Consider the following 67,381-nt stretch of genomic DNA (forward strand, 5'->3'; position numbering starts at 1 on the left):
TGTGGCGTGTCTGTGTGTGACGTGCGCGCGCGTGCGTGCGGAGAGTCGCGTGTGTGTGTGTGGTGTGTGAGTTGTGTGTGTGTTGTGTGTGAGTTGTGTGTGTGTTGTGTGTGTGAGCCGTGTGTGTGTGTGAGTTGTGTGTGTGTTGTGTGTGTGTTGTGTGTGAGTTGTGTGTGTGTTGTGTGTGTGTGTGAGCCGTGTGTGTGTGAGTTGTGTGTGTGTTGTGTGTGTGTTGTGAGTTGTGTGTGTGTGAGTTGTGTGTGTGTGTGAGTTGTGTGTGAGTTGTGTGTGTGTTGTGAGTTGTGTGTGAGTTGTGTGTGAGTTGTGTGTGAGAGTTTTGTGTGTGTTGTGTGTGTGTGTGAGCCGTGTGTGTGTGAGTTGTGTGTGTGTGAGCCGTGTGTGTGTGTGTGAGTTGTATATGTGTGTGAGTTGTGTGTGTGAGTTGTAGTGGTGGTTGTGGTTGTGGTGGTTGTGGTGGTGGTTGTGGGTATGGTGGTTGTGGTGGTGGTGGTGGTAGTGGTTGTGGTAGTGGTTGTAGTTGTGGTGGTTGTGGTGGTGTTTGTGGTGGTTGTGGTGGTGGTTGTGGTGGTGGTGGTTGTGATGGTTGGTGGTGGTGTTGGTTGTGGTGGTGTTGGTTGTGGTGGTGGTTGGTGGTGGTTGTGGTGATGGTTGTTGGTGGTGGTGGTTGTTGGTGGTGGTGTTTGTGGTGGTGGTTGGTGGTGGTGGTTGTTTGTGGTCGTTGTTGTTGGCGGTGGTGGTGGTTGTTGGTGGTGGTTGTGGTGGATATAGTGGTGGTTGTGGTGGTTGTGGTGGTTGGTGGTGGTTGTTGGTGGTGGTGGTTGTGGTTGTTGGTGGTGGTTATGGTGGTGGTGTTGGTTGGTGGTGGTGGTGGCTGTTGGTTGTGGTGGTTGTTGGTTGGTGGTGGTGGTGGTGGAAACTGCGTTTGTCAAGATCGGTCACGTGGGGGACGCTCCTGCCGGAGGCAGTCGACGCTCACAACAACGAGCGGGAGCACCGGGCGGATAAAACGCGGCGATCTGTGCCCCGTGGCATCACACACTTTGACGGGACAGACTCACAGTGCGTGCACCTAGCCTGGCACAAGCGACCGTGCTGTCGTCCCAACCACTTAGTGAATGACGGTTGTTGTTGTTGTTTTCTTCCTTGCCTGGGCATACCCCCTTCCCTGCATCCCTTCCTACCCGAATATTTTATATTGTTATGAAACGACCTGAATTGAGGTTGCGTTTAACCATTATATAAATTGAAGTGACTATCTTTGCCATTGTGTGGCGTGTCTGTGTGTGACGTGCGCGCGCGTGCGTGCGGAGAGTCGCGTGTATGTGTGAGTTGTGTGTGTGTGAGCCGTTTCTGTGTGTGCGAGTTGTTTGTGTGTGTTGTGTGTGTTGTGTGTGAGTTGTGTGTGTGTGTGCGAGTTGTTTGTGTGTGTTGTGTGTGTGTGAGTTGTGTGTGTGTGTGAGTTGAGTGTTGTGTGTGAGTTGTGTGTGAGTTGTGTGTGTGTGAGTTGTGTGTGTGTGAGTTGTGTGTGTGTGGTGTGTGTGTGTGAGCCGTGTGTGTGAGCCGTGTGCGAGAGCCGTGTGTGTGTGTTTGGATTTGGCGTTCGCAAAGGTCAACTCAAAGGTCAACTCAAAGGTCAACTCCAATCGTCAGCCGTTGTTTGCAGCCATTAATGAGTACGAGTCGTGGTTCTCACCCCCTCCCTCCCCCTTGTGTGCGCCGTTCCCATCTTAATAGGTGCTCGCAAACAGCACTTGACCCAACAGCCTGCGTCAGCTACACGGGGGTAGGGGGCGGGGGGTGATGTTCGTGGTTGTCTGTCTGGAGCGGTGGTGCAAGTGGTGAGGACATCGTGCTCCGAACCCCGCTCGGCCCGAAATTCCGTGGCTCGACAACATCGTGAGCCATTTCTTTCGTGAGCTGGACGCTGGGGCGAGGGGCCGTCCATAAATGACGTCACGCGATTTTGGACGATTTTTTTACCCCCATACTCTTAGGTTTTTTCGGTAAAGTCACGTAGGTAAAAATAAATAATTGAAATAAGAGAAATTATAATAGGAATAAAATAATAATAAAACACGACGTTTCGGAGGCAACACCAGTCTCCGTCATCAGGTGTGACCGTCACAGCTAAATTTGCTGTATCAAGTGAGGCAAAATTCCAAGAGAGAAGCTCTTAAATACAAGTGGAGGGGGAGGGGGAGAGGGGCTTATCTGAATGTGGTAGCCAATGAATGGAACGTGTTGGGGGGTGGGCGGGGCTAACTTGTATTTAAGAGCTTGTCTCTTGGAATTTTGCCTCACTTGATACAGTCAATTTAGCTGTGACGGTCCCACCTGATGACGGAGACTTGTGTTGCCTCCGAAACGTTGTGATTTTTTATTTTATTAATATTATTATTATTTCTCTTATAGTTATTATTTATTTTACCTACGTGACTTTACCGAAAAAAACCTAAGAGTATGAATCCTTGCAGTCGCGAAAGCTTCAAATCTAAATTTTTTTTTACCTCCCCCCCCCCCCCCCGTTGTCACACGGCGTCACAAAAAGTCAGACCCCCCCCTCAAATATGACGTCACAAAGCTCTGCCCCCCACCCTCCCCCCCCAAAAAGAAAACATGCTTCAAATCGTCATGGGACCTCCTTTGCCAGTATCAAAATATGAGAATAGGTTTTCCTATTTTTTTTGCATTCTGACCACAAGTATTGTGGTTAATGCAGACATGATTCCTTGCAAAAGGTTTCAGTTTGGTGTTTTAACATCTTAACACCTGTTTTGTTGCCAGAAAAAAGGGGAAATCGCTTTAAACTATTGTCATTGTAGTGCGTATTTAATGTGGCGCTGCACTCTGATGTTGTAGGAGAAAACATGTATTAAAAAGTATATTTAATTAAGTAGAACGTGTTGTCTATATTGATTTAAAGTTGCGCATTTTGATGCGACGTCACATTTCTCACCCTCCCCCTCGTCACACATCGTAACAAATGTCTGACCCCCCCCCCTAGGTGCGTGACGTCATTTATGGACGCCCCCCCCCCCCCCACACACACACACTACCACTACCACTCATCGAATAATCCCAGCGAGATGAAGCTCGTCCAGGCGAGGCGAGCTGACCGTTCGTTTACGCAGCATGCTGATGATGCCCGGTGCAATCTCATGCGAAACGTTGGACAAGCGTTGTCAAAACCGTTGCCTGGGAGTGTCAGTCTTCCTTCTCTTCTTCCACCTCCTTTTCCTCCTCCCCCTCCCTCCCTCCCCCTCCCTCCCCTCCCTCTCCTCCCTCTCCTCCCTCCCTCTCCTCCCTCCCATCCCTCCCCTCCCTCTCCTCCCTCCCCTCCCTCCCTCTCCCCCCTTTCCTTCCTCTCTCTCCTCCCTCTCCTCCCTCCCCTCCCTCTCTCACTCTCCTCCCTCCTCCCTCTCCTCCCTCCCTCTCCCCCCTCTCTCCTCCGACAACCCCAAACCAATTGGGCCGCATTCGCTCGTGACGTGACATATTGAATATTGGGGTGGCTGTCATGCAGTGCGAAAGAAGTTTTTTTGTAAGTATAGTTCTTGGTAATAAAAGTGGCGGGCGGGGGGGTGCTGTGGGGGGGGGCGGGCTGGGGGGCTGGGCGGGGGGGCTGGGCGGGGGGGTTGGGTGGGGGGCTGGGGGGGCTCACGTCCCACACCGCTGCCTGAACAGCGTGAACATCGCCACCCACGTGACGTTCACGAAGGACACCCTCCGCCCCCCCTCTGCCCCCCCCTCCGCCCCCCCTCCGCCCCCCCCTCTGCCCCCCCCTCCGCCCCCCCTCCGCCCTTTCTGGTATCTTCCAACGTGGTCGCAAAAGCCTCGCATTGAACCTTCACTCCAAGGAATGATCACACTGTGTCACACAATTTTTTGTTTCTGGGTAGCAAGTGTTATTTCGTAATTGCATGTGCCGGAAAAGTATAGAAAGTGGCTATTATTCCCCACAAACTTTGCTTTTGTGACCATGACATTGATATTTTGAAATGTACATATTTTCAATGAGACAACGAGCGAATTTGTGTCTTTTCGTTCTCATAAAGTCAGAAAAAAACATATGAATCAAATTTAACATGTATTTATACTAAAGTAATACAAAAATGGCAACAAAATATTTATAAGTGAGTAGTTTTTCGAGATTTACGATTATACTGTAAATCACTGTCACGAATCAGCCCCCAAATGTAGTCTCCCATCACGTTCTCGTAATACTGTCCTTGGTAGCGGCGTTCAAAGTCCAGTATATCCTGGTGGAAGCACTCGCCTTGCTCCTCCGAGTACGCTCCCATGTTCTCCTTGAATTTATCAAGATGAACATCAAGAATAATGGACTTTGAGAGACATCCTAGAGCCCATTGTGCCGTAGTTCTCCACCAGAGTCTCAACCAGTTTCACGTAGTTTTCGACCTTGTGATTGCCCAGGAAGCCACGAACCACTGCGACAAAGCTGTTCCAAGCCGCTTTCTCCTTACTAGTGATCTTCTTGGGGAATTAATTTCACTCCATGATCTTCTTCATCTGTGGTCTGACGAAGACACCGGCTTTGACCTTTGCCTCAGACAGCTTAGGGAAGAAGTCTTGAAGGTACTTTAAGGCTGCCGACTCCTTATCTACAGCTCTGATAAATTGTTTCATGCCATCTCAGAAAAATGCAGAAATGTATTCACTTAGGCAGCTGGAACTAAACTGAACTGGTGGGCTTAAAGCCCCTGTATTTATACTACTATTTGTAGTACTGAAAAGTTCTAGAATGTTGTCGAAGTTACTCCAAGTTTACTCAGCACCGACTCTATCTGGAATGTTCTGGAAAATAGGTACATTTCAAAATACCACTGTCCTGGTCACTGAAGCAAAGTTTGTGAGGAACAATAGCTATTTTTAAATCCTTTATATTAAGTTCACTTGCTTGCTTGCTTAGGACCGTGCAAATCTTTCGGTCGTTTTTTAACCCACTTCCCGTGATCCAATCGAGCTGACATTTTCCACACAGACTCGTTGTGCGTGGCAATTAATGTTCGTGAAAAAATTTTCCCATAATTTTACACTTTTTAGGACAAAAATATTATATTTAAATACCAATTGCTTAATGCTACCATGCAATCATCTGACCCATAGGTGGCAGCCATCTCAAGCCAGAGGACGAGAGGACTCTAGCCGCCACGCATATAAAGGATTTACAGTGAAAAACTTTGTTTTTACTGGTTATACTTGTTACGTACTTTTGAGGCATACGCAATGAGGAAAAAACACTTACTACTCAGGAACAAAGAACAACATTGTTACACAGTGTAACTCGTCGGGTATTGGCATGCGCGCACCTCAGTCAAGAGCACTCGACTGTAGTTCACGAATGTTAAACGTTTCCTTTATTTTCATGGCCCGCGGGATCAAGGAGAATAATACCGAAAGTCTTCCCCTACGACGATGTTCTGCCACGCGCTATATAATTTGAACACTTGTTGTATATTTTAAAAAACGAACATTCATATTAGCAGCATAAATTATTTCAATATTCACTTTCGACGGCAAATCTGTGAAAGGCACTGTTGGGGCAAGTGCTGTTAGCGAGTAGCACCTATGAAGGCCGGCACGGCACAAGAGGGGATGCTGCGGACAGCACTACGCCCGGCCGCCTTTGTCTTCTAAGTTCTGATGTCGTTCACACACACGCGTTCAGTACTGATTTCAGACTGAGTCGACCTAGGAGAAGCCCGCGACTGGTTGAAATGTCACCAATGCTGTTGGACGTGAACGGGAATCGAACTGAGGACTCGCTGGGAAAACAGCGTGCTGAGCTAACCACAGCACATTCATATGCTAATCTCTACGATCTTACATTGACATGCTAATCTCTACGATCTTACATTGACATGCTAATCTCTACGATCTTACATTGACATGCTAATCTCTACGATCTTACATTGACATGCTAATCTCTACGATCTTACATTGACATGCTAATCTCTACGATCTTACATTGACATGCTAATCTCTACGATCTTACATTGACATGCTAATCTCTCCGATCTTACATTGACATGCTAATCTCTACGATCTTACATTGACATGCTAATCTCTACGATCTTACATTGACATGCTAATCTCTACGATCTTACATTGACATGCTAATCTCTACGATCTTACATTGACATGCTAATCTCTACGATCTTACATTGACATGCTAATCTCTACGATCTTACATTGACATGCTAATCTCTCCGATCTTACATTGACATGCTAATCTCTACGATCTTACATTGACATGCTAATCTCTCCGATCTTACATTGACATGCTAATCTCTACGATCTTACATTGACATGCTAATCTCTACGATCTTACATTGATATGCTAATCTCTACGATCTTACATTGACATGCTAATCTCTCCGATCTTACATTGACATGCTAATCTTTACGATCTTACATTGACATGCTAATCTCTACGATCTTACATTGACATGCTAATCTCTACGATCTTACATTGACATGCTAATCTCTACGATCTTACATTAACATGCTAATCTCTACGATCTTACATTGACATGCTAATCTCTACGATCTTACATTGACATGCTAATCTCTACGATCTTACATTGACATGCTAATCTCTACGATCTTACATTGACATGCTAATCTCTACGATCTTACATTGACATGCTAATCTCTACGATCTTACATTGACATGCTAATCTCTACGATCTTACATTGACATGCTAATCTCTACGATCTTACATTAACATGCTAATCTCTACGATCTTACATTGACATGCTAATCTCTACGATCTTACATTGACATGCTAATCTCTCCGATCTTACATTGAGATGCGAATCTCTACGATCTTACATTGACATGCTAATCTCTACGATCTTACATTGACATGCTAATCTCTACGATCTTACATTGACATGCTAATCTCTACGATCTTACATTAACATGCTAATCTCTACGATCTTACATTGACATGCTAATCTCTACGATCTTACATTGACATGCTAATCTCTACGATCTTACATTGACATGCTAATATCTACGATCTTACATTGACATGCTAATCTCTACGATCTTACATTGACATGCTAATCTCTACGATCTTACATTGACATGCTTATCTCTACGATCTTACATTGACATGCTAATCTCTACGATCTTACATTGACATGCTAATCTCTACGATCTTACATTGACATGCTAATCTCTACGATCTTACATTAACATGCTAATCTCTACGATCTTACATTGACATGCTAATCTCTACGATCTTACATTGACATGCTAATCTCTCCGATCTTACATTGACATGCTAATCTCTACGATCTTACATTGAGATGCGAATCTCTACGATCTTACATTGACATGCTAATCTCTACGATCTTACATTGACATGCTAATCTCTACGATCTTACATTGACATGCTAATTTCTACGATCTTACATTAACATGCTAATCTCTACGATCTTACATTGACATGCTAATCTCTACGATCTTACATTGACATGCTAATCTCTACGATCTTACATTGACATGCTAATATCTACGATCTTACATTGACATGCTAATCTCTACGATCTTACATTGACATGCTAATCTCTACGATCTTACATTGACATGCTTATCTCTACGATCTTACATTGACATGCTAATCTCTACGATCTTACATTGACATGCTAATCTCTACGATTTTACATTGACATGCAAATTTCTCACTTTAACATCACTAGCCCCGCCCACTTCGTTTATAACCCTTGGGCTACATCCATTTCAAACCTTTACAACAGCCTGCCTCAGCGGCTTTCACCCTTATTTTTCTTCTGATGACGATTGTTTGTGTTGCGATCGAAACGTCGTGATATTTGATTTGATTTATTCACTTTATTTTCATTTTTATTATTTTATTGTTATTCTCTTTTTATATCTACGTGACTTTACCGAAATACTCAAATAATATGCTATTCTATTTCCATCATTATTTTAATTTGTAAACTCCTATCCTATTTCCATCATTATTTTAATTTGTAAACTCCTATCCTATTTCCATCATTATTTTAATTTGTAAACTGCTATCCTATTTTCATCATTATTTTTATTTGCAAACTCCTTTCCTCATTCCATCATTACTTTAATTTGTGAACTCCTATCCTATTTCCATCCTTCTTTTAATTTGTTAACTCCTATCCTATTTCCATAAATATTTTAATTTGTAATCTGCTATCCTATTTACACCATTATTTTAAGTTGTAAACTACTATCCTATTTCCATCATTACTTTAATTTGTAAACTTGTATCCTATATGGCCATTGTTATTTTAATTTGTGAACTGCAATCATATTAACATCATTCCTTTTATTTGCTATTTTCCTGTTTAGTTTGTCATCCTTCCCCCCTCCCTCCATGCCCGCACCCCCGATTAGTGCGGTTGGCTACGTACGGTGCAAAAGCAGTTCGACATCCTCCACAAATGCATCATTGTGATTATTCATATCCTTTTTGTGTTTTTTACACCCCGTATCTTTGAAGGGCACGGACTGTCACGAACACGTGCGATTGAGCACGGCATTTATCCCTGAGTTGAATTCCAAAACGAGGAGCAGAGCTGAAACCGTGTTTTGTGTCGGTGGATTTAATGGGAATTTCATTTTAGCTGCCTTCTTTTGAGGTTTGTTGTCAATTGAATTCAATTCACTTTGGAGATATTTTTTATTTTTCTTCTCTCTCTCTCTCTCCCTCCCCCTCTCGCTCCGTTCCTTTGTCCGCGTTTTTGTTTGAGATTCTCTCAAGGGTATCACGCTCTAAATTTCGCTTTCAATCCTCTTGCACCGTCGCCATGCTCTCTCTCACTCTCTCACTCCCCCCCTACTACCCCACCCATCTTCCCTGCTCCCTCCTCTCTCTCACTCTCCCCCTACTACCCCACTCATCTTCCTCGCTCTCTCACTCTCTCACTCTCCCCCTACTACCCCACTCATCTCCCCTGCGCTCTCACTCTCTCACTCTACCCCTACTACCCCACTCATCTCCCCTGCTCTCTCACTCTCTCCCCCTACTACCCCACCCATCTTCCCTGCTCCCTCCTCTCTCTCACTCTCCCCCTACTACCCAACTCATCTTCCCCGCTCTCTCACTCTCTCACTCTCCCCCTACTACCCAACTCATCTTCCTGCCCTCTCACTCTCTCACTCTCCCCCTACTACCCCACTCATTTTCCCCGCGCTCTCACTCTTTCACTCTCCCCCTACTACCCCACTCATCTCCCCTGCTCTCACTCTCTCACTCTCCCCCTACTACCCCACTCATCTCCCCTGCTCTCTCACTCTCTCCCCCTACTACCCCACTCATCTTCCTGCCCTCTCACTCTCTCACTCTCCCCGTACTACCCCACTCATCTCCCCTGCTCTCTCACTCTCTCCCCCTACTACCCCACTCATCTTCCCTGCTCTCTCCTCTCTCGCTCCCCCCCTACTACCCCACTCATCTCCCCCGCTCTCTCACCCTCTCACTCTCCCCCTACTACCCCACTGATCTCCCCCGCTCTCTCCCTCTCTCTCTCCCCCTACTACCCCACTCATCTCCCCCACTCTCTCACTCTCTCACTCTCCACCTATTACCCCACTCATCTCCCCTGCTCACTCCTCTCTCTCCAACGCTCTCACACTCTCACAACACAGACAACGCGGATGACGCGGACGACGCAGATGATGCGGACGACTCGGATGACACAGACGACATGGACGATGTGGATGATGCAGATGACGCAGATGAATCAGATGGCGCAGATGACGCTAATGACGCGGACGACACGGACGACGTGGACGACGCTCGCATGTTGCGTGGTGGGGGGGGTAAGACTCCGACTGCGCCCTCCAAACTCCGGGTGCCGCTGCCCTCAAATTGGCTCGATCGACCTGTACGTCGACGCCGGCAGCGTTGACCTACACGCGGACGGTCAAGTCGTCCCCTCCGGCTTTTCGGATCCGCCAATTCGGGTCTCCGGCACTGCTACGAATTTCCACGCTGGAGACTCAACGTCAGAGGTCGCAACCAGGTACCCGATACCCGTACCCTACCCAATACCCGGCTACCCGTACCCGGCCGGGTACGGGTACCCGTTTGCGACCCTGGTGCGGCCGGGTACGGGTAGACCGTGAGTCACTGGTGAGTAACCGTTTGTCACTCATTTCCCAACGTCTTGTCTCTTCTCACAATTAAAGTTCCTAGAATCAACCCACCCGCGCCTGCAAAATGGCTTCATCCCAGAGGTCGCAATCAGGTACCCGATACCCGTACCCTACCCGTACCCGGCCGGGTACGGGTAGGGTACGGCCGGTTACGGGTACCCTTTTGTGACCCTGGTGCGGCCGGGTACAGGTACGGGTAAGTAATCAAAACCCGTTTGCGACCTCTGCTCAACGTGCAGCTGCTCGAAAAGACGACGGCTTCAGGGAAACATTCAAGGCCTCTTTGGGCTCAATGGCTGCCTACCAAAAGCAGCTTCATTCTTCACCGGCAGCTATGGCGGGACCACGCAAAGGCGCCAGGCCGGTCAGGGGCTCTCCGTCAACAGTTCACGAGGCAGCACGCTGCCGCCGGTGCCACAAACACACTGCTATGGTGCCTACAGAACGAGCTGTTGACGCTCTAGGCGGAGCTGAGCTCATCCCAGAGCGCACACAACACGAGGTGCTGTTGGAGGAGAAGCAGTGGCCTTCGTCAGGTCAGTCGCAGACCAGCAGAGCGCGTCGCTCATTCGTGGGCGAAAAGATGGAGCGCTCGTCGCAGATGGACTCTACCCTCTAATCGCTGTTTCTTTCGCCTCAGCAACAAAACACCGGCAAACACTAACAACAGCTTCAGTTTGCAAACCCCTAGATCAGGGGTCGGCAACCTACGGCTCCGGAGCCGCATGCGGCTCTTTACGGGCTGCTTCTTGACGATATGTACGTATGTACAGTATGTACTCAGATGCATTGCGGCTCTTGAAATACTGCATTTTGTACCGAATTGGAAAGAAATGGCTCTTCTTGTTATTTTGGTTGCCGACCCCTGCCCTAGATGGACAAACGGCCACATCTGAGAGAGGCAGATCGCCAGGGATTTCCTTCCGCAACGTTTCGCCGCCGTAGGCTGTCCAAGGTGCTACTAGACGGAGGGGGGGGGGTCCCCATCTTTAGGCGACCCCGGATGGGATCTCCTGGATAGCCCCGGTCACCGTGCTAGAGCTCCATACCGCCGTGAAAGGGCTCGTAGTCGGTAGAGCCTCGGGGGATTGACGGCCTTCCGCTTGAGTTGAATGCGGCCTTCAGTGATGAGCTCGGCCCAGTGCCGGATGAAGCTAGTGCGGGGCCTGTAGCATTATGTTATAAATGGGCCCTAAATAAATAAAAACACGTACATATGAAAACACAATATTTTTTACTTGCACGGTAAAGTAATTGTATATTTTCATTTGCTATACGGACAGATAATACGCCAAATCGCTAACCTTAAATACCCGGTCATTTATAAAAGTTGAAGGCGGTATTGTACGATACTAATAGAGTAAGTGCAGAATCACTGGACCGAAATTGATAGCTTGAAAGCATTTAGCGTGGGACCACTGAAAGTGCTGGGCCCGTAGCATCATGTGTAGCTCCTTTTGCTGCTCGGATAATTAATCCAGCACTCGCTTGGCCCCCTGCCTACTGGAGTTGTTGACAGAGAGAGGCCTCTACACTATGGGAACCTCATTTGCCAGTAAAAATATGATAATTGTTTTTTTACCCTTCTATCTGGCAACAAAACTGACACCTTTTTACAAGGAGTCATGTTTGCATAGACCACAATACCTGCAGTCATAATGCGTCATCTGGTCCAACCCATGTGAGACTAGGCTCTAAGGAAAGCTGTCTCGGGTGTGGACCAATCAACTTCAAGGACAGTGCACATTATCAGAGTTATGTTTTTTGTTTGCATTATGACTGCAGGTATTGTGGTCTATGCAAACATGACTCCTTGTAAAAAGGTGTCAGTTTTGTTGCCAGATAGAAGGGTAAAAAAACAATTATCAGAAAGAGGCCTGCGGTCGATTCAGGGCCGTGGCTAACACCGGGAGGAAGCGTCCTTGAGCAACGCAGCCATAGCAACGGCGCAGTGGGCATCTCAATGCGCCATGAAACCCCGGGCGACCCGGGTTCGACTCCCATCTCGGGGCCAGTGATGAATATATCCGGACCGGTACCCGAGTCTTCCCCCCCTTCGCCCCCTCCCGCTGAATTCAGCAACACGCAAAAGCAAGGCATAGCCAACATTTCATAGCACGTAGCTCACGCCCCGTAGTGCGACGATTATAATTCTTCGAATGTGTTCTTAGGTTTTTTCGGTAAAGTCACGTAGGTAAAACATAAAAATTAATGAAAATATTTATTTTCATTAATTAAGGTAAAACATCAAAATTAATGAAAATATTTATTTTCATTAATTTTGATGTTTTACCTACGTGACTTTACCGAAAAAACCTAAGAATATGATTCCTTGCAGTCACGAAAGCTTCAAACTTCGAATGTGTGTTATGTATGTGTGTTGAACTTCTCTCGCACCGTACGTAGCCAGCGGTTGCTAATCCGCGGTGGGGGGGGGGGGGGGGGGTAGGACAACAAACTAAACGCACAAGGCAGTTCTAAAGAAATTAGTTTAGCAATATAGATGATGATCATAGCTCTCAGTGGCTTCCTAATATCGGAAGGGAAGAGCGTTCCAGACGGCCGCGGAGGCAAAGGTCGCCGCCGTTGCTGCTGCGAGCATGAGCGAGCGGAGCGTCACTCTCACGCCGCTTAATCACCGACACCGTTACGAACGCTCCGGGTAACTTTCGTCGGCGATTACTCTGTGTGATGACGGCGAGACAGCGAGAGAGCGAGAGGAGATAGGGCAGGGAGATTGATTGACTTGTCTTCGTTTAACATTCAAGATTCCATAACTGCAGAGCGCGGCTTCCGACTACGAACCGCTCAATCCATCCTCTTGTCTCTCCCCCTCTCTCTCTCTCCCTCGTGTTCACCTTCTGAAGCGCTCGCTCGTCACCGTGGCGTGCGCGATGACACCACAACCACGTGACTTTTCTTTTGCATTGTGCGCGGTGCTTTCAGCGCCATAGCGCGTCGATTCGTAACGTTTGTTTGCTTTTGTTTGCTGGTGACTTTGTGTATTTCATATCGAAATCGCCTCTAGGGCTTTTGCTGCTGGCGGCAATAAAAGTTGTTTAAAAGTCAAAGTCTCTCCTCTCACCCCCTCTCTCTTCGTCTCTCTAACAAAATGACACCGCTCGCCGCGGCTGTTGGTCGTGGCCAGGAATAGACGAAACCAGGTCGCCGGTAACTCTGTCACCAATCACTGAACTCTATCACCCATTGTCACCGACGTCGTCACCACCATCGTCATCGTTACCATCATCATCAGGTTGCTGGTTAACTCTGTCACCCATCGTCACCGTCGTCGTCACTACCACCATCATCATCGTTACCATCATCATCAGGTTGCCGGTAACTCTTTCACCAATCACTGAACTCTGTCACCCATCGTCACCGACGTCGTCACCACCATCGTCATCATCGTTACCATCATCATCAGGTTGCCGGTAACTCTGTCACCAATCACTCAACTCTATCACCCATCGTCACCGTCGTCGTTACCACCATCATCATCGTTACCATCATCATCAGGACGCCGGTAACTCTGTCACCAATCACTGAACTCTATCACCCATCGTCACCGTCGTCGTCACCACCATCGTCATCGTTACCATCATCATCAGGACGCCGGTAACTCTGTCACCAATCACTGAACTCTGTCACCCATCGTCACCGACGTCGTCACTACCACCATCATCATCGTTACCATCATCATCAGGTTGCCGGTAACTCTGTCACCAATCACTGAACTCTATCACCCATCGTCACCGTCGTCGTCACCACCATCGTCATCGTTACCATCATCATCAGGACGCCGGTAACTCTGTCACCAATCACTGAACTCTGTCACCCATCGTCACCGTCGTCGTCACCACCATCATCATCGTTACCATCATCATCAGGTCGCCGGCAACTCTGTCACCAATCACTGAACTCTATGACCCATCGTCACCGACGTCGTCACTACCACCATCATCATCGTTACCATCATCATCAGGTTGCCGGTAACTCTGTCACCAATTACTGAACTCTATCACCCATCGTCACCGTCGTCGTCACCACCATCATCATCGTTACCATCATCATCAGGTCGCCGGCAACTCTGTCACCAATCACTGAACTCTATCACCCATCGTCACCGACGTCGTCACTACCACCATCATCATCGTTACCATCATCATCAGGTTGCTGGTAACTCTGTCACCAATCACTGAACTCTGTCACCCATCGTCATCGACGTCGTCACTACCACCATCATCATCGTTACCATCATCATCAGGTTGCCGGTAACTCTGTCACCAATCGCTCAACTCTATCACCCATCGTCATCGTCACCACCACCGTCATCATCATCATCAACAGGTCGCCGGGATGTTATCAACTCAGTGACTTCCGTCAATCAATCACCTCTATCACCCATCGTCACCATCGTCACCTATCGTCACCATCGACACCATCATCATCATCGACACCATCATTATCATCGTCACCATCATAATCAGGTCGCCGGGATTTTAGCAGCTCAGTGATTCTGCCGTCAATCACTCAACTCTATCACACATCGTCAACATCGTCACTATCATCATTATCGTCATCATCATCATCACCATCATCATCATTGTCACCATCGTCACCATCATCATCGTCACGATCATCATCTGCTCCTCTTCACAAAAACGAATTGACTGAACCCACCCTCACTTGTCTTTGAGATAAAATCCAACAAATATGCTGCTGCTAACAATATATTATTTTGTTCAGTTCAGCAGAAGGTATGCCAGTACACGTTTTATTCTGAATCAGACAAATGATTGGGCCATGCGGCTGCTTCAGCGGATATTTACAAAAACTCGAGCGAGAACCCAGAATGAATTGAGACGGGACACAATTCATGAACCTGTAAAGATGACTGATCGATTCTTTGAAGATTACAGGAGGCGTCTCAAAAATTACACTTGGAATCTGTAATCTTTGAAGGGAAAAACAAAGGTCCTTCATTACAAAACACAACTCATGCATCATGCATTCGTATAAATAATGGAAGTTAGTTTGAACATGTGTTAAATAAATAAAATAAACTCCCCCCCCCCCATGTGTCCTGGCTTTTGTGCGACGTTTCAGGGCAATGGCCCTCTGAAGCACCCGACAAAGAAGCCTCCTCTAACCCTCGCATCGAATTGTATATTTACAGAGGACACCTTCACTCAAGGCGCCAGACGGCAGAGCTCACAAAGTTTAAGACGTAGCAGGCTCTTGCGACCAATATCACCCATAATAGAGGGTTTTTTTTGGGTTACATCGCGTAAATATATAAATGTTGTGTCGTTAAACCCGCCACCACCCGACATGGCCAATTAGTAAGGTTTGTCACGTAAACAGAACGTGGCCAATTCGTTGTTAGTGTAATGTTGCTCTCGGAAACACCGTCTTGTTCAGTAATGTAGAAATTTACTATGGATGAAGTCTGCCGACTCACTGATAATTGAACGATTAACCGCGAGTTGACTACGCACAGCTGGGAAACTTTTGCGACTCTAAGCCACGCTCCCCATGTAGTTGGCTGGCTACACAGGAGCGGATGCGTAGCAGTCACGGAGACAATATGTAACTCTAGCCATCCAAGGCTATAAGGTGCCCGATCCAAGATGATGAAGACGACAACGGTTTCTTGATTCCCCCACAGCAGCCCAGAGCCCTGGTCCACGCCGGCTTTTATCCCACTCCCAGACCCGGCCACGCCACTTTACCCGAACACTCTTTCACCTCGTCTGGGCCTGTGCGTCACTGTCTCAATTATTATTGGCAACAACTTAGGTCCCGTGCTATCCTTACGTAACCCTGTACGTTCCCGTCGCGTCAATTACTCACCACGGCCACCAGGCACCGTACTGTCCTTACACCAGTGTAATGACAGGGTGACCCCTGTCGGCCTGGAGTGGTAATTGCGGTTATTGGGTGCATTACGTAATGCCTTATTAAAAGGATCAAGAGACTGACACGGAACGATACACCTTGATCCATAGCGAGTCCTCTGAGTAGCACGAGTCTTACAGACAGCTGGGAGAGGAATCTCTTGGAAAAGGGTGGGATGACAATGACTGACGCCGTCTCTCCAAGCCGTCTAACAGTCTACAAGGGTCAACCGTGCCTGGTGTCAAGGCGGGTGACGAGCGGCATCAGCGGACGAGCTGCCAGCAGTGTCCTACGACGGGATTAACGCGCACATCGATGCAGACGGAGCCGGACACATCGTCATCATCATCCTGCCAGCAACGAGCAGCGCGGGCGGCCTAAGCATCGTGCCAACTCACAACCAGCCCAGCAGTGGAAAGAACCTGTCCGTGCAGGCGGGAGTGCCGTGTGTATGACAGGCCCACACACCGCCCATCGCCCCAGCTGGGAAATGAGGTATTGCCGGTACAAGGAACGCCTCACCTCGGAGCCCGCTAACTCAAAGAGTTCAGCGAAAAGACGACACACACACCCACACATGTAAGGCGCATATCGGGGCTAATAAGATTGCTCCAAAAGTAATTTTTGAGTTTCGAAAAGGGTGGCCATCACAAGGTGGTGCGTTAACTATTAGCTGATCGTGAAAAGCATTGTTCTGTCCATTGAGTTGCATGAATACGGTCGTTTAGAAGTATTATAGTTATTCGTTTTCATGAATTGCGTATCTTTACCAATGAAATCGTTGATGACACACTAAACATGTATAAGTATCCTATCGTCTTGTATGGTCGCGCTACTCTGAGGGGTAGCCTATTGTTTTCATTGAAGCTCATTAGGCAATTGATAAGCATCTGTTAGCTAAACGTACACTCACACATATACTATTGTTGCGGGACATTTCTTAATTCCATAATCTTACCAATGAATTCATTGATAATAATAGGTTTTTTTACCCTTTTGTCTGGCAACAAAACTGAAACCTTTTAACAAGGAATCATGTTTGCATTAACCACAATACTTGTGGTCAAAATGTAAACAAAAAACATTGTCCTTGAAATTGATTAGTCCACACCAGAGACAGCTTTCCTTAGAGCCTAGTCTCATACGGTGTTCGACCAGATGGCGCCAAAAGGCGCACAACTCAATCAATTTCAAGGACAATGCATACATTGATAATTGTTTTTTTTTACCCTTTAATCTGGCAACAAAACTGACACCTTTTTTTTTACAAGGAGTCATGTTAGCATAGACCACAATACCTGCAGTCATAATGCAAACAAAAAAACATAACTCTGATAATGTATGCACTGTCCTTGAAGTTGATTGGTCCACACCCGAGACAGCTTTCCTTAGAGCCTAGTCTCACATGGTGTTGGACCAGATGACGGACAGTGCATACATTATCAGAGTTATATTTTTTGTTTGCATTATGACTGCAGGTATTGTGGTCTATGCAAACATGACTCCTTGTAAAAAAAAATAGGTGTCAGTTTTGTTGCCAGATAAAAGGGTAATAAAATAATTATCATATTTTTTCTTCTGGCAAATGAGGTGCCAATGGTGTAAATGCATACATTATCAGCGCGTGTGTTTTTTTTTTTGCATTCTGACCGCAGGTATTGTGGTTAATGCAAACATTATTCCTTGTAAAAAAAAAAAGGTTTCAGTTTTGTTGCCAGACAAAAGGGGAAAATTTGTATTATTATATTTTGGTACTGGCAAAGGAGGCCTTATGATGAATTTATTGATGTCCCCTTTTGCCGTGGGCACATGTATCTTTATCACTGTTCGTATGAATATTGTCATATTTTTTTAAGAACTTTTCCTATCGCCGTTAAATTAGCCGATTGTTCTGTTACTCAGTTTTAATAAACATAAACATTGAGGGTTAATTGTACGGATCAATGACGAGGACATCTCCAGGAGTACTGTGTTGACTATTCCGAGCATAAGTGTTCGCATATTAGAGTGTTTTAAGATATTAAAGTTGCTTAACACAGAAGAGTCTGAGTGGTTTCTTCCTAAGTTCATGCATAATGATCTTAATTATAAGAACTGTATCCTGCGGTGAGATCTGAATTTTGAGACCTGACATAAACACACTAAAACATATTTAGTTAAGGTGAAAGCGAGAATCATTGTATTATCACGATTGGTAATACACCCCAAGAGAACGAAGCCAAACCTAATTATCATAATCGCATAAATGTGCTAAATTTCGGAAATTAGCCTAATTTCGTAAAATTACGCAAAATTTTCATTTGTCATGTAATTATTCTTATTTTGTTTTTCAAGACAGAATAATGACAACAGTGAAAACGGGTCTTGCGACTCAGCGCGGCTCTCTTTCTCTCTCTCTATTTTCTCTCTCCGGGATAGATCGATACATAAATAGACCATTATTATATTATTATCACGTGCAGCACTGTCAGCGATCAACAGCGCGGATCAATGCGATGCTGGGGGTGGAGAGGGGTGGTGTTGGAAACAATCGTCGTCTTTGTTTTGCACTTAGAATGGTCTCGAAGTTGATTCTGCCTCAATTGCTGCTCCTCATCTCGCAATTATCCCTGCCTCGTCCGCAACGCAACAAGGATATTTGACATTCGCGTATCGCTGTGCCCCATTAAGCGTAACCCCCCCCCCCCACCACCCCCTCCACCGACAAAGGTCAGCGTTGTTTAGTCGAGCAACGTCAACTAATTATCTCGACGAGATATTGCTCCGAATTGTGTCGCTGTTGCCGCCGTGGGCACGTGCGGTGTGGAAACGGGGAGACAAAGGCGGCCGGGCTCGGTGCCCGGCCCACCCAGGCCCCCTCGTGCGCCGTGCCGGCCTTCGTGGGTGCTGACCGCTAACGGCACTTGCCCCAATAGTCTGTTAGAGGCTACACGGGGGATCTTTGTCGTGTCCTGGACGGGTTTACATTCCGCACTTACCATGTGCCCTCCCGATAGCCGACATCGGCCGTAATCATTCTTGCCGGTTGCATAAGTAATCTATTTTTTTTTTCGCGTGTGTGTGTGTTGTTTCGTAAAAAAAATTACAAATCACGCCAAAGATGCATCGTAAACAATGCCCGTTAATTAGCGTAATTGCTCCGCTTGTAATAAATGTTTGGACAAGCTGCAACGTGGAAACGCGCGCACTAAATGCCCAAACGCCACGGCTGCAATCACAACAAATGAATGCATCGCGATTGCAATCCCAGCAGTAGCATCGCCACTCTCGTAGCTGACTCATTGTGATGATCCTGAAAATCGACAGCAGTAGCACGATCGTCATCATCATCATCTCCATCATCATCATCTACATTATCATCTCCATTATCGTCTACATCATCATCATCACGATCATCTACATCATCATCTACATCATCATCATCTACATCATCATCATGATCATCTACATCATCATCATCTACATCATCTACATCATCATCATGATCATCTACATCATCTACATCATCGTCTACATCATCTACATCATCATCTACATCATCATCATCATCTACATCATCTACATCATCATCTCCATCATCATCATCAACTACATCATCTACATCATCATCATCTACATGATAATCATCTACATCATCATCATCTACATCATCATCATCTACATCATCATCATCTACATCATCATCATCTACATCATCATCATCTACATCATCATCACCATCTACATCATCATCTACATCATCATCAACTACATCATCTACATCATCATCATCTACATCATCTACACCATCTACAACATCATCTACACCATCTACATCATCATCTACATCATCATCATCATCATCTACATCATCTACATTATCATTATCTACATCATCATCATCTCCATCATCATCATCATCTCTATCATCTACATCATCGACATCATCATCTACATCATCAACATCATTTACATCATCATCGTCATCATCATCATCATCTACATCATCATCTACATCATCTACATCATCATCTACATCATCATCTACATCATCTACATCATCATCTACATCATCATCGACATCATCATCATCTACATCATCATCATCTCCATCATCATCATCTCCATCATCATCATCATCTACATCATCATCATCTACATCATCATCATCTACATCATCATCACCATCTACATCATCATCTGCATCATCATCATCTACATCATCTACATCAACATCATCTACATCATCATCATCATCATCTATATCATCTACATCAACATCATCGTCATCATCATCAGCGACAGCAGCATCAGCAGTGACATTAATAAAACATACAAGTTTAAATATTTTGACACATCCTATCAGCCCCACGGCCCGTCCTTCTGGGCGTGAAGAACTTCAGCAACGTTGTACGTGAGTGGTATCGGGAAGGTGTCAGTAGCACCAATCATTCTGCACTCGACGTACAGCAAAACCCTAACAACAACAAACAACAACAGCGACAACAGCGACCTATCCGATACAAGTGTACACGGCGATTATCGCCGTTCATCGATGTCGTATCGCGAGACATTCATATCGCGAATGTCTCGCGGACTCCCGATGTGCCGACACGGGATGTCCCAGCCCGTCTCGTTGCAGTGGCCACGCGGTTCGACTCCAGCCGCCGCCCTGGTTAATACCGCGGTGGGCAGCAGGGCTCAAGAAAGGCTGAGGCGCGTGGGTGGCATCTCGATCAATGGTTCTTCTTTTTAAATCCTTTATATTAAGTTCGCTTGCTTGCTTGCTTACGACCGTGCAAATCTTTCGGTCGTTTTTTTAACCCACTTCCCGTGATCCAATCGAGCTGACATTTTGCACACAGACTCGTTGTGCGAGACAATTCATGTTCGTGAATTTTTTTCCCCAAAATTTTACACTGTTTAGGGAAAACAAATTAAATATTTAATTACCAATTGCTTAATGGTGGCAGACAATCATCTGACCCATAGGTGGCAGCCATCTCAAGCCAGAGGACGAGAGGACTCTAGCCGCCACGCATATAAAGGATTTATAGTGAAAAACTTTGTTTTTACGGGTTATACTTGTTTTCCTTCTTCACCTCGGGCTGCGAGATGCCCTTTCTGGGGGTGTGGCGAGACACGGGCAGATTTTGTTTTGTTTAGAAGTGAAATAATCGACGACGCAAATTAAGCACGGGGCAACGTAGGTTACAACTTATTTTCTAGATTTGAAGTTTTCCTTACTGCAAGGATTCATATTTTGTTTTTTTCGGTAAAGTCACGTAGGTAAATTAAATAAATAAATTAAATCACGACGTTTCGGGCGCGACACAGGCGTCCTTCTTCAGGTGGGGACAGCTTAGCGAGAGCACACCGCTTTGTTTCGTCAAACCCGACGTAGTTGTTAACATTATTACTTTTTTTTTTTACGATTGAGAACTAATGGGGTATAAGGCTGCAGTGAAAAACGCTCAGAGCCACTGGTCTGGAAGCATCCAGCAGTATCCCCAATGCATTGCGTGTGGTGAAGCTGATGATGCTACGCTGAGGTAGCCGTTTCACCGCGCGACGTAGTTCCGTTCACTCGATCGCGTGAGAATCTATCCGCTTCCGCGGTATATACGTGTTGATTTTAAAAAAATGTGTTCTCCAATACATGAAATCGCGTTATTTATCCAATTTGCGTTATGAAATAAACTCCTTCAAAAAAGTAAAAAAAAACAACGGTTTCATTACCAACTTCGTTTAACACCATTGGAACCTCATTTGCCAGAAGAAAACAAATGATAATTGTTTTTTTACCCTTTTATCTGGCAACAAAACTGACACCTTTTTTACAAGGAGTCATGTTTGCATAGACCACAATACCTGCAGTCGTAATGCAAACAAAAAACATAACTCTGATAATGTATGCACTGTTCTTGAAGTTGATTGGTCCACACCCGAGACAGCTTTCCTTAGAGCCTAGTCTCACATGGTGTTGGACCAGATGACGCCATTACGACTGCAGGTATTGTGGTCTATGCAAACATGATTCCTTGTAAAAAAGAGGTGTCAGTTTTGTTGCCAGATAAAAGGGTAAAAAAAAACAATTATCAACTTCGTTCAACTCACGGTGTAGAAGCACGTGAATGGCGCCTGAGGCACGTGGCGCCTGCGTTTTGTGCGAGCCGATTCCACAGTTTAGGGACCACGGCGTTTTTGACCTACACAAATATATATATATATAAATAATAAGGCGTCCATACAAAATGTAAATTGCTTTAAAGTATCGAATTAATTGATCAATTGATGCCGATTTCGATACAGTCATGCATCTGAGTGCCGTGTGCAAAATGTGGAATTGATTGGACAACGGGAATTGGACGACATTTTGATTACAATATTTGACCACGACAAACAGAGGAATCAAGTTAAGTAAAACTGTTGAAGAAATACGCGGCGTGATAGCAAAACAAACCACGTCGACAGCCATCATGCGACTGCTACACGCGCCGTCTCATGGTGGACATTTCAAGATCCCCCCCCCCTCCCCACCCTCTTAGACAGTCGACACAACAACAGCATCACCCACCAGCAATCACTGCCCCCCGACTGGCAGATGGATAACCGCCCCAAGGTCACCTGGGCAATTAAAGCTCATCTTGGGCTCTGGAGTTTTTACCTGTTTCAAACGAAATACACTTGAAGCGGGAAGCCACCCAACTCAGCATCTCACTCCATCACCATGCCACTCGTTCATCCGCTCAACCGCGCGTTCACTCACCCACTCATTAACCCACTCACCCACTAATTCACCCACTCATTCACTCACCCGACCACCTACCCATTAACTCACCCACTCATTAACCCACCCACCCACTCACTCACCCACTCATTCACTCACCCGACCACCCACCCATTAACTCACCCACTCATTCACTCACCCAACCACCCACCCATTCACTCACCCACTCATTAACCCACCCACTCACCCACTCATTAACCCACCCACTCACCCACTCATTCACTCACCCACCCACTCATTAACCCACCCACCCACCCACTCATTCACTCACACAACCACCCACCCATTCACTCACCCACTCATTCACTCACCCAACCACCCACCCATGCACTCACCCACTCATTAACCCACCCACTCACCCACTCATTCACTCACCCACCCACTCATTCACTCACCCAACCACCCACCCATTAACTCACCCACTCATTAATCCACCCACTCATTCACCCACTCATTCACCCACTCACCCACTAATTCACTCACCCAACCATCCACCCATTCACTCACCCACTCATTAACCCACCCACTTACTCGCCCACCGACTCACCCACTCATTCACTCACTCACCCACCCACTAATTCACTCATCCACCTACTAATTAACCCACCAATTCGGCCACCCACTCATTCGCTCACTCTTCCGAATGAGACTAATCCCGTCCTTTCGAGGTCTCACTTATGGTTAATGCAAAATAAACTTGAATCTTGAAATTGTTCCGCTTAACGAAGGCTGACACTTCACGATCAGTGATTAGATTAACCGAGTTTGAATTTCATCAAAATACTGCAAAACAAAATGATAAAACTGTGTTCCAAGTATAACGGTCTGCTTTCATTACCGTCATCATCACTATTCTGGCAAATCGCCCGATGATGCTCAATTTAATTATCAGCGAAACGTCGTCCTACTCAAATTGTAAATGTTGTGGGCTGAAGTAGTACACTACACTATACACTACATTACACACTGCACTATACTTTTGGCGCGTTGTTTATGTGACAAAACCCTTACTAATTGGCTGTGTCGGGTGGTGGAGGGTTACGAAGCACACATTTATACTGACGCGATCTAACCCAACAACCTTAATTTTGTTCGCCATCATGTCCCATTGTCTTCTCCACTGCTAGATGAACCCCATCCCCCGACCATCCGCAATGGCCACGCTCTACCCACTGCTGGATGAATACCTCCCTTCCGCGATGTCGTAATCCCTGCCGGCTCCTGGGATTCCACAATCCGTCGGCCTCGTCCAATCTCTCGCTCCATCTCCGCGCGGGGGGTTCGCCTCCGTCGGGTGTCGTTCCGTCTCTTTTTTTTTACGATCAGTGGAAACAAGAAGATGCTCGGTGTATTCGGTACTTTGCTTCGTTCATCATTTCGTAATTTTTTTTTACTTTGCTTTATGTAAAACCCCCACCTTTCACTCTCTCGCTCACTCTCTCGCTCGCTCACTCTCTCGCTGTCGCGCTCTCTCGTTCTGCACGCAGCCCTTCTCCAGTCTCGCTCGTCAGACATTATCGTCTTCGTCTTCAAGCACCCAGACCTCGTCTACGACTGTCGCAACCATCAACGGTCGCGCATCCGCGGCACCGTTTGTCCGAGCGCGATGCGGGAAGAGCCGTCGTTTTGTTTAAATCAGCTCACGACTCGTGGAAAGAGAAAAAGGGAGGGAGTGGAAGGAGTGGAGGGAGGGAGGTCACCTCGATGCATGGAGCTCACGACGAGAGGATAAAAATCACCCACCAGGCATGCGATGGGGATAAACTTCACCCACACAACCACCCCCGCCACCCCCACCACGACCTCCCTCGTCACCCCATCGCCATCCCCTCTCCTGTCTTCTGTTACCCTCCCCACTGCACCACTCACCCCATGCCGCGTCGCGCTCCCTTGCCAAACCCTTCCCTCCCTCCATCCCCCCTCGCCATCTCCCTCCGTCCGTGTCTCCCTCTCGCCCCTCCCTTCAAATCCCCAGTCGCACCCGCCCCCTCTCCCCCCTCCTCGTCTCTTCGTCCCCTCTCCCCCATTGCTCTCCTCCTCCTCCATCTCCTCCCTCTCTCCAATACTTCCCCCATTTCCCCTCTTATCTCTCATCCAACATCCATCTCCCCCCCCCCATTCCTTTCCTCCCTCTCCTCTCTCCCCCTCCCATCTCCCCCTCCCTCTCCCCCTCCCTCTCCACACCCCCTCCCTCTCCTCCCCCTCCCATCTCCCCCTCCCTCTCACCCCCTCCCTCTCACCCCCTCCCGCTCCCTCCCCCCTCAATCTCCCCCCACTCTTTCTCCTCCTCCTGCCCCTCTCTCTCTTCCCCCTCCCTCTCCCCCCTCTCCTCCTCCTGCCTCTCTCTCTTTTTCCCCCTCCTTCTCCCCCCCCTCCCGCCCCTCCCTGTCCCCCTCTCCCATCCGCGTGTCTCCCTCTCCCCGTCTCCTCTCTTATCACCCTCTCTCTCCATCCCCCCCTCCCTCTCCTCCCTCCCCCCTCGTTCTCCTCTCCTCCCCCTCCCTCTCCCCCTCCCCCCCCCACGCCCCCCCCCGAGTCTCTGAGCGTCGTCCGAGGCTGCGGTCTTGGGCTGCGAGGCGAGTGGCGCACGCGCGCAGCCGTTCACTCTCAGCCGTGGCCGTGAGCGAGCGAGTGGGAAGAGAGCGAGCGGGTGAGTCCGTGTGAGTGTGTGTTGATTGTGTGTTGAGTGTGTGTTTGTTGAGAGTGAGTGTTGAGAGTGAGTGTTGAGAGTGTGTGAGTGTGTGTGTGAGGGTGTGTGAGTGTGTGTTGAGAGTGAGTTGGTGAGTGTGTGTGAGTGAATGTGAGTGTTGAGAGTGGGTGGGTGAGTGTGGGCGAGTGAGTGTCGAGAGTGTGGGGGTGAGTGGGTGAGTGAGTGTGAGTGTTGAGAGTGGGTGAGAGCAATAGTGAGCGAGTGTGTGTTGGTGAGTTGTGTTGGGTGAGTGCGTGGGTGATTGTGTGGGTGAATGAGTGAGTGCGTGGGTGAGTGTGGGTGAATGAGTGAGTGCGTGGGTGAATGAGTGAGTGCGTGGGTGAATGAGTGTGTGTGTGATTGCGTGGGTGAATGAGTGAGTGCGTAGGTTATTGCGTGGGTGAATGAGTGAGTGCGTGAGTGAGTGTGGGTGAATGTGGGTGAGTGAGTGAGTGCGTGAGTGTGGGTGAATGTGGGTGAGTGAGTGAGTGAGTGCGTGAGTGAGTGTGAGTGAGTGTGAGTGGGTGAGTGTGAGTGAGTGCGTGGGTGAGTGTGGGTGAATGTGGGTGAGTGAGTGCGTGAGTGAGTGTGGGTGAGTGTGAGTGGGTGAGTGTGAGTGAGTGCGTGAGTGAGTGTGGGTGAGTGTGAGTGAGTGCGTGAGTGAGTGTGGGTGAGTGAGTGAGTGAGTGCGTGAGTGAGTGTGGGTGAGTGTGAGTGGGTGAGTGTGAGTGAGTGCGTGAGTGAGTGTGGGTGAGTGTGAGTGAGTGCGTGAGTGAGTGTGGGTGAGTGAGTGAGTGCGTGAGTGAGTGTGGGTGACTGTGAGTGGGTGAGTGTGAGTGGGTGAGTGTGAGTGTGCCACGTACGAGTCACAGGATCAGACGAGGATGACACACACACACAAATCTAACACGCATACATAGACATACACATAGACATACAGTTAGAGAGACACGCGTATTTATAGACACACAGACATATGTTTAGAGACATTCAGATAGGGAGACACATACAGACATAGAGAGACATACATTTACACATAGGTACATATATACATACGCACAGACACAAATAAATACGCACATAGATCGAATAAGAGACACGCACATTAACTCATAGACAAAGATCTCCCGTATAGCCTTAACAGACTGCAGGGGCAAGTGCTGTTCGCGAGCACCTATTGAGACGGGAACGAGGTGTCGGGGTTGGCCAACGCCACCCACGCCCGGCCGCCTTTGTCTCCCCGGTGCCGATTGTTTGCACACCTCACCGGGTGCTACCTATTTAGGGCTGAGTCGACCTAGGCGCACACACACATACACAACCCACTCGTATCGACTCGCATACGCGTGCCTATTTGTACGCACACACGCACGCACGCACACACGCACACACACGCACACACACGCGCGCACGCACACACACGCACACACACGCACACACACGCACGCGCACGCGCACACACACACGCGCACACACACACGCACACACACACACGCACACACGCACACACACGCACACGCACGCACGCGCACACACACGCACACGCACACACACACGCACACACACACGCACACACACACGCACGCGCACACACACACGCGCACACACACGCGCGCGCGCGGCCAAACCACGCACGCTCGCCCACCCCACTCCCATTACCCACTCTCATCAGCAGCAGCAGACGGATCCGCTGGACCCTGGGAGCTCTGTCCTGAGCGTCTGTTCGTGTGATTCCAGCAGCAGCAGCAGCAGCATCAGGATCACCATTGTCAGCAGCAGCAGCAACATCAGCAGCATCAACATCATCAGCAGCATCATCAGCAGCAGCATCAGCAGCAGCATCATCAGCAGCATCAGCAGCAGACGGCTCGCTGGACCACGAGAGCTCCGTCCGGAACGTCTTTTCGTGTGATTCCAGCAGCAGCAGGAGCAGCATCATCATCAGCAGCAGCATCATTATCATCATCATCAGCATCATCAGCAGCAGCAGACGTCTCGCTGGACTCCGGGAACTCTGTCCAGAGAGTGCGGCTGTTCGCTGATTCCAGCAGCATCATCATCATCAGCAGCAGTAACATCATCATCAGCAGCAGTAACATCATCATCAGCAGCATCAGCAGCAGCATCATCATCAGCAGCAGCAGCAGTAACATCATCATCATCAGGATCATCATCATCAGCAGCATAATCAGCAGCAGCATCATCATCATCAGCAGCAGCATCAGCAGCAGCATCATCATCAGCAGCAGCAGCATCATCAGCAGCAGCATCAGCAGCAGCAGCAGTAACATCATCATCATCAGGATCATCATCATCAGCAGCAGCATCAGCAGCAGCATCATCATCAGGATCATCAGCAGCATCATCATCAGTAGCATTATCATCAGCAGCATCACCATCAGGATCATCATCATCAGCAGCATCATCATCAAGATCATCATCAGCAGCATCATCAGCAGAGTGCTCGCTGGACCCCCGGGAGCTTTGTCCGGACAGTGCGACTTTTCGCTGCTTCCAGCAGCAGCATCATCAGCAGCATCATCAGCAGCAGCATCATCATCAGCAGCATCAGCAGCGCTGCCCACTACACGCGGGCTACATCATCGCAAAGCGCCGGGCTCGCTCCAGCTGCTTCTGCCCGGCTTACTGCTGTGTATCGGGACGCTCACTAAACCCCCTCCCCTCCCACTCCCTGCCTCAATTGAGTTCCAGCGACTCTCCCAGAGATGCTGCAAGTTCATCGGCGGAGCGAGTGAGCGAGAAACAAAAATACAAATATTACATTGAAAACAGGGGGAACATAGAGTAAGGAGAGAGGGGGTAAAAAGAAAGGGGGGGGGGGGTAGAGAGAAGGGGTAAAGAGAGGGGGGGGGGCTAGAGAGGGGTAGAGAGAGGGGGTAGAGAGAGAGGGGGGTAGAGAGAGGGGGTAGAGAGAGGGGGTAGAGAGAAGGGGTAAAGAGAGGGGGGGGGTAGAGAGAGGGGGTAGAGAGAGGGGGTAGAGAGAGGGGGTAGAGAGAAGGGGTAGAGAGAGAGGGGGGATAGAGAGAGGGGATAGAGAGAGGGGGGTAGAGAGAGAGGGGATAGAGAGAGGGGGTGGGGGAGAGAGGGAAGGGGTAAGAAGGAGAAGAGCAGAGCGTGAAATCTATCGTGAAATCTTTTATTTAAACAGGCGGGGGGGGGGGGGGCACATAAAGCAAAGCATTGGGGGAAAAAACACAAACCAACGAAATGATGAACGAAGCAAAGTGCCGACTACACCGAGCATCTTCTTGTTCCCTCTGAGCGTAAAACAAGAAGACAGCGAGCCAGCGACAGCAACACACACGGGAGAGAGAGCGAGGAGGAAGAGATCAAGAGAAGAGATCACAAGAACGAAGGCAGACACAGCGGAAGAAGAGGAGGAGGTACAGGAAGAATCGAGGCGTCCGCAGAACTGGAAGGGGATGCGAACCGTCGCGGCCTAGGTTCGCGGAGGGCGTGGGGATGGCGATCGGAGAGCGAGACACTTGGAGGCGGATGCTGCCGCTGCTGATGATGCTGTTGCTGGATTGCGTGCAGGTAAGGTCCCACCACCCCCAATCTCACTTACAAGTCATCACGCACCACCATCATCATCAGCAGCAGCGGCAGCGGCCAAGGTCTCTCTACTGCTGGTTTAAGTGCTCCCATCGTCAGCATCACCTCGTCATCATCAGCGGCCAGGGTCAATCTAATACAAGTCATCACGCCCCATCGCTATCATCGTTATTATCATCAGCGGCAGCCAAGGTCTATACACTGCTAGATAAAGTCCTCCCATCATCATCATCAGCACGTCATCATCAGCAGTCAGGGTCAATCTAATACAAGCCATCACGCCCCATCGCTATCATCGTTATTATCATCAGCGGCAGCCAAGGTCTATACACTGCTAGATAAAGTCCTCCCATCATCATCATCAGCACGTCATCATCAGCAGTCAGGGTCAATCTAATACAAGCCATCACGCCCCATCGCTATCATCGTTATTATCATCAGCGGCAGCCAAGGTCTATACACTGCTAGATAAAGTCCTCCCATCATCATCAGCACATCATCATCAGCAGCCAGGGCACAATCCAATACTGAAATGGAGTATCTCGTGACCATCTCCATATTCGTAATTTGTTATAAGTTAAGGTCGATCCACCGCTGGATCAAGGCCCCGCAATTGCTAGCGACGATTCACGAACCGCACGCGATCCTACTACGGTGGCTTTGACTCCAACCGGCGCTTTGAGATGCTATGAAAGGCACCGAATAATGTCAGAGGTTGTTGTTGTTGTTTTAGTTGTTGTTGTGAACGCCCGCCCGCCTACACACGCAGATTGCATCGCTTTGAGATGCTTCATTCGGAAAAGGCACTTCATAATATAAGAGCTTATTATTTTTGTTGTGATTGTTGTTGTTGTTGTGAACTAGCCCACGCCTGCACACGCAGATTGCATCGCTTTGAGATGCCTCATTGAGAAAGGCCCTTTATTATAGAATGATTTATTATTGTTGTGATTGTTGTTGTTGTGAACTAGCCCACGCCTGCACACGCAGACAGATTCCATCGCTCCATCTCCCACACACCCTGGGTGGTCACTGCTCCGACTCGTTCCGTGCCCCCCCCCTCCCCCCGTCTTGCTGCTCCGCTATCAGTCCCGACCATCATCACCACCATCACCACCACCACCATAATCATCATCGTCCTCATCATCGATCACTCGAGGTCGTCCGCGAGATCTCATTCTCCCTCCCGGCGGAACCTTTCTATTGATTGTTCGTTCGTTTGTTCCCCGCCTGCTCCCCCACCCCTCCCCCGCCTGCCCACCTCTCCCCCTCCGTTCAAGAGGACCCTGGCGGTCCCTCTGACAGAGATGGGCTCCAGGTGGTCCTCTGGCACGGAGGCCGCGACGATGTTGCCACGTGGCTTGCAGCTTTCCACCTCGCGCCTTCGCAATGCGCCGCGGCTTTTAGGGTCGCCCTCCCGCCCGCGCCGCCGTTAAGGCATCTCTGCTCGGGTCACCTCTCACCCCCTCCCCCCCATGAACTTAGCGTCATGGGGTGAACCCCACAGGGATCTTGAACCCCACCGGGAGTTTGAACCCTACCGCGAGTTTGAACTCTACCTGGAGCTTGAACCCCACCCCCTCTCACCCCCCCCCTGCCCCCCACCCCCTAGTGGACAAATCTACGAGTTGCCCCCCCCCCCCAATGATGAAATAAGCATTGATCAAAAAAAGTTAAAATAGAAAAAAAAACTAATTATTTAAAACGATTCGTGCCGGCCCAGCTTGACATTGTTTTTAATGGAAATGCGTTCACAAGGAACTCCCGTTTCTGGCGTATTTCTTGTCACGAGATACTCGTCAATGAGATTGCAAAAAAGGGTAACTACTACTCCGCAGGGAGTGGCAGTGGGCTGCCTTTGTCGGAGACGGAGCGCCACCTACAGCGTTAAATGTTCGAAACCGTGAGCGTTTCCTGGATTTTTCTGTTTGCGCTTAGTCACTTTAAGATGTTTTCTAGTTCATATTTTTGTTTTTTTGTTCGTTGCGGTTGCACCCGAATCAAGAGCCGAGTGAAACTGAAAACTGTTACGACGGTGTGGATGAGACCAAGAGGAGCCCCGATAGAGAATAGTTACTACACCACTGATAATGTAGTTACTACACCACTGATAATGTAGTTACTACACCACTGATAATGTAGTAACTACACCACTTTTAATGTAGTTACTACACCACTGATAATGTAGTAACTACACCACTGAGAATGTAGCTACTACACCACTGACAATGTAGTTACTACGCCACTTTTAATGTAGTTACTACACCACTGATAATGTAGTCACTACACCACTGATAATGTAGTTACTACACCACTGATAATGTAGTAACTACACCACTGAGAATGTAGCTACTACACCACTGACAATGTAGTTACTACGCCACTTTTAATGTAGTTACTACACCACTGATAATGTAGTCACTACACCACTGATAATGTAGTTACTACACCACTGATAATGTAGTAACTACACCACTGATAATGTAGCTACTACACCACTGATAATGTAGTAACTACACCACTGAGAATGTAGCTACTACACCACTGAAAATGTAGTCACTACACCACTGATAATGTAGTTACTACACCACTGATGATGTAGTTACTACACCACTGATAATGTAGTTACTACACCACTGATAATGTAGTTACTACACCACTGATGATGTAGTTGCTACACCACTGATAATGTAGTTACTACACCACTGATAATGTAGTTACTACGCCACTGATAATGTAGTCACTACACCACTGATGATGTGGTTACTACGCCACTGATAATGTAGTTACTACACCACTAATAATGTAGTTACTACGCCACTGATAATGTAGTCACTACGCCACTGATAATGTAGTTACTACACCACTGAAAATGTAGCCATTATGCCACTGATAATGTAGTTACTACACCACTGATGATGTAGTTACTACGCCAATGATAATGTAGTTACTACACCACTGATAATGTAGTTACTACACCACTGATAATGTAGTTACTACGCCACTGATAATGTAGTCACTACACCACTGATATTGTAGTTACTACACCACTGATACTCTAGTTACTACTCCACTGATAATGTAGTTAATACGCCACTGTTTCTACGGCCAAACACACGTGGTTAAAGCAAGTGGATTGAACGATGCCCTCTGCGGAGCCTCCACAAACAACAGCCACTCACTCCGGCTGGCCACGTGCAATGCCCGAACGCTCGCCGGGGGAGGAGAGGCTGCCATTCCTCTGTCGGGAACTGGACCTCCACGGCCTGGACCAATGTCCAGTGGACTGTCTCAGGCTCCAGCCACCATGAGGGATGGAACAGTGCTCTCCAATCGGGACCTTGTTACATGGCGGTGATGTGCGGGAGGCAGGGCTCTCACGTGGCATTGTGGAGACCACCTCTTCATCAGCGCGAGGCGAGGAACGGCGGCAGCGGTGCTTTCAAAATTCAAGTGGCTGCCTACGCGCCCACCGAAGATGAACATCAGTGGATAATGCAGGCGAGGCTTGTGAGTCAGACGACTTCTGTGGCTCGCGGTTCTTAATAATGCCTATGAAGTGGCCTCTCAAGATAGAGCCGTCTCATTGATTGAAATCAATGGCCGAGTGGGTCATGACGCAGGTACTTTGGCGGGAGTGAATGCAAGGCATGGGGCCACATCGGCTCTCAACGGCAAAAGGAGTCTGCCAGACTTCTGCGCAGCCCATGGGCTTGTAATCACCAACATGCTGTTCCGGCATCGGCGTGCATCCACGCAACATCACGGATGCACGCCGGGCCCAAGGAGAAACATCTGCTGGATCAGGGAGTGAGTGAAGAGTGCACGTGGTCTCATCTCTTTGGCACGAGAACCTTCCGTGCAACTGATCTTCTGCCCACTGAACCCATGGGCTTGCCATCTGTCTGCAAGATGAGCCGAAAGTGCTTCCACTGCAGGTGGAGGGGCGTCCACCCCAGGGACCTCATCCAAGGTCACGACCAATCGGTTTCGGCCAGCTGATGAAACTACCCAGAGTGAAACCATAGCTGAAGCCATAGAATTTGCAGCCAATAGTTCGTCCGTTCGTTCGCTTCTCAGTCCGCGTATCCTGGTGAGGGTCGCGGCAGCAGCAGCATGTTGAGTGGTGGCGGTCCACACCTCCTAGTGACAGACTCCAGCACCACTACACTATTCACTACTATACACTATACACTAAACACTACTATACACTACACTATACACTACTTTACTTATATACACAACACTAATATACACTACTACACTCATATACACTACTATACACTATACACTACTATACACTACACTATACACTACTACACTCATATACACTACTACACTCATATACACTACTATACACTACTATACACTACTATACACTACTATACACTACTACACTCATATACACTACTATACACTATACACTACTATACACTACACTATACACTACTACACTTATATGCACAACACTAATATACACTACTACACTCATATACACTACTATACACTATACACTAATATACACTACACTATACACTACTACACTCATATACACTACTACACTCATATACACTATACACTACTATACACTACTATACACTACTACACTCATATACACTACTATACACTATACACTACTATACACTACTACACTCATATACACTACTATACACTATACACTACTATACACTATGACACTATACACTACTACACTCATATACGCTATACACTACTATACGCTATACACCACTACACTATACACTACTTTACACTACTACACTAATATACACTACTACACTAATATACATTACTATACACTATTCACTACTATACACTACTACACTCATATACACTACTATACACTATACACTACTATACGCTATACACCACTACACTATACACTACTATACACTACTACACTAATATACACTACTACACTCATATACACTACTACACGATACACTATTACATTACTGTATACTAATACACTACTATACACTACACTATACACTACTACACGAACATACACTACTACACTATTACTCTACTACACTATACACTACTACACTAATATTCACTACGACACTATACACTATTACATTACTATACACTAATACACTTTACACTACTATACTATACACTAATACACTTTACACTACTATTCCACTACTACATTACTATTCCACTACTACAATACTATTACACCACTACACTACTATAACACCACTACACTATACACTACTACACTATACACTACTATACACTGGTACACTATACACTAATATACTACACTATACACTGCTGCACTACACACTACTATACACTATAAACTACTACACTATACACTACTGTACACTACCAAAATACTCCACAATACACGACTATTCACTCACTATACACTACTAAACTACTATACACTACTGAACTGCTATGCACGACGATAATGTAGTTACGACACAAGCACAAAAACAAATATCTCCCTATAGCCTAACCAGACTGTTCGGGCAAGTGCTGGTACGATGGCCGGAACGACACACGAGAGGATGGTTGGCCAACATCAAGCCCCACCGCCTTTGTCTCTCAAGTGGCGATGTTTTTGCACACCACACCAGGTACTCAATTGAGGCTGAGTAGACCTAGGGGAGGCCCAGGACTGGTTCAGATAATCGTCACTGGTAGTGGCCGTGAGCGGGAATCAAACTCGTATCGCCGGGTTCGCAGCGCAGCGCTCTAACCCCTATCTACACCAATAGCACTAAGTGACGGTGACGTCAACACGACGCCTGTGCCAGGCTAGGTGCACTTTGAGGCCACGTGAATTGTCGAAGGCTCTCAGCTGGCAGAAGGTCTCGGGACAGACCCAGCAGGTGCCATGGGTTGGCTGACTGAAATGACCGGTAGATGCACCACCATCTGTACCCCAACTTGCTAACTTGCTGTGTTTTAGCCGCCCCGCTCTCCGCTCGTTGTTGTGAGCGTCGCTCCTCTGCCCTGCGTTGTTGCTGGAGGGCGACTGCCTCCAACTGCCCAGTAGCAGCCTCCTTCACGAGCCTCCTCCATAACCGCTACACTACCATACATACACACATGTACATACAGTACATACATACACAGACGTGCACACAGATTTTGTTTTGATATGTGCTGATAGCTGCACTATGTATCAGAGGTGGGGGCGGTATAGAAAACAATATCCATTACATTCGCTACTTTGGAAAGCGTCCGTATCGATTCATTGAGTGGGAAGGTCACAGTGAGACTCGGAAACCCTCCCAATGGTCAAAGCGGAAAAAAAGAATGGATGCCCAGGAAGATAGCATCTCTTTTGTCAACCGCACATCATCTGAACGTTGGCGTTCGTCCATATGCCTATCCCACCTTCGCTCCGGACGTGATGTTCTGACAGCCGGCCAGCCAGCCAGCCAGCAAAACTTTTTTTTGTTAGTTTCTAACATAATAGGACGGAGGGAAAGAGGAACACGTGGGTTAGCGAACATCTCCAGGTTAGTGAAGTCTTAAAAAAAACAATATCCATGTTTGGATGTGATGCTGGGTTGTAATTAGTGGCGAAACCTCGTGCTCAGATTGTAAATGTTGTGGATTTGCTCTCCAACACAACCGGTGTGTGCTGTTCTAGTAACGAATTGGCCACGTTCTATTTACGTGACGAATCCCTTACTGAATTGGCTGTGGGCAGGGGGTGGCGGCTTTGAACGACACACACTTATATTGACGCGATCTGACCCAACAAAAAAGCAATATTGTGGATGTTTAGAGAGATATATATGTGTGTCGTTTGTTCGTGAAAATTGCCTTTCCCACGCTACGCGATCCTCTGTGTATTTGTATATATATTATATATATATATGATATATATGTCTTTGATATATCAATATGAAGATTTTGTCTGCGCGTGTTTGCGGGAGGAAGGAGGCCGCGAGCACCCGCAGAGGAGATCCTCTCCCAAGCGAGTGTGATGGATGTCTTCGGCGGGAGGGTGGAGGGGGGGTGGAGGAGGGGGGTGGAGGAGGGAGGTGGAGGAGGGGGGGGGTGGAGGAGGGGGGTGGAGGAGGGGGGGGGGTTGGAGGAGGGGGGTGGAGGAGGGGGGGGGTGGAGGAGGGGGGTGGAGGAGGGGGGTGGAGGAGGTGGAGGAGGGGGGTGGAGGAGGGGGGGTGGAGGAGGGGGGTGGAGGAGGGGGGGGGTGGAGGAGGGGGTTGGAGGAGGGGGGGGGGTGGAGGAGGGGGGTGGAGGAGGGGGGTGGAGGAGGGGGGTGGAGGAGGGGGGTTGGAGGAGGGGGGGGTGGAGGAGGGGGGTGGAGGAGGGGGGGTGGAGGAGGGGGGTGGAGGAGGGGGGGGGTGGAGGAGGGGGGTGGAGGAGGGGGGGGGGTGGAGGAGGGGGGTGGAGGAGGGGGGTGGAGGAGGGGGGTGGAGGAGGGGGTGGAGGAGGTGGAGGAGGGGGGGTGGAGGAGGGGGGGGTGGAGGAGGGGGGTGGAGGAGGGGGGGGGTGGAGGAGGGGGGTGGAGGAGGGGGGGGTGGAGGAGGGGGGTGGAGGAGGGGGGGGGGTGGAGGAGGGGGGTGGAGGAGGGGGGGGGTGGAGGAGGGGGGTGGAGGAGGGGGGTGGAGGAGGGGGGTGGAGGAGGGGGGTGGAGGAGGTGGAGGAGGGGGGTGGAGGAGGGGGGGTGGAGGAGGGGGGTGGAGGAGGGGGGGTGGAGGAGGGGGGTGGAGGAGGGGGGGGGTGGAGGAGGGGGTGGAGGAGGGGGGTGGAGGAGGGGGGGGGTGGAGGAGGGGGGTGGAGGAGGGGGGTGGAGGAGGGGGGTGGAGGAGGGGGGTGGAGGAGGGGGGTGGAGGAGGGGGGTGGAGGAGGGGGGTGGAGGAGGGGGGTGGAGGAGGGGGGTGGAGGAGGGGGGTGGAGGAGGGGGTTGGAGGAGGGGGGGGTGGAGGAGGGGGGGGTTGGAGGAGGGGGGTGGAGGAGGGGGTTGGAGGAGGGGGGGGTGGAGGAGGGGGGTGGAGGAGGGGGGGGTGGAGGAGGGGGGTGGAGGAGGGGGGGGGGTGGAGGAGGGGGGTGGAGGAGGGGGGGGTTGGAGGAGGGGGGGGTGGAGGAGGGGGGTGGAGGAGGGGGGGGTGGAGGAGGGGGGTGGAGGAGGGGGGGGGGTGGAGGAGGGGGGTGGAGGAGGGGGGGGGTGGAGGAGGGGGGTGGAGGAGGGGGGGGGGTGGAGGAGGGGGGTGGAGGAGGGGGGGGGGTGGAGGAGGGGGGGCGGGGTGGGGGTGGGAGCGATGTGGTCAAGTTTAGTGACGCAGAGAGCCAAGGAACGGAACGCGTCCCCATTAATAATGTCCAGGAGAGAAAAAGCCAAACTATGGAAAAGCTTTCATTATTTATTTATTTTACCACGGTGTAAGGCCCCCAGGTGAGCGACGTCGCCTCTTTTATTTCAGCAGCGGACCCTGGCTCTCACAAATGCTCGACGAAGTGGCTCATCATCATCCTCGTCGTCATCCTCGTCGTAGTCGTCACGTGCTTCATTTGTAGCACCGACCGAAATCCTCTGAACGCACACCTCCGCTTTGCTCGCTCCACACATTGAGAATCGTCTAAATGTGTGGAGCGAGAAAAGCGGAGGAGCCCGAGAAAAATCTGCGCGGCCACTAGGAAGGAGAGAGAGAAAGACACAAACTCCAAATATACAGCAGCAGGCGTCAGGATCGATATTGAACCCACGACCTCCTGCATACCAGGCGAGGTAGTTAACATCTCCTAGCCACCGTGGTGATGATGAGAGAGAGAGACACGCAAACTCTAAATATACAGCAGCAGGCGTCAGGGTCTGGATCGAACCCACGATCTCCTGCACACCAGGCGAGGTAGTTAACATCTCATAGCCACCGTGGTGATGATGAGAGAGAGACACGCAAACTCCAAATATACAGCAGCAGGCGTCAGGGTCGAGATTGAACCCACGACCTCCTGTACACCAGGCGAGGTAGTTAACATCTCCTAGCCACCATGATGATGATGAGAGAGAGACACGTAAACTCCAAATATACAGCAGCAGGCGTCAAGGTGGAGATTGAACCCACGACCTCCTGTACACCAGGCGAGGTAGTTAACATCTCCTAGCCACCGCGGCTCTCTGATGGAGCGATGGGAATCGTCTGACGTGCCGGTGACGGATTGGCGGGGAGCCTTCATCCAGCAGTGGATAAGATCATGGCTTATGGTGGTGGTGAAAGCGAGCGTCATTGTGGCTTTTCTTCTCAGGTGGGAAGACAAAGGCGGCCGCGCGTGGTGCTGGCCACTTCCCCCCCCCCCCCCCCCCCCCCCCCCCACGGTGCCGGCCTTCGTAGGCACTGCTGCTGCTCGCTAAACGCACTTGCCCTTAAGAGTCTGCCGAGGCTATACGGGGGATCTTTGTCTTTGCTATGAGACACGCGTTTCACCTTCGATATCAAAAGACGCCCTTTGCCAATCAGGGCGATGCTACAGTCGCATTGTGTCGCTTTCACTTCTCATGCGACACAGACACAAAGATCCCCCGTGTAGCCTCAACAGGCCGTTGGAGCAAGTGCTGTTAGCGAGCACCTGTGAAGGCCGGAACGGTACACGAGGGGGTGGGTGGCCAGCTCCACGCCCGGCCGCCTTTGTCTCCCCAGTGGCGGTGCTTATACACTGTACCAGGTACGCATTTGAGGCCGGGCCGACCTAGGGGAGGCCCAGGACCGGTTCAAATAATCGTCAGTGGGTGATGGTGGCCGTGAGCAGGAATCGAACTCGGGTCGCCTGGTTCGTAGCGGTGACCCGCTACAAAGACAAAGATCCCCCGTATAGCCTTAATAGACTGTAGGGGCAAGTGCTGCTAGCGAACGCCTATAAAGACCGGCACGGTACACGAGGGGGTGGGTGGCCAACACCACGCCCGGCCGCCTTTGTCTCCCCAGTGGCGATGTTTGCACATCGCACCGGGTTCTCATTTGAGGCTGAGTCGACCTAGGGGAGGCACAGGACCCGTGCGGAAATACTAACGGGGCCGAGTGCCCATTGACCGCGCTGACGTTGTGCCGACGTTCGCGAGTGGTTGGCATCGTTGGTCGAACGTTGTCCCGACGTTCAGCGTTTGCGAGGTGACACCTGGGTTCGAAAATCGTTTCAAGCGCCTCTGATTCAACCGAAAATTTTACGCATTCGTCACCAACACTGCTGTGTGAGGCCTTACTAATATATATATATAATGGGCGACGTTTCGGGCAATGGCCTTTCTCCACCCATGTGGTCTGAAGGCCACCGCGTTAATTATTGATGAATATGTTGAGTGTTGTTGTTGTTGTGTGATAATGTAGTTACTACATCACTGACCAGAAGCAGCTTAACCAAATTTGAGATGAAATGGGGTGCTCTCGTGCAGTGAGTTGATGATCTCAGCCCCATCACCAATGACTCACACAGACACCCATAGACTCACACAGAGATGCATAGACTCACACATAGACCCATAGACTTACATAGAGAACCACAGACTCACACAGAGACCCATAGACTCACGCAGAGACGCATAGACTCACGCAGAGACACATAGACTAACGCAGAGATCCATAGACTCACACAGAGGCCCATAGACTCACACAGAAACCCATAGACTCACACAGATACCCATAGACTCGCACAGACACTCAAATACTCACACAGAGACCCATAGACTCGCACAGACACCCATAGACTCACACAGACACCCATAGACTCAAGCAGAGACCCATAGACTCACAGAGACCCATTGACTCACACAGATTCCCATATACTCACACAGAGACCCATAGACTCGCACAGACACCCATAGACTCACACAGACACCCATAAACTCACGCAGAGACCCATAGACTCACGCAGAGACCTATAGCCTCACATAGAGACCCATAGACTCACATAGACTTAGTTGTGATTCATCCGGCTTCTCAAGTGTAGCGAGCTTGGTCACCAATGCCTGCGCACCAACAACAATCCATCACTTCACAATTAATTCCTTACATCATGGAACCTCCTTTGCCAGTACCAAAATATGATAGTAGGGTTTTCCCCGTTTTTTCTGGCAACAAAACAGGTGTTAAGATGTTAAAACACCAAACTGAAACCTTCAACAAAGAATCACGTCTGCATTAACCACAATGCTTGTGGTTAGAATGTCTGTATCTGGTGTGGACCAATCAGTTTCAAGGACAATGCATATATTGTCAGTGTGTTTTTTGTTTGCATTCTGACCACAAGCATTGTGGTTAACGCAGACGTGATTCCTTGTAAAAGGTTTCAGTTTTGTGTTTTAACATCTTAACACCTTACTCTTTGTTTTTTTCTGTAAAGTCACGTAGGTATAAAATAAAATGAATACAATCACGACGTTTCAATCGCAACACAAGCAACCATCATCACGTGGGAAAACCACACTAATTAAAAAATAAAATTTTAGCAAAAAACTTTATTGCTGTGGTTTTCCCACCTGATGATGATTGCTTGTGTTGCAATCGAAATGTCGTGATTTTATTTATTTTATTTTATACTCTACGTGACTTTACCGAAAGAACCAAAGAATATGGATCCCTGCAGTCACTAAAACTGCAAATCTAGATCTTAACGCCTGTTTTGTTGCCATATAAAAGGGTAAAAAACCTATTATCATAATTCCTGACAAGCATCCACTTGACGGTGGGTGAATGCAAAGGGTTTATGGGATTTGAACAATCCACTTGAATGGCGCGCGTGGTCACGTGGTCACGTGGTCGGGCAGTGCTGCCCCCTGCTGCTCGCACGCGCAATCACAGGAATACAGGAATGGAGGGGGGGGTCCTCACCACAGCAGTTCTGTGCCACCTACTTCCGCGGCCGTTCAATGGGAACACGCGGAAGGGAGGGAGGGGAGGGCAGGGAGGGAGGGGAGGGTGGGCAGGGTGGGAGGGGAAGGGGGGCAGGGAGGGGGGGGGGCAGGGAGGGGGGGGTTGCTGCATTCTCTGCGAGAGTTCCGAAAGGGGGAGAAGGGCAATCGCGATATATCTTCGAGGTGTTGTTGTTTTTGTTGTTTAATTGCTGGCACCACGTTGCCGTCCCGTCGCCAATGTGTAGTGTAGTGTATATTGTAGTGTATAGTAGTGTATTGTGTCGTGTACATTGTCATTTGTATTGTAGTGTACATTGTAGTGTATATTGTAGTGTATAGTGTAGTGTATAGTGTAGTGCATATTGTAGTGTATAGTGTAGTGTATAGTGTAGTATATAGTGTAGTGTATAGTGTAGTGTATATTGTAGTGTATCGTGTGGTGTATAGTGTGGTGTATAGTGTAGTGTATAGTGTAGTGTATAGTGTAGTGTATAGCATAGTGCATAGTAGTAGTGTATATTGTAGTGTATAGTGTAGTGTATAGTGTAGTATATAGTGTAGTGTATAGTGTAGTGTATATTGTAGTGTATCGTGTGGTGTATAGTGTGGTGTATAGTGTAGTGTATAGTGTAGTGTATAGTGTAGTGTATAGTGTAGTGTATAGCGTAGTGCATAGTAGTAGTGTATATTGTAGTGTATAGTGTAGTGTATAGTGTAGTGTATAGCGTAGTGTATAGTGTAGTGTATAGTGTAGTGTATAGCGTAGTGCATAGTAGTAGTGTATATTGTAGTGTATAGTGTAGTGTATAGTGTAGTGTATAGTGTAGTGTATATTGTAGTGTATAGTGTAGTGTATAGTGTAGTGTATTGTGTAGTGTATAGTAAAATACGGTGATGAGACGGGTGCTGTTGTGTTGGGACGATTGCTGGGGCACAAGAAAGAGGGATGACCATGCTATGGCAGTCACTATTGGCCACTACGTGAGTCTATGGGTCTCTATGTGAGTCGGCGAGTTTCTTTGTATGTGGGTCTCTATGTGAGTCTGGGTCTCTATGTGAGCCTATGGGTCTCAATGTGAGTCTATGGGTCTCTATGTGAGTCTATATGTCTCTGTGTGAGTATATCGATCTCTACGTAAGTCAATGTGTCTATGTGAGCCTATGTACCTCTATGTTAGTCTATGGGTCTCTACGTGTGTCTGTGGATCTCTATGTAAGTCGTTGGTGACCGAGCCGAGACAATCAACTCGCTGCATTTGACAACTCGGTGTTTAAGCAAGACCCAATGCGTTTACCTGGGCGAGTCTCCACGTCAGTTTCTGGGTCTGTATGTGAGTTTGTGAGTCTCTCCGTGAGTCTGTAGGTCTCTGCGTGAGTCTATGAGTCTCCACGTGAGTCTATGGGTCTCTATGTGCGTCTGTGGGTCTCAATGTGCGACTTTTAGTCTCTACGTGAGTCTCTGGATCTCTATGTGAGTCTCTGGGTCTCCACGTGAGTATTTGAGTCTCCACGAGAGTCTGGGTCTCTATGTGAGACTGTGGGTTTCTACGTGAGTCTGTGGGTTTTTATGTGGGTCTATGAGTCTCCACGTGAGTCTATGGGTCTCTACGTGAGTCTGTGGGTTTCTATGTGAGTCTCTGGGTTTCTGCGTGAGTCTGTGGGTTTTTACGTGAGTCTCTGGGTTTCTACGTGAGTCTGTGGGTTTTTACGTGAGTCTGTGGGTTTCTACGTGAGTCTATGAATCTCCACGTGAGTCTATGGGTCTCTATGCGAGTCTGTGGGTTTCTACGTGAGTCTATGAGTCTCCACGTGAGTCTCTACGTGAGTCTGTGGGTCTCTATGCGAGTCTGTGGGTTTCTACGTGAGTCTTTGAGTCTCCACGTGAGTCTTTACGTGAGTCTGTGGGTTTCTACGTGAGTCTATGGGTCTCTATGTGAGTCTGTGGGTTTCTACGTGAGTCTATGAGTCTCTACGTGAGTCTCTGGGTTTCTATGTCAGTCTGTGGGTCTCTACGCGAGTCTGTGGGTCTCTACGCGAGTCTATGGGTCTCTATGTGAGTCTGTGGGTTTCTACGTGAGTCTGTGGGTTTTTACGTGAGTCTGTGGGTTTCTACGTGAGTCTATGAGTCTCCACGTGAGTCTATGGGTCTCTATGCGAGTCTGTGGGTTTCTAAGTGAGTCTATGAGTCTCCACGTGAGTCTCTACGTGAGTCTGTGGGTCTCTATGCGAGTCTGTGGGTTTCTACGTGAGTCTATGAGTCTCCACGTGAGTCTTTACGTGAGTCTGTGGGTTTCTACGTGAGTCTATGGGTCTCTATGTGAGTCTGTGGGTTTCTACGTGAGTCTATGCGTCTCTACGTGAGTCTCTGGGTTTCTATGTCAGTCTGTGGGTCTCTACGCGAGTCTCTGGGTCTCTATGTGAGTCTGTGGGTTTCTACGTGAGTCTCTGGGTTTCTACGTGAGTCTGTGGGTTTTTACGTGAGTCTGTGGGTTTCTACGTGAGTCTATGAGTCTCCACGTGAGTCTATGGGTCTCTATGCGAGTCTGTGGGTTTCTACGTGAGTCTATGAGTCTCCACGTGAGTCTCTACGTGAGTCTGTGGGTCTCTATGCGAGTCTGTGGGTTTCTACGTGAGTCTATGAGTCTCCACGTGAGTCTATGGGTCTCTATGCGAGTCTGTGGGTTTCTAAGTGAGTCTATGAGTCTCCACGTGAGTCTCTACGTGAGTCTGTGGGTCTCTATGCGAGTCTGTGGGTTTCTACGTGAGTCTATGAGTCTCTACGTGAGTCTCTAGGTTTCTATGTCAGTCTGTGGGTCTCTACGCGAGTCTCTGGGTCTCTATGTGAGTCTGTGGGTTTCTACGTGAGTCTGTGGGTCTCTACGTGAGTCTATAAGTCTCCACGTGAGTCTCTACGTGAGTCTGTGGGTCTCTACGTGAGTCTATGAGTCTCCACGTGAGTCTCTACATGAGTCTGTGGGTTTCTACGTGAGTCTGTGGGTTTCTATGTCAGTCTGTGGGTCTCTATGTGAGTCTGTGGGTTTCTAGGTGAGTCTGTGGGTCTCTACGTGAGTCTGTGGGTCTCTACGTGAGTCTGCGGATCTTGACACAAGTCGCTGGGCACTGGCAAGAGTCCCTGCCTCACTGGTCGCTTGTTCTCATTCCCGTGTGCTTCATCGCTGTCAGTGAAATCGTTCACACTCGGTTCTCCTCCTGCTCCCTCCCGAGTTCTCTCTCCCATACTCTTAGTTTTTTCGGTAAAGTCACGTAGGTAAAAAATTGAAATTAAAATTAATACAAATAAAATAATAATAAATGATTTATTATTATTGTATTTTTCATTAATTTCATTATTTTATTTTTTATTAATTTGTATTTAAATTTTTTACCTACGTGACTTTACTGAAAAAACTAAGAGTATGAATCCTTGCAGTCACGAAAGCTTCAAATCTAGAATTCTCTCTCCCAGTTTAACAACAACAACAACAAACAACAAAACATCCACGCACCCAACCTGCGCTCTGCCGGTTACCGATCGCGACATCCGTAACCATCCATCCGTGGGTGCGTTCCCCCCCACCCCTCCACCCCCTCCTCTAGGTGTGTGCCCCCCTGCGTCTGCAGCCCCCCCCAGGGCGGCCCGCCAGCGGGGACGTGGGCTGGCAGGTGTTCAGCTCGGTGCAGGACGCGGAGGGCCGTTGCATCTGCACCGTGGTCGCGCCGCAGCCGCACATGTGCACGCGGGACGCACGCGCGCGACAGATACGGCAGCTGCTCGAGCGGGTGGGTGGTGTGGCACGGTGGTCTGTGGCCAGTGGCATTGGTGGTGGTGGCATTGGTGGTGGTTGGTGGTGGTGGTAGTGGGGAGCGGTGGCGTGGCGGTTAACGCTACGCTCCGCTACGAACGCGGGCACCCGAGTTCGATTCCCGCTCACGGCCAACACCGGTGACGATTATCTGAACTGGTCCTGGGTCTCCCCTAGGTCGACTCAGCCTCAAATGAGTACCTGGTGCAGTGTGTAAACATCGTCACTGGGGAGAGAAAGGTGGCCCGGCGTGGTGTTGGCCACCCACCCCCTCGTGTGCCGTGTCGGCCTTCATAGGTGCTCGCTCACAGCACTTGACCCAAAAGTCCGGTATTGGCTACACGGGGGATCTCTGTCTTTGTGGTGGTGGTGGTGACAGCGGTGGTAGTGGAGACAGTTGTGGTGGTGGTAATGGTGGCGGTTTGTGGTGGTGGCGGTGGTTGTGGTGGAATCGGTGGTGGCAGCGGGGGTAGTGGAGATGGTTGTGGCGATGTTGTGGTGGTGAGGCACGGCTTACAAAGGCAAAGCAAGTGAAAGCTTAGCGACCCAAGCAGCTCAAGGAGGATGGGAGGGGGAAGGGGTCCACCGGATCAGAGGACGGGAAGGAGAATGTTCACGGGGTGCGGTTCAACATCTACAAGCCACCGCGGTTCCCCGATGGTGGTAGGGCCAAGCGTAACGCCCTGCAATGCGTGGCTTCCCCGAGACAATAACAAATGACGAAATTCTAGATTTGAAGCTTTCGTGACTGCAAGGATTCATATTCTTAGGTTTTTTCGGTAAAGTCACGTAGATAAAACAGTAAAATTTATAAAAATAAAATAAAAATCACGACGTTTCGGAGGCAACACAAGCTTCCGTCTTCAGGTGGAACCGTCACAGCCACGACAGCTGTATCACGTAAATGATACAGCTGTCGTCACAGTAAATTATACAGTTATCGTGGCTGTGACGGTTCCACCTGAAGACGGAATGCTTGTGTTGCCTCCGAAACGTCGTGATTTTTATTGTATTTGTTTTAATGTTTTACCTACGTGACTTTACCGAAAAAACCTAAGAATATGAAAACAAATGACGAATCTCCGAGTTAATGATGATGATGGCGGCGACGACGATGATGATGCTGCTGCTGTAGGAATCCAGTTGTGGCGATCCCGACATTTCAAAATATATTGAAATAGAGTCCCTTACATTGCATCACAGGACAGACATGTCTTGTATATTGTCTCAGGTAAATATCAATTCAATATAAAATGGATCTCAAGGAGGGGGGTGGGGGTGAGGGAGCTACCTCCCTCCCCAATCCCGCTCCCTGGATCTACCACATGACCCGCATTCATGAATTTCGATTTGGCTGCGATGCAAAGCTGTCAACCCCTTATCAGTGCCCTACCTTATTACAGACCAATTCAGACGTTATTGGTCACCCCGTGCCCCTTATACATCTCAACGTTCATCCTACAAAGTCCCACCACAAGAGAGAAACACAAACAAATAGACTAAAAATATTATGTTAAGCCCGTATCGAAACGGCTGTACCTGAAAAATCTAATTCCCTGTACAAGAATACGGGGTAAACCGTGATGGGTTGACACGGTATGGCAATGGAAAAACTGTCGGGAGCCTACTGAACCCGGCTCGCACCACCGGTTTCGATTCCTCGTGCCCACCAGCCGTGGCGCCAGCGAATGTTCAATTCGGTCCCCGTTCCGGGCCCTCACCACTAGGTCGACTCGGCCCTAAAACAAGTAGCGTGGAGCGGTGGCGTGTATAGAGTCAGATTTTCGGGGAGGGGGGGGAGCCGGGGAGACAAAGGCGGCCGGGCGTGACGTAACCCTGGTCACCCCCCAGTCGTCATAGGTCCGCCGTGCCGGCATTTATATCAGGTGCCAACTTGCTAACAGCACTTGCCCCAACCGCTGTGTAAAGACTATACGGGGATCTTTTCAGTTGCACCACCCCCCCCCCCCCACCCCCGATATGCCACCTTTACCCCCCTCACCCATACGACACATTTATATATTTACACGATCTAACCCCAGAAAACTCTATTGTGGACGATATTGGTCGCGAGAGGCTACCACGTGTTTATCATCGTCGTCATCATGTCGAGATCTATTTCCACTGCCATTGTCGTGATTCACTCAGCTCCTGCACGCGCGCCCCCACACTGCTCCATCTCCACGACGGACGTTCCCACAACATTCCCACGACGTTCCCGGTGACGTTCCCACAATATTCCCGCGACGTTCACGCGATGTTCCCCGCGACGTTCACGCGATGTTCCCCGCGACGTTCCCACGACGTTCCCACGACCTTCTCACAACGTTCCTGCGACGTTCCCACGACCTTCCCACAACGTTCCTGCGACGTTCCCCACGATCGTCCGCTCCCCGCGACTCGCGTCCTTTGCAGGTGCAGAACATGTCGCAGTCGATGGAGGCGCTGAGTGCGCGCACGCAGAGCGACATGGTGTACGTGCGGCGAGTCGAGGCGCAGATGCGCGCCTTCGAGTCGCGCTTCAGCCAGGTGCAGGCGGACCGGCACGCCCTACTGCACACCCAGGTGAGAGCGACCTGATGCACTACCGCTCACTCATCCGCTCACCGACTCACTCGTGCACTCGCTCACTCATCCGTTCACCCACTAACTCACTCATCTGCTCACCCACTCACTCATCCGCTCACCCACTAACTCACTCATCCGCTCATCCACTAACTCACTCATCCGCTCACCCACTTGCTCGTGCACTCGCTCACTCGCTCACTCATCTGTTCACCCGCTCACTCATCCGCTCACCCACTCACTCATCCGCTCACCCACTCAATCGTGCATTTGCTCACTCATCTGTTCACCCACTAATTTATCCGCTCACCCACTTGCTCGTGCACTCGCTCAATCACTCACCCATCCGCTCACCCACTCACTCCCTCATCCACTCACTCACTCGTGCACTCGCTCATTCATCCGCTCACCCACTCACTCCTCTGCTCACCCACTCAATCGTCCACTCAATCACTCACCCACCACTCGTCCTCTCACTCACTCACTCATGCATCTGATAACCCACTCACTCACTCATCCGATCACCCAGTCACGCGTCCACTCACTCATCTGCTCATCCGTTCACTCACTCACTCATCCGCTCACTCACTCATCCGCTCACCCACTCACTCACTCACCCACTCACTCACTCATCCACTCACTCACTCACGCATCCACTCACCAACTCACTCATCCGCTCACCCATGCACTCGTCCACTCGCTCACTCATCGGCTCACCCACTCACTCGTCTACTCGCTCGTCCACTCTCTCACTCATTCGTTCACCCACTCGCTCACTCATCCGCTCACCCACTCACTTGTTCACTAACTTGGGCATCTGCTCACCCACTCACTCGTCTACTCATTCACTAATCCGCTCGTCCACTCACTCGTCCACGTACTCACTCATGCGCTCACCATTCATTCGCTCACCATAATCACCCATAGAGATACATAGAGACCCATAGAGATGCATAGAGACCCATATAGATACATAGAGACCCATAGAGATACATAGAGACTCATGGAGATACAGAGACCCATGGAGATACATAAAGACTCATGGAAATACAGAGACCCATGGAGATACATAGAGACTCATGGAGATACAGAGACCCATGGAGATACATAGAGACTCATGGAGATACAGAGACCCATGGAGATACATAAAGACTCATGGAAATACAGAGACCCATGGAGATACATAAAGACTCATGCAGATACAGAGACCCATGGAGATACATAGAGACCCATGGAGATACATAGAGACCCATGGAGATACATAGAGACTCATGGAGATACAGAGACCCATGGAGATACATAGAGACTCATGGAAATACAGAGACCCATGGAGATACATAGAGACTCATGGAAATACAGAGACCCATGGAGATACATAGAGACTCATGGAGATACAGAGACCCATGGAGATACATAAAGACTCATGGAAATACAGAGACCCATGGAGATACATAGAGACTCATGGAGATACAGAGACCCATGGAGATACATAAAGACTCATGGAAATACAGAGACCCATGGAGATACATAAAGACTCATGGAGATACAGAGACCCATGGAGATACATAGAGACTCATGGAGATACAGAGACCCATGGAGATACATAGAGACTCATGGAGATACAGAGACCCATAGAGATACATAGAGACCCATGGAAATACAGAGACCCATGGAGATACATAGAGACTCATGGAGATACAGAGACCCATAGAGATACATAGAGACCCATGGAGATATAGAGACCCATGGAGATACATAGAGACTCATGGAAATACAGAGACCCATAGAGATACATAGAGACTCATGGAAATACAGAGACCCATGGAGATACATAGAGACTCATGGAGATACAGAGACCCATAGAGATACATAGAGACTCATGGAAATACAGAGACCCATGGAGATACATAGAGACTCATGGAGATACAGAGACCCATGGAGATACATAGAGACTCATGGAAATACAGAGACCCATGGAGATACATAGAGACTCATGGAAATACAGAGACCCATGGAGATACATAGAGACTCATGGAGATACAGAGACCCATGGAGATACATAAAGACTCATGGAAATACAGAGACCCATGGAGATACATAGAGACTCATGGAGATACAGAGACCCATGGAGATACATAGAGACTCATGGAGATACAGAGACCCATGGAGATACATAGAAACTCATAGAGATACATACAGACTCATAGAGACCCATGGAGATGCATAGAGTCCAATAGAAATACATAGAGACCTTTGGAGATACATAGAGTCCAATAGAGATACATAGATACTCATGGAGATACATAGAGATACATAAAGACCCATAGAGACCCATGGAGATACATAGAGTCCAATAGAGATACATAGAGACCCATAGAGATACATAGAGACCCATAGAGATACATAGAGACCCATATAGATACACAAAGACCCATAGAGATACATAGAGACCCATAGAGATACATAGAGACCTATGGAGATACATAGAGTCCAATAGAGATACATAGAGACCCATAGAGATACATAGAGACCCATATAGATACATAGAGACCCATATAGATACACAGAGACCCATAGAGAGACATAGAGACCCATAGAGATGCATAGAGACCCATAGAGATACATTGAAGACAAGCCACAGGAGTGCGATTGTGGGCATGCGAATGTAGCGGTTTAGATTCAGGCGCACACTGGAACTTTGGTGGCAACACTATTAATTAGCTAACACAACGGGTACCACTTAACATTCACAGGATAACGACAGAGGGTGGTAGCCACCGTTCCTAACTTAGCTACCACACGGGGACACTACATCACTGGACCAGGACAGCCCAACACGCTGCCTGGTCCACTAGCGGAGAACGGAGACTGAGGATCGTGGACAGTGGCTTTATCAACATCAGCAGCAACAGCATTAGCAGCAGCAGCAACAGCATTAGCAGCAGCAGCAACAGCATTAGCAGCAGCAGCAACAGCATTAGCAGCAGCAGCAACAGCATTAGCAGCAGCAGCAACAGCATTAGCAGCAGCAGCAACAGCATTAGCAGCAGCAGCAACAGCATTAGCAGCAGCAGCAACAGCATTAGCAGCAGCAGCAACAGCATTAGCAGCAGCAGTAACAGCATTAGCAGCAGCAGCAACAGCATTAGCAGCAGCAGCATTAACAGCCAGTAGCAGCAAGCAGCAACAGCATTAGCAGCAGCAGTAACAGCATTAGCAGCAGCAGTACAGCATTAGCAGCAGCAGCAACAGCATTAGCAGCAGCAGCAGCATTAGCAGCAGCAGCAACAGCATTAGCAGCAGCAGCAACAGCATTAGCAGCAGCATAACAGCATTAGCAGCAGCAAACAGCATTAGCAGCAGCAGTAACAGCATTAGCAGCAGCAGCAACAGCATTAGCAGCAGCATTAACAGCATTAGCAGCCGCAGTAACAGCATTAGCAGCAGCAGCAACAGCATTAGCCGCAGCATTAGCAGCATTAGCAGCAGCAGCAACATCATTAGCAGCAGCAGTAACAGCATTAGCAGCAGCAGTAACAGCATTAGCAGCAGCAGTAACAGCATTAGCAGCAGCAGTAACAGCATTAGCAGCAGCAGTAACAGCATTAGCAGCAGCAGTAACATCATTAGCAGCAGCAGTAACAGCATTAGCAGCAGCAGTAACAGCATTAGCAGCAGCAGCAACAGCATTAGCAGCAGCAGCAACAGCATTAGCAGCAGCAGTAACAGCATTAGCAGCAGCAGTAACAGCATTAGCAGCAGCAGTAACAGCATTAGCAGCAGCAGTAACAGCATTAGCAGCAGCAGCAACAGCATTAGCAGCAGCAGCAACAGCATTAGCAGCAGCAGTAACAGCATTAGCAGCAGCAGTAACAGCATTAGCAGCAGTAGCAACAGCAGTAGCAGCAGCAGCAACATCATTAGCAGCAGCAGCAACAGCATTAGCAGCAGCAGCAACATCATTAGCAGCAGTAGCAACAGCAGTAGCAGCAGCAGCAACATCATTAGCAGCAGTAGCAACAGCATTAGCAGCAGCAGCAACAGCATTAGCAGCAGCAGCAACAGCATTAGCAGCAGCAGCAACATCATTAGCAGCAGCAGCAACAGCATTAGCAGCAGCAGTAACAGCATTAGCAGCAGCAGTAACAGCATTAGCAGCAGCAGCAACATCATTAGCAGCAGCAGTAACAGCATTAGCAGCAGCATTAACAGCATTAGCAGCAGCAGCAACATCATTAGCAGCAGCAGTAACAGCATTAGCAGCAGCATTAACAGCATTAGCAGCAGCAGCAACAGCATTAGCAGCAGCAGTAACAGCATTAGCAGCAGCAGCAGCAGCAACAGCATTAGCAGCAGCATTAACAGCATTAGCAGCAGCAGTAACAGCATTAGCAGCAGCAGCAACAGCATTAGCAGCAGCAGCAACAGCATTAGCAGCAGCAGTAACAGCATTAGCAGCAGCAGTAACAGCATTAGCAGCAGCAGCAACAGCATTAGCAGCAGCAGTAACAGCATTAGCAGCAGCAGTAACAGCAGTAGCAACAGCAGTAGTAGCAGCAGCAGTAGTAGCATCAGCAACAGAAGTAGAAGCATCAGCAGTAGCAGCATCAATAACAGCAGTAGTAGCAGCAGTAGCAACAGCAGTAGTAGCAGCAGCAGTAGCGTCAGCAACAGAAGCATCAGCAGTAGCAGCAGCAGTAGCAACAGTAACATCAGCAGTAGTAGCATCAGTAACAGCAGAAGCAACAGCAGTAACAGCAGCAGTAACAGCAGTAGTTGTAGTAACAGCGGGAGCAGCAGCATTAAGAGCAGCATCAGTAAGAGAATCAGTAATAAGAGCAGCAGCAGCAGTATCGGTAAGAGAATCAGTAATAAGAGCAGCAGCAGTAGCAGCATCGGTGTGCATGTTGAATCACAAACCAACTCAATGAGCATGATTCACGCTCAGCGGCTGTTCTTCATTACAATTCGCGAGAGCTCCTAACGAGACAGAGGTGGAGATGCTCATTTGTGTTAATTAGAGCTTCCTGATTCATTCCTTCCTCCCCCTCCTCCTCCCTCCCTCCCTCCTTCCACCTTCCTCCCTCCCCGTGAGCAATTGAAGAACAATTGATGGTGTTCCCTGAGTGAACTCACTGGCCACAAATCACATCTCGTCGCACGCACACTCCAGACACACAAATTAGCATGACAGAAATAAACAAAAAAAGTAACGCAGCAAATTTAACGTAACAAAAGTAACACAACAAAATTTACATAACAGATGTGACAAAGCAAATACATCATGACAAAATTAGCATAACAAATGTAACATAATAAATTGAGCAACCCAAATTTAACATGATAAATTGACGTAAAAAAATAAAATACTAAATGTAGCATTACAAAATCAACATTACGCATTTAACATAACACATGCAACATGACAAATGTAACATAACAAAGGTAGCATAACACAATTCGCATACCAAAATTAACACGACAAATGTAACACAATAAACTTAGCATACCAAATGTAACAACAAATTAACATAACAATGTATCATAACAAAAGCAGCATAACAACATTTACATAACAAGAGTAATATAATGATATTTGCACGACAGCATTAAACATGACAACAATAGCATAACAAAAGTAACACAAATAGGTAGCCTAAAATTTACATGACAAAATTAACACGCAAAAAGTAACACAACAAACGTAACATAACACATTTAACATAATACAAGTTAAAATACAAAGTTGACATAACACCATTAAGAGCAGCTGCAGGATGTATATATGTTTCATATATTTTATTATTTTTTACGATTTATTTAGAGATTTAAATGTCGTGTTTCTTGGTAAACGCTCTATTTAACCACTTTTGTTTATGCCTAATCTTCCACTTTTTTATTCCTTAGTTCGCTCCAAAACAACAATACATTTAATATACAAAATTAAATCATTCTTTCCTTTTTTTACATTTTATTTATTAATATGTATTATTGTTAATCTTTTTTTTTCAGATGTCGTTATGTCTCAAGAGCTTCTTAGCTTACAGAGTACTTTCTGTTCAATGTTAGAGGCACAGGTAGAGGCGCAGCCCTGCAAGTACCCGCTCGCACCACTGTCAGAGCCACAGGCAACCCTCACCCCCATGTATCTGTTCAGTGTTAGAGGTAGCGAGGTAGCGAGGTAGAGGCGCAGCCCTGCAAGTGCCCGCTGGCACCACTGCCGGAGCTACAGGCCATCCTCACTCCCATGTATCTGCTCAGTGTTAGAGGTAGCGAGATAGAAGCGCAGCCCTGAAAGTGCACCCGAGCCACCCCCACCTCCCACCCCCCTGCCGTCCCTCCAGCTCTAGAGACGGCCCTCTGTCAAGGCTCGTTTTTGGCCTACTCTTCCACGCCGCGCCGAGATGTTCCCGAAGATGTGGGAGTTACGCGCAATTTTTGTTTGTACCCCACCTACCTTGCCGATCGTGCAATTATCACTGTGATCGAACCCGTGTTGCACTGCTGCGTGGACAGAGGCGGCTGCTGGTGAGATGGGATGGGGGGAGGGGGGTAGGATGACGAGACCGTGAAGAATCCCTCCAGCAGTGGATAGATAATGACCGACGACGAAGACGATGATGACGCTGGTGACGATTGGCTGCTGTCCCGCCCTCCTCCCGTGTGCACTGCAGGATACCAAGGGAGAATGACCGCGTGGTAGAGGAACGAAGAGGAATACAGAACACTTGGGTGGGGTGGGGGAGAGCGTGGGAGAGACACGGGGAGAGAGAGCCGGAGAGAAAGATTGAGGACAATCGACATCGAGGAACAATCACAGAGACTCTCCATTCTCTCCATCACCCTTCTACGCTCGCCAATGAATGAACGTGGGTCCGTGTGCCAAGATTTAAATAGGGGGGCTGCCCCCCCCACCCCGCTCCCGCCGTGTGCAAAGAATGAAATGGGGGGGTGGTGGGGGCCTGACCCCCCCCCCTCCGGCCGTGTGCAAAGAATGAACTTGGGGGGGGGGGGGCCTGCCCCCCCCCCGGCCGTGTGCAAAGAATGAAATGGAGGGGGGGGGGTTGCCTGGTTCCACACCCCACTCCCCACCTGCAGTCTGTGGCCGTGGGCTGGGGGTGGTGGGGGGGCCCCGGTGCAGTTGCACCGCCTGCACTCTCGCTGGCTGGCGCGAAAGACGCTTCTTCGTGCGTGCAGGGCGCAGCTGGGGGGGGGGGGGGGGGGGGTGTCTCTACACCCGCAGCTCCGTGGGCAGAGGTGACGTGGAGGACGAGGAGGAAGGAGGAGGAAGGAGGATGACGAAGGAGGGGAGGAGGAGGAGGAGGAAGGAGGATCCAGGAGAAGGGAGCTGGAAGGAATTGAAGGGCCCAGGATGTAGGAGGAGTTGGAGGAAGACTCGATCGACGCTGAGAACCATGGACGCGACTCAGAATCAGGCATTTTCGAGCGGATGAATCCGATGAGCTGCGAAGCTCTTTGCGACCCGTGCCGGGTGTGTGGGGGGCGGGGGGGGTCGCAATGACGACGGCGCGGTCGTGATCCTTGCCTCGGTGCTTGAGTGACGGTGCCACTCAATGGCCACGCCAGTTGCGTGGTGATCTTGGTTGGATTTGGGGGGTCTCCTGGCGAAATTCATTCATTGTGCGCCCCTCCCCCACACCCATTCTGTCCAATTTCACCCACCCCCCCACCCCCATCCACTACTCCCTCTTGCGCCACGGTGGCTAGGAGATGTTAACTACCTCGCCTGGTATGCAGGAGGTTCGTGAGTTCCATCCCGACCCTGACGCCTGCTGCTGTATATTTGGAGTCTGCGTGTCTCTCATCCCCATGGCGAGATGTTAAAAACCTCGCCTGGTATGCAGGAGGTCGTGGGTTAAATCCCGACCCTGACGCCTGCTGCTATATATTTGGAGTCTGAGTGTCTCTCTCTCTCTTTCTCTCCCCTTGTGTTGACTGCGATGATCTTTCTTCGGGAGCCTCCGGGGTCCCCCTCCCTCCCCCTCCCCTCCACGTTTAGAATGGACGTCTCTACGCGTCCAGAGAGTGTTTGGTTTGCTGCTGCTGCTGTACATTGACTACACGCCGACGCAGATGATGATGTTGAGCCATTCCGTTGAGCTGTCATTCGCGATGGCCAGGTTGCTTCTGAAAAAAAGAGAGAGAGAGCTACGTAGCAGCTCAGCGGGGCCTTACCTGGTAAAATAAAATACATTTAAAAACACGAATATTGATATGTTTTAAGTTTGTAGTCCGGCCGACCTGGGGCCTCCCTGGGTCGCAAAGTCCGCGACTTGGACGTCCGCGTATCGGCTGGTGGCAGGAGTCGATTCGTTACCGAGATCTCGTGGTGGTGGTTGGTGTTGGTTGATGGTGGTGGTGGTTGGTAGTTGGTGGTGGTTGGTTGTGATGGTTGGTGGTTGGTGGTGGTTGGTAGTGGTTGGTGGTGGTGGTTGGTGGTGGTGGTGGTTGGTAGTTGGTGGTGGTTGGTTGTGATGGTTGGTGGTTGGTGGTGGTTGGTAGTGGTTGGTGGTGGTGGTGTGGTGGTTGGTGGTTGGTTGATGGTGGTGGTGGTTGGTAGTTGGTGGTGGTTGGTTGTGATGGTTGGTGGTTGGTGGTGGTTGGTAGTGGTTGGTGGTAGTGGTTGGTGGTGGTGGTTGGTGTTGGTTGATGGTGGTGGTGGTTGGTAGTTGGTGGTGGTTGGTTGTGATGGTTGGTGGTTGGTGGTGGTTGGTAGTGGTTGGTGGTGGTGGTTGGTGTGGTTGGTGGTGGTGGTGGTTGGTAGTTGGTGGTGGTTGGTTGTGATGGTTGGTGGTTGGTGGTGGTTGGTAGTGGTTGGTGGTGGTGTTGGTGGTGGTGGTTGGTGTTGGTTGATGGTGGTGGTGGTTGGTAGTTGGTGGTGGTTGGTTGTGATGGTTGGTGGTTGGTGGTGGTTGGTAGTGGTTGGTGGTGGTGGTTGGTGGTGGTTGGTGGTGGTGGTGGTTGGTAGTTGGTGGTGGTTGGTTGTGATGGTTGGTGGTTGGTGGTGGATTGGTAGTGGTTGGTGGTGGTGGTTGTGGTGGTGGTTGGTGTGGTTGATGGTGGTGGTGGTTGGTAGTTGGTGGTGGTTGGTTGTGATGGTTGGTGGTGGTGGTGGTTGGTAGTGGTTGGTGGTAGTGGTTGGTGGTGGTGGTTGGTGTTGGTTGATGGTGGTGGTGGTTGGTAGTTGGTGGTGGTTGGTTGTGATGGTTGGTGGTTGGTGGTGGTTGGTAGTGGTTGGTGGTGGTGGTTGGTGGTGGTTGGTGGTGGTGGTGGTTGGTAGTTGGTGGTGGTTGGTTGTGATGGTTGGTGGTTGGTGGTGGTTGGTAGTGGTTGGTGGTGGTGGTTGGTGGTGGTTGATGGTGGTGGTGGTTGGTAGTTGGTGGTGGTTGGTTGTGATGGTTGGGGTTGGTGGTGGTTGGTAGTGGTTGGTGGTGGTGGTTGGTGGTGGTTGATGGTGGTGGTGGTTGGTAGTTGGTGGTGGTTGGTTGTGATGGTTGGTGGTTGGTGGTGGTTGGTAGTGGTTGGTGGTGGTGGTTGGTGGTGGTTGGTGGTGGTGGTGGTTGGTAGTTGGTGGTGGTTGGTTGTGATGGTTGGTGGTTGGTGGTGGTTGGTAGTGGTTGGTGGTGGTGGTTGGTGGTGGTTGGTGGTGGTGGTGGTTGGTAGTTGGTGGTGGTTGGTTGTGATGGTTGGTGGTTGGTGGTGGTTGGTAGTGGTTGGTGGTGGTGGTTGGTGGTGGTTGATGGTGGTGGTGGTTGGTAGTTGGTGGTGGTTGGTTGTGATGGTTGGTGGTTGGTGGTGGTTGGTAGTGGTTGGTGGTGGTGGTTGGTGGTGGTTGATGGTGGTGGTGGTTGGTAGTTGGTGGTGGTTGGTTGTGATGGTTGGTGGTTGGTGGTGGTTGGTAGTGGTTGGTGGTGGTGGTTGGTGGTGGTGGTGGTAGTTGGTGGTTGGTTGTGATGGTTGGTGGTTGGTGGTGGTTGGTAGTGGTTGGTGGTGGTGGTTGGTGGTGGTTGGTGGTGGTGGTGGTTGATAGTTGGTGGTGGTTGGTTGTGATGGTTGGTGGTTGGTGGTGGTTGGTAGTGGTTGGTGGTGGTGGTTGGTGGTGGTTGATGGTGGTGGTGGTTGGTAGTTGGTGGTGGTTGGTTGTGATGGTTGGTGGTTGGTGGTGGTTGGTAGTGGTTGGTGGTGGTGGTTGGTGGTGGTTGGTGGTGGTGGTTGGTGATGGTTGTGGTGGTTGATGGTTGGTTTTGGTGATTGGTGGTTGGTTTTGGTGGTTGGTGGTGATTGGTGGTGGTTGGTGGTTGGTTGTGGTGGTGTTGGTTGTGGTGGTTGGTGGTTGGTGGTGGTTGGTGTTGGTGGTTGGTGGTGGTTGATGGTGGTGCTGGTTGGCAGTTGGTGGTGGTGGTGGTGGTTGGTGGTGGTTGGTAGTTGGTGGTGGCGGTGGTTGGTTGTGGTGGTTGGTGGTTGGTAGTGGTTGGTGGTGGTGGTTGGTGGTGGTTGGTGGTGGTTGGTGGTTGGTTGTGGTGGTTGGTGGTTGGTTTTGGTGGTTGGTGGTGGTTGGTGGTGGTTGGTGGTTGGTTGTGGTGGTGTTGGTTGTGGTGGTTGGTGGTTGGTGGTGGTAGTTGGTGGTGGTTGTGGTGGTTGGTGGTTGGTGGTTGGCGGTGGTGACTGGTGGTGGCCTTGTCGATGCGCTGAACTCTCGCGACAAGTGAACTGCAGCGAGACTGAGATCCTCGTCCCCCAGGTGGGGGTGGGTGGTGGTGGTTGGTGATTGGCGGTGGTTGATAGTAGTGGTGGGTGGTAGTGGTGGTGGGTGGTGGTGGTTGGTGGTGGGTGGTAGTGGTAGTTGTTGGTAGTGGTTGGTCTCCAAGTGGGAGACGAGGTGGCAGTTGCACCGCCTGCGCACTCGACAGCCCACGCGGCTCTCCGAGTCTGACGCGCAGCCCATTGTGACGCTGCCAAGAGAGACGGCGGGGCCGAGAACTCGGACCCCGGGACCCCAGGCCCCCGGGACCCGGGAACCGGGATGTTGGACCCCTGGACACCTGGACCCAGGGACCCGGGGTCTTCGTGGTATCGGCTCGCCGTCTCTTGTCACACGTGTGGCGTGGCGCCGTGGGTTGGGATGCGGCCTTGGTTCCATTGCCACCGCCTGTGCACTCGAACTGATCTCACGTTGGTGTGGTCCGTGTGTCTGTGTGTGTGGTTGTGTGGCAGTCTGTCTGTGTATCTGTGTGTCTGTCTGTGTGTTTGTGTGGCTGTCTCTCTGTGTATCTGTGTCTGTCTGTGTGTTTGTGTGGCTGTCTGTGTATTTGTCTGTCTGTGTCTGTCTGTGTGGCTGTGTGTGTGTACATGTGTCTGTGTGTCTGTCTTTGTGTTTGTGTGTCTGTCTGTGTGGCTGTGTGACTGTGTGTGTACGTGTGTCTGTGTATCTGTCTTTGTGTTTGTTTGTGTGGCTGTCTGTGTGTGTATCTGTGTGTCTGTCTTTGTGTTTGTGTGGCTGTCTGTCTGTGTATATGTGTGTCTGTCTGTGTGTTTGTGTGGCTGTGTGTGTGTCTGTCTGTGTGTCTCTGTGTCTGTCGTTGTGTTTGTGTGGCTGTCGTGGGAGAAGGCCGCTGAATGATCTGACATAAATTTATGTCTTCAATGGCTCTCCGCCACCCAACGCTGCCAAACAGAATTCGATTATCGAGTGCCCAAGAGTTTCAGGGCGCGTCGATTCATGGTCCGTCATCCAGCGGAGTTGAGCTGACGCCACAATAATCGACGCGTCGTTGAAACGTCGTCGTTGTTTAACACAGCATGTCACGTGGCACGGCAAATGGCGTCGACTGAGCACGTGGCACAGCGTGTGAACGTCGTCGTTGAAACGTCGATGTTTAATGACCTGACAGAAATTGGTGTCGTCGACGATGTTAATGCCACGGCGTGCCACGTGCTCAGCCGACGCTGAGTCGACCTCGGCGAACTGGTGGTGCTGGCCGCGAGCTGGAGTCGAACTCGGGTGGCCGGGCTCCGCTGCGCCGGGTGGTGGAGGGCACGGCGCGGAATACTGCGCAGGTCTCGGCCTAACCCGACGATCTGCGAGTCTGTGTGCATGTCTATGCGTCTGTTTGCGTGTGTGTCTGTCTGGCTGTCTATATGTCTGCGTATTTGTCTGTCTGTCTAAACGTCTGTGTATGTGTCCGTCTGTTTATATGACTGTGTATGTGTGTTTGTCTATGTAGGCGTCTGTCTTTGTGTCTGTTTATACGTCTAAGTGTCTGTCTGTTTATATGTCGGTGTGTTTGTCTATGTGTGTGTCTGTCTCTGTGTTGGTCTGTTTATATGTCTGTATTTGTCTATGTATGTGTCTGTCTGTTTATATGTCTGTGTCTGCGTGTGTTGTCTGTGTTTGTGTATCTGTCTGGCTTGACAACTGGGGCAGGGGAGGCACAGCCTCACCTGTCATACTCTAATGAAAAAAGCTGTTTCGAAAAGTGAAAAAAAAGAATTATCAAATAAAATAAATATAAAGATTTTTCCACTGATCTGGGCTGTGTTATAAATGTCATTTCTGTACGATTCCAATCATTTTTATAGTCAAAATCGACAAATTTGCGGTGCTCCGCTGCAAATACAGGAAGAGACGAGAGGTGAGGCAGCGACGAGCTCAGCCTCCCCTGATTACGCAACCCCTCAGTAACTGGATGAAGCGCGGGCAATAAGCGCGTGCCTGTTACTATCTCAGTATGTCACCAATGTAATGTTTGTAGACCCCTTCATTTCATGTCCTCGCCTTCCATGCTCCAGGTAACTTATTTCACGTATGTGTATAAACATATTTAGGCTCGCTGGTCTCGTCATGAAACTGCAATGAAAAAGCACCAGGGGAGGCAGCTATCACATCTGCCTCGCTGAGGGAAACGTGTCTAACACGCTCCCATCAGTGAGGACACGCCCCCCTCAGTGTGTGAATCTGGCTCTGACGCTAGCCAGTGCCTCCCCAGTCATTGACCTCACCGCAAGTCACTGCCACTCACCTACCCACTCACCCACCCACTCACTCGCCCACTCGCCCACCCGTTCACTCACCCACTCGCCCACCCATTCAACCACCCACTCACCCACGCACTCACCACCCATTCACCCACCCATTCACCCATTCACCCACACCCACCCACTCACCCACACACCCACTCACTCACCCACCCACCCACTCACTCACCCACTCACCCACCCACTCACCTACTCACCCACTCACACACCCACCCATTCACTCACCCACCCACCCATTCACCCACTCACCCACCCACTCACCCACTCACCCACCCATTCACCCACCACTCCACCAACTCACTCACCCATCCCCTCACTCACCCACTCACCCACTCACCCACCAACTCACTCACCCACCTATTCACCCATTCACCCACCCACCCACCCACCCACTCACCCACCCACTCACCAACCCACTCACCCACACACCCACACACCCACCCATTCACGCACTCACCCACCCACTCACCCACCCACTCACCCACCCACTCACTCACCCACTCACCCCACCCATTCACCCACTCACCCACTCACCCACCCACTCACCCACCCACTCACCCACCCATTCACCCACTCACCCACTCACCCAACCACTCACCCACTGACTCACTCACCCACTCACCCAATCACTCACCCATCCACTCACCCACCCATTCACCCCACTCACCCACTCACCCACATACCCACCCACTCACCCACCCACTCACCCACACCCACCCACTCACTCACCCACATACCCACCCACTCACCCACACACCCACACACCCACCCACTCACCCACCCACTCACCCACCCATTCACCCACTCACCCACATACCCACCCACTCACCCACCCACTCACCCCACACACCCACACACCCACCCACTCACCCACCCACTCACCCACCCATTCACCCACTTCACCCACATACCCACCCACTAACTCACCCACTAACTCACCCACACACCCACCCCACTCACCCACCTACTCACCCACCCACTCACTCACCCCACACACCCACTCACTCACCCACCCACCCACCCACTCACCCACCCACTCACCCACTCCCCAACCCACTCACCCACACACCCACTCACCCACCCACTCACTCACCCACCCACCCACCCACCACCCACCCACTCAGCCACTCACCACATACCCCCCACTCACCCACCCACTCACCCACACCCACCCACTCACCCACACACCACTCACTCACCCACTCACCCACCCACTCACCACACTCACTCCCCTCACCCACTCACCCACTCACTCCACTCACTCACCCACCCATTCACCCACTCACCCACCACTCACCACACCCCACCCACTCACCCACCCACCCACTCACTCACCCACCACCCACCCACCCACCCACTCACTCACTCACCCACCCACTCACCACTCACTCACTCACCCACCCATTCACCCCACTCACCCACCCACCCACTCACTCACTCACCCACCCACTCACCCACTCACTCACTCACTCACCCACGCACTCACTCACCCACCCATTCACCCACTCACCCACCCACCCACTCACTCACTCACCCACCCACTCACCCACTCACTCACTCACCCACCCATTCACCCACTCACCCACCCACTCACTCACCCACTCACCCACCCGCTCCCTCGTTTAACCTCTTCCTGGCACCGCACCTCACTTCGTCTCCACCAACCGTCGCCTATCTCCCACCCTCACCCGGCCTCACCGCAACTCTCCAGCTCCTCTCCCTGCTGAACGTCTCCTGCCAAATCCTCTCGGCTCCCCCTGCCCAGGGTCGGATCAAGGCGTGGGGGGCTTTAGGGGCTGCAGCCCAAAGGGCCTTCACCAGCTGGATGGCCTCCAGAGATTAAGTGAAAAGTTATTTCAACTTGCGAATGCTGAATTGCATTTGTTGTTAGCCTTATAAATACACACAAAACATTTCTTTAAATTTGTTTTCCTTTTGAAAATATTACTCGGGGTGGGGGGGGGGGGCTCACATTGCCTGTAGCCCAGGGGCCTACAAAATCTGAATCCGGCCCTGCCCGTGACCTCAAACAATCAGAGCGCGGCGTGTTTGCTCCGGCCATCCTCGATGACTCTGGTACCAAGGGATCGTGTGTGGGACAATCGCTCCGCATTGAATAGAGCCTCGTGAGTCAGGGCCCCCGCGTGTCTAAGGAAGAGTTTGCCAAATCCCTTTCAACAACAACAACAAAGTCAAAGGCGATAAATTTGAGCTTTGGCTCCGCTTTGGAGGGAATCAGAAACCCCTGGAGAAAGCCACTCACGGATACAAAGGGGGAGAGGAGGAGGGGGGGGGGGCATGGAGTTAGCACAAACCATGGGGTGCTAACATCGGTAGCCAATATCTGAACCGGTCACGGGCCTCCCCCTAGCCCCCCTAGATCGACTCAGCCTGAAATGAATATATGGAGGGGCGGTGTGGGCGGAGTGTAAATGCGGGGGTCGCTAGCCCCCGAAATCCCTCCCTCGATAATGCTAACGGCCGGGCTAGCATCATCAATCACCCCCCGCTGCTAAGCGAACCGCTGCTGAGTTCCTAACCCATGGTGTGGGAGCCGTCGCCCGAGGATTCCCCTCCACCGCGGGTCCGCGTAGCAGGCATGGTTTATTACGTACGCGCACACCCACACACACAGCTCTGCACGGCACTCACTCTTGCGCCGCTCTGCGACACGCTGGTCGCTCACGTTACGATCGCGCACCTGGGGTACGCCGATTTCGCACGACGAGAACTTACGCATACACCGTACCACACGCGTTCACACTTATAACACGTAACGAGCACACGCAAGCGGGGCACACGCCGACACAACGACTCAAGTTGCCGCCGCCGTGCGCGCGAGATAAACCGTACAACAATGCGCAGCCGATTACGCGCTCGAGCACACGCAAGCTCGCACAAAGCCAACAGCTTCACTGCGCACCGCGGTTTCGCACACGCGAGCGGGGTGCACGCCGACACGACGACCCGTCCCCTCCCGCACTCGCGCGTGCACGTCAACACAAGTATCGTGCAAGGACGACTCTCCTCTCACACGGCTGCGCAGGCACGCCAACACACAAAAGTGCTCTCCCCGGGCGTTAACACACACACCTCCGTACCCGCACCATCGTACAGAGACCACGGCCTTTACGCATACAACGACCCCACACCCGCGAATGCAGTGCACGCCAATACCACGTTTAAAAACACCCAACAACACGGTTTTGTTACTACGCTCGAGACTTTATTAACCCTTGTTAACCCACCGAGCCACCCGTGTGTGTGTACGAGCCAGCAAGGCGCTTCCAACCCACTCTCTAGTGGCGTGCAGCCCTATTCTATGCTGCGCTCTCTGCTACACCGCTTTCCTATTCGTCCTTACCCCGAACTAACCTTCTCCTACGGATCCCACTCTCCGCTCTGAGGTGTTGTAAGGCGCGCAATACGATACCGTCTGTAGTCCTAGATGACCTTGCGGCGCTCAGGTCGTCCTGCAGACGATCCTGCGGCTCGCCCGATGATTCCCTCGTCGTTGACCCCGTGTCACTACTCCAGAAGAAAAGAGCTCCCTACTGCCCCTGCGTTTTCTTTTAAACTATCCACATCAAAGCTAGGCGCCCCCGTCCCGACCGCCTTGGTCTCTCGACCAATCCTGAGCCTAGGATTTCTCGCCCTTTTGCGATCCCGCCGGCCTTTGACCTTTTTGGTAAGCAGCAGCCACGGGTCCTGATTCTAGCTATCTGCCTTGCTGACCCGTGTTTGTGTTTGTATGCGTTTCTAACTGCGGGGCTCTCTGAGCTCGCCGTGGTCGTGCGATCTCAAATCCGCCCACGGCGCCGCAGTGTTACTTAGCCTGGGAAGGGTCCTGTCCAATTCCCTGGCCCTGAGAAACCGTGGGGTAACCCCCCGAGGGGGCCCTCGGGTGAAAACTCAGGGTAGGTGACCCGACCACAAGGCCCTACGTGGGTGCGGGTGCGTGCTTATGTGGGGGGGGTGATGGGGGGCAGTGCAGTGGTGGAAGCCGGGCGGCTCCCTGGCTCGGCAGAGCGGCCCCGTCGTTGTGGCACCACATAAAACAAAACAAAAAGCATCTAGCACTGGGGAGACAAAGGCGGCCGGGTCGTGGTTGCTGGCCACTCTACTCCCCCCCCCTCCCTCCCCACCGTTCGTGTGCTAATTTTCCGGTAGCTTTCGAGCGCCTTTTGTTATGTTGTTATCGCCAGGTGAGAATTCGAGAGACCTTGTACGGATCGCAATACCCCAGTGAGCCCAGGGTATTAGCCTGCTGCCAGCAAGCGAGCGATGATTGCTGCTTGCTGCTCGCCGCTACTACTGCTGCTGCTGCCACTGTGCGTGAGTGTTGCTGTGTGGGGAGCGGTGGTGGAGCGGTTAGCGCTACGCTGCGCTACGAAACCTGGCGAACCGGGTTCGATTCCCACTCATTGCATAACACCGGTTACGATTATTTGAACTGGTCCTGAGACTCCCCTAGGTCGACTCAGCCTCAAATGAGTACCTGGTGCGGTGTGTAAACATCGCCACTGGGGAGACAAAGGCGATCGGGCGTGGTGCTGGCCACCCCACCCCCTCGTTCGTGTACCGTTCCGGCCTTCATAGGAGCTGCTCGCTAACAGCACTTGACCCTACAGTCTGTTAAGGCTACACGGGGGATCTTTGTATTTGTGTTGCTGTATCGTCCCAAGCGAGTCATCTGACGGCGAGCGGAGCGGTCAACGCGGGCCGGACTAAACACAGCGAGTTGGAACAGCAGGTGGTGGTGGGTCCAGCTCGTGTGCACCTAGCCTGGCACAGGCGCCGTGGTGACGTCACCGGTCATCTCAGTCAGCCAATCCGCGGCGCCGGCTGGGTCTGTCCCGAGACCTCTTCCTGTGAGCGAGCCTTTGACACGAGCACGTGATAGCCGCGAAGTGCACCTAGCCTGGCACAGGCACGGTGGTGACGACACCGTCACTGAGTGGCGGATGGGGGGGGGGTATTTATATCGGTAGGGGCCAGAGTTCGATTCCCGCACACGGCCAACACCGGTGACGATTATCTGAACCGGTCCTGGGCCTCCCCTAGGTCGACTCGGCCTCAAATTAGTACCTGGTGCGGTGTGTAAACATCGCCACTGGGGAGACAAAGGCGGTCGGACGTGGTGCTGGCCGCCCGCCCCCTCGTGTGCCGTGCCGGCCTTCATAGGTGATGCTCGCTAACAGCACTTGCCCCAACAGTCTGTGACAGGCTACACGGGAGATCTTTGTCCTTGTGCTGTATAATCCCAATTGAGCCCATCATGTCGTCGTCGTGGGTGTGGTTGTTGTTGTTGTTGTCGTTGTTGTCAATTTTGAGTGTTGAAGCCCTGTGGCACACACACACGGTAGAGGTAAATTCTACTTTGGGTGAGATCGCGTAAGTAGAAAAATGTTGCGTCGTCAAAACCCGCCACCACCCGACACAGCCAACCAGGAAGGGTTTGGCACATCAACAGAACGTGGCCAATGCGTCACTAGTACAGCACTAGTGTGTAGTGTAGTGTATAGTGTAGTGTATAGTGTAGTGTATAGTGTAGTCACTACACTATACACTACACTACACTATACACTACACTATACACTACACTATACACTACACTACACACTACACTGTAGTGTATAGTGTAGTGTATAGTGTAGTGTATAGTAGTGTAGTGTATAGTGTAGTGTATATTAGTGTAGTGTATAGTGTATAGTGTAGTGCAGTGTATAGCAGAGGTGTGGACTCGAGTCATGTGACTTGGACTCAAGTCAGACTCGAGTCATGAATTTGATGACTTCAGACTCGACTTGGACTTGCATAACAATGACTTTGTCCCACCTCTGGTGTATAGTAGTGTAGTGTATAGTGTAGTGTATAGTAGTCTGTAGTGTATAGTAGTGTATAGTGTAGTGTATAGTAGTGTATAGTGTAGTGTATAGTAGTGTAAAGTGTAGTGTATAGTAGTGTATAGTGTAGTGCAAAGTAGTGTATAGTGTAGTGTATAATGTAGTGTATAGTAGTGTAGTGTATAGTAGTGTAGTGTATAGTGTATAGTAGTGTAGTGTATAGTAGTGTAGTGTATAGTGTAGTGTATAGTGCAGTATAGTGTATAGTGTAGTGTATAGTGTAGTGTATAGTGTAGTGTATAGTATAGTGTATAGTATAGTTTCGTGTATGGTATAGTGTAGTGTATAGTGTAGTGTATATTATAGTGTTGCACACTCGAAATGAAGATCGAGGGCAAGCACATTAATTGTGGTTAATAGCAATCTTGTGAAGAACAGCACCGTCACTCTGTAAAATGCACCAGCACGTGTTACAACAGCATTTCTTCCGAGTCGCCATTAACCATGTGACTGGTTTACACGTGCGGTTATTCATGCACAGTTTTGTAAATACAAGTCGGCGCCAATGGGATACAAAGGCGGCCGGCGTGCGTGGATTTTACTCGACGGATCCCGCACCCCCCCCCCCACCAACCCCGCGCTTGCAGGTAGCGAGCGCGCGGGGGGGTTGGTGTTGTTGGTGATGTTGGTGGTGGTGGTGTTGGTGGTAGTGTTGGTGGTGGTGGTGTTGGTGGTGGTGTTGGTGGTAGTGTTGGTGGTGGTGGTGGTGTTGGTGGTGGTGTTGGTGCGATCAAGGGATGGCTCCCTATTGATCAACCACGTTATGTATGCCGATGATTTGGTAATAGCTGCTCATTCAGAAGAGGAGTTGGAGACGCTGCTCCTGAGACTGGAGCGTGCCACTAAGAGGTGGGGCCTTGCCATCAGCCCCACCAAAACTAAGCACCTGCCTGGGTATTTTGTACCATCGGACACTCCACCCTCACAACTCCCAATCGGTGATGGGGCAGTAGTGGAGAGAGTGGAGAATTTCCCCTACCTGGGCAGTGTGCTTATGACCGGCTCCAGTTTAACAGCAGAGGTCTCACTCCGAATCAGTCGAGCGGCAATAT

The 67,381-nt window shown here is 50.0% G+C and overlaps 1 protein-coding gene across 2 annotated transcripts; it reads left to right on the forward strand.

Moving 5' to 3' along the window:
* The first annotated feature begins 28,677 nt into the window (after positions 1 to 28,677).
* On the forward strand, positions 28,678 to 54,311 carry LOC133360052 (noelin-like). Of its 2 annotated transcripts, none has more exons than XM_061578631.1 (4): positions 28,678 to 29,124; positions 44,597 to 44,779; positions 47,218 to 47,367; positions 54,042 to 54,311. In XM_061578631.1, the coding sequence occupies exons 1-4, from the start codon at positions 29,050 to 29,052 to the stop codon at positions 54,057 to 54,059; spliced, it is 426 nt and encodes a 141-aa protein (XP_061434615.1). In that variant the 5' UTR covers positions 28,678 to 29,049; the 3' UTR covers positions 54,060 to 54,311. The 2 variants fall into 2 exon arrangements, with proteins under 2 accessions (XP_061434615.1, XP_061434616.1); XM_061578632.1 differs by having other exon boundaries at positions 47,224 to 47,367.
* The last annotated feature ends 13,070 nt before the right edge of the window (positions 54,312 to 67,381 follow it).

Source organism: Lethenteron reissneri, chromosome 67 (assembly GCF_015708825.2).
Source record: "Lethenteron reissneri isolate LAM-NWPU_2019-01 chromosome 67, ASM1570882v1, whole genome shotgun sequence".
Taxonomy (NCBI): domain Eukaryota; kingdom Metazoa; phylum Chordata; class Hyperoartia; order Petromyzontiformes; family Petromyzontidae; genus Lethenteron; species Lethenteron reissneri.

Bases quoted from the DNA above. Each gene is read 5' to 3' on its own strand.
- LOC133360052 (XM_061578631.1), top strand. From the start codon at position 29,050: ATGGCGATCGGAGAGCGAGACACTTGGAGGCGGATGCTGCCGCTGCTG. The intron at 29,125-44,596 runs GTAAGGTCCCAC...CCCCTCCTCTAG, and splicing joins TGTTGCTGGATTGCGTGCAG to GTGTGTGCCCCCCTGCGTCT. The intron at 44,780-47,217 runs GTGGGTGGTGTG...CGTCCTTTGCAG, and splicing joins TACGGCAGCTGCTCGAGCGG to GTGCAGAACATGTCGCAGTC.